This window comes from Telopea speciosissima, chromosome 2 (genome assembly GCF_018873765.1).
Source record: "Telopea speciosissima isolate NSW1024214 ecotype Mountain lineage chromosome 2, Tspe_v1, whole genome shotgun sequence".
Taxonomy (NCBI): Eukaryota; Viridiplantae; Streptophyta; class Magnoliopsida; order Proteales; family Proteaceae; genus Telopea; species Telopea speciosissima.
In genome coordinates, this window is record NC_057917.1 from 17,782,318 (window position 1) to 17,854,406 (window position 72,089).

At 38.2% G+C, this 72,089-nt stretch overlaps 3 protein-coding genes across 4 annotated transcripts; 2 read left to right on the forward strand and 1 right to left on the reverse strand.

Annotated features, from left to right (window-relative positions):
• Nucleotides 1-5,670: 5,670 nt before the first annotated feature.
• Nucleotides 5,671-20,648, reverse strand: LOC122652924 (histone acetyltransferase TAP1). The gene is made up of 8 exons (XM_043846810.1): nt 20,581-20,648; nt 20,221-20,291; nt 14,910-14,970; nt 14,204-14,387; nt 13,592-13,691; nt 13,328-13,428; nt 6,250-6,343; nt 5,671-5,954 (listed from the first exon to the last, which is right to left on the reverse strand). The coding sequence occupies exons 1-8, from the start codon at nt 20,613-20,615 to the stop codon at nt 5,878-5,880; spliced, it is 723 nt and encodes a 240-aa protein (XP_043702745.1). The 5' UTR covers nt 20,616-20,648; the 3' UTR covers nt 5,671-5,877.
• A 14,273-nt stretch (nt 20,649-34,921) lies between these two features.
• Nucleotides 34,922-41,761, forward strand: LOC122653015 (BTB/POZ domain-containing protein At3g08570). Of its 2 annotated transcripts, none has more exons than XM_043846924.1 (4): nt 34,922-35,079; nt 36,384-36,450; nt 38,875-40,038; nt 41,223-41,761. In XM_043846924.1, the coding sequence occupies exons 1-4, from the start codon at nt 34,988-34,990 to the stop codon at nt 41,757-41,759; spliced, it is 1,860 nt and encodes a 619-aa protein (XP_043702859.1). In that variant the 5' UTR covers nt 34,922-34,987; the 3' UTR covers nt 41,760-41,761. The 2 variants fall into 2 exon arrangements, with proteins under 2 accessions (XP_043702859.1, XP_043702860.1); XM_043846925.1 differs by having other exon boundaries at nt 38,996-40,038.
• Nucleotides 41,762-56,359: 14,598 nt separating this feature from the next.
• Nucleotides 56,360-71,933, forward strand: LOC122652604. The gene is made up of 3 exons (XM_043846388.1): nt 56,360-57,184; nt 65,635-65,907; nt 71,388-71,933. Exons 1-3 carry the CDS (start codon nt 56,432-56,434, stop codon nt 71,652-71,654), a joined length of 1,293 nt encoding a protein of 430 aa, XP_043702323.1. The 5' UTR covers nt 56,360-56,431; the 3' UTR covers nt 71,655-71,933.
• Nucleotides 71,934-72,089: the final 156 nt, after the last annotated feature.

The window sequence follows — 72,089 nt, forward strand, 5'->3', positions numbered from 1 at the left end:
TCCTCGGATCCCAGCTTCCCTATTCTCATGTTCTTCATTTTTTTTTATTTTTTATTTCAAGTTATTAATGGGTTGTAATTGAAATCCCTCCCCCTTGTTTGATTTGGCTTTCTTTTTATTATCAATCGGTCTGTAATAATCCCCATCCACCTTCGTTCTATCTACTGGTTGGTGACCATCGCAAGCTGCCGCTGCAGATGCGGGATTCATACCCACTTCACCTTATTCTGGTTTATTCTGTTTGAGCGTTTGCTGTTTTGCTTTAATTCATTCCTGCTGGTGATTTAGATGTATGGTTAATATGAGTTACCCTATTTTGTCTTTAGCATTTTGATCTTAGATCCAATGGGCAGATTTGTTTATGATTCGGTTGATATTTATTAGTTTGATTTAGTCTTCCATTTTATATTCTGATCTTGATTATTATTTGGGTTTGGTTTCATTAAGGTTTCAGTGGGTTAAATTGAATTAACTAATTTTAAGTAGCTTGGATCTTAACCTTTGGATTGGGATATGATGATATGGGGTGGATGAGGTTCTTGTTAATTAGTCCCTAGTTAGAATATTGTGCCCCTTTGCTTCAATGTGTGAGATGATTTGATATGGAATTTCATCTTGACCTCTTTGGAGAATCATCATTTGGACTTGGTTTTATAGCTTGTCGAGGCTTAATCAAGATGAGCCTAATTGGGTTTCACTTGGGGTTGTTTGGTTGTGGTAATTTGAGAACTCCATTTTGGATGGCTAGGATCATTCTAGTCTTCAATAAAAGGGAAATGTGAATTTGCTGGGTCCCTCCCAAGGTCAGGGATTGATCAATTAAGGATAAAAAAAAAAACCAAAGGATTTTATCGGAGTCTTGATCTTGGATTTTGGTCTTTGACCTTAATCATTTGGAGATGGGTTTTGGCTCATATGGATTTGGGCCCACTTGATTTTTATTTTGGTTTGGGCATTGACCCATCAACCAGGGTTGAGTCATGTTTGGCAAGTTTGGGCCCATGCTTTGGGCCTATGAGTGGATTTGGACTTTACCTTGGGTTTAGGCCCACTGATTAAGGATAGGACATGTTTGGAGAGTTGGGACCCATGAGTGCATTTTAGTTTATAATTTAGGATTAAATAAGTACCTCCCTCAAATTCAAATCAATTTCGGCTTCGGTTCAAGGGATTCCAAATGAATTTCTAAAACCTATTTTGGGTAGAATTAGAACGTGTGCAAAGCAGTGAGAATGCCCATCTAGTGGCCCGAGTTGAAACGTTACACGATGGGATCCCATGAGACGTAGATGTATGCTCTTTGAGACGGGAGTCGGGCTAGCCCGTCATCTAGCCCATGAATGTTTTAAAGTATTCATGATGTGATCGGTTAATTTGTTTTACTCCATGCTCCAAATTATTCTATATTCCATGCTTTGTGCGTATTATGTCTTTGTATGTTAGTATAATGTTTAGTTAGTTTAATCATTTCTCCTATTTGTTTGTTTACATTTAGTTTAGAATAACTTTAAAATCTGGCTTAGGCTTTGAACCCTTGTACATAGCTACCTAGCCTTAGGTGCCTAGCTTAGGATGACTTAGATTTAGAATAACTAGTTTTAGGGATTGCGAGCTAGCTTATGCAAACATGTGGTCAAAAGAAGGATGACCGGGATCAGCCGGGCGGACTGGGTGCCTAATACCTTCCCAATCCATAACCTGACACTTACCCGATGATCTGGGTAGACCCCGACCTTATCCATGAGTCATTAGTCGTTCTCCAGTGGAGAACATTTATGGGTCCTAGACCCTTTCTAGGTGGCGGCTTCCTGTTGACCTGTTTACCCTCTTAGAAGGAATTAGGGTCCTTGGTTTAGGTTTCACCGGCGAGATCCGGTTCGCATCGACTGAGAACCAACCCCTTGACGGGGAAAATTGGGATTTTTCGGAATCCATGGTTCTTACAGAGAGAAGGGGCACTGAGAAAATAAATGATCCACTATCTCTATACCATTCTAGCAAAGGGCGCACGCAAACGATGACAAGATCGACCTTGCTTGGAGCAGTGCCATGGTTGCCAAGGCTTGTGAGATGGCACACCATGAGATGAAGCTATGCCTTGGAATAGTGCCATGGTGGCCTTGCACTTTGGAAACCATACCACATGGTACTAGAGGACAACCGGACGACGCGAGCAGACTAAATCCCAGGCAAAGGCCGAAGAAAACTTTCCCGAAGGTGTGCCACCCCCCCCCCCACAAGTAATAGGATCCTCACTGCTATGGGGTCTTCTTTGTAAAGAAGGGAGGGCCCTGAGGAGGAGAAGGGACTTGAGCCAGCGCACCACGAGCCATCAACAATAATTGAGGAAACAAGAGCCATGTGATTTGCCCTTGCGTCGTACCTGATTTTATCACCATAGGTTCGAATAAGCACCCCATGAGGGTGTCAATGATCAAGCTAGAGAAGAGTAGACCCACCACCATCAATACTTGAAACAATCACATTCGGTCTAAGATTCAACATTTGCTTCCATACCGAAGAAGAGTCCAAAGAGCAAGAAACAATCCACATGGGGTCCTTACATAGGTATCTACCATACATCCAATCGACCCAGATGCTTAGTTGACTTGAAGAGATTTTCTAGATAAGTTTAGTGTTTCTTGCTTTGCACACTTTCTTGACATGCCGAATGCCAAGACCCCTTCAGACTTGGGTTTACACACTAAGTCCCAACTAATGGTGTGGAGGACTTTGTTATTGTCACTACTCTTCCAAAGAAGGCACTCATCAAGGATTCAAGCTGATGGGCAATAGCAGTGGGAATCCCAAATGCATTTGACCAATAGATGTAAGAGGATTGCATCACCGACCTACCAAGTTCAAGCCTACCCACAAAAGATAGGAGTTTAGCTTTCCATAGCTGGAGCCCTTAGAGAATCAAGCACACTTTCATCCTCCTTAAAGCTTCTTTTTCTTCAATCACCCTAATTTTGTGTATATATCTACAACATGGTGTTTTGATCAGTAATACAATCTTCTGGGACACTATTACTCGAAATATCTTCATTTGATATAGAAATAGTTTTTCTATCTCTCCTTAATGTCTTCATCATTTATTAGTACTTTATCATCTTCACTTTTAATACATCTAACATGGTCGAGATATCTATTATTCGTTTTCCTTCTTTTAGCTAGTTTTTCCCCTTTCTTTGTGCTCAGATTGTTATAAAAATCTCCATATTTCTTAACCCTTATTTTTTTCACAATCTTCTTAGTTTTATTTCTGGCAAATCTATACCTTTTTAGATCCTCTACATCCTTAATTCTTCCTCATGCCTTAAAACTAGCTTTCATAGTCTTAATGAATGTTTGAATCTCATCATCCAACTACCAAGTCTCCCTACAAGAATGATGTTTTCCTTTCGATTCGCCTAGGACATCTTTAGCAACTTTCTTAATACAAGTAGTCATCTTGTTCTACATTGTAATTATGTCTCCTCAAAGTGTCATTTTTCTTGTTTGACCACTTTATCAATAAATGATTTTAAGTTATCTCATTTTAAGTCCCACCACCTTATTTTGGGACAAATAAATTCACCTTTCTTACGGTTCTGCATATGGTCATATATTTATGATCATTAATCTATACCGTGTGGTTAGGCTCTCCCCCAGTATGACATTACAGTCCTTACATAACAATCTACCGAACCTTCTAGTTAGGAAGAAATCTATTTGGCTACTATAATGCCTACTTTTGAAGGTAATTACATGCTCCAAAGTAAGTGTTTACAATGGATAAATCCTAGGTCACAACAAAATCTAAAACTAAGATCTCCTTATTCTTCTCTCCAAAACCATATCCTCCATATAAACCTTCATAGCATTTACAATCTCTCCTAGTATGTCCTCCTTATAAGAATCTTTTCTCCTTTGACTAAAACCTTACATTTCCATTTGTTCTCAAAATTATAACTTAACTTACTACTTTTATCCAATCATACTTATAGGGTGCGTAAATGCTAATTATCTCTTTTTCCAACACAAGCTTTATGGATATAATCTTATCTTCTTTTAACATCCACCACATCATCTTCAAATCTTTATCCACTACCATACCCACTTCACTTCTATTCCTTTTGCCCCTTTATACCAAAGTTTAAAGTCGTTCTACTCCTTGGCCTTTTTTTACTCTTCCAACTAGTCTCTTGAAAATCCTTCCTCCTTGTAACATCTATTAATAAAAAAAAAAAAAAGTATCTTTCACTTTAAATTTAAGAAATTTATATTTCTATAGAATTTGATAATATAATGATCATTGGTACATTTGGCACCAATGGAGAACTCCACTCATATCATATTACACCATTCTTGCTCTCATTCAATCTGTCAAAAAATGCTTCTTTGGATCGAGTTTCTCTACACCATGGGTGGGTGTAGAGGGAATCTCCACATCTACTCCCATTCATGGATTAAGATACTGAGATTGGGTCGGCCAAAAAAGAAAGGGGAAAAAAAACAAATGGCAGAAAAATATAAAATAAAATTGGCAGAAGGTTGCGTACACGATCAAGCACGATCGTGGGATGTGGATAATAGGGGGTCGAAATGACCAATCCGAAACCAACCCTCCCTCCCCCAGAAAAAAAAGTTTAACACATCGTAACCCATCCCCTTATACGATGGTTGCTTATTTGGTAATGGATGGCCCATATTTTTGGCTGGATGGATCGCCATTCTATCATGGCAAAAAGCCCATATTTTGGCTTGAGGGCGATCGGACCTGTTTGTTTTTTAACTCCTTCACCTTGATCTTTGGCCTTAAGCCACATTTCAAAGCTTAAATGTTCACTTTTTAAGCTGTTGGGGTAGGTCTTAAATTTCTTAACCTGGCCCAATTCATGTCTGGCTCAAGCAGAGATTATCCTTGCAATGATATCTCCATGACCCCATCCACCAATACAATCTGCTTGTCACACAGCCCAGGGTTTTAATACACGGAATCGGTCATTGGCGATTCTGATTCGGATCTGATCGGAATTGATCCGAATTGTGCTAAAAACCCTAGTATCGGTCCTCTGTTCCAAAACAGGAAATTTCTCAGGGTTGTGTGTGAATCAGCCATGTCAGAACGGTCACAGCCGATTCCAATCCGAATCGCTTCGAGCTGAATCGAATCCGAATTGGAATTGGATGGACTAGACTCGATCCCAGTTTTAATAACCTTGGGATGAATAGAAAGACTGGCATTCTGGAGAGACATATCCAGGAAGATTGACTATAATGTACAGCATGAGTTTTGACTGAATAAACCATAATCATAATCAAGATGGACTGTTATCAGATCACACCAAGCTTTAAGAGAAGTCATGATATAAAATAGGACTACAAAAAAATTCTGGTTTTTAGATTTTGATGAATTTCATTTGCCCAGAAAAAATGACAATATTATACCAATTGTTGCTTCTGGTTATAGATCATTGCATACAGGTGATCGATCTCCCTGATCCCATCTCTCGACCTTAACCTAAGCTGGGTATTTCAATCTCCTTGTCTCACTAATTACTTACTTGGCTCCGGAATCCGGACACCGCTCTACATCTGACAGGCACACCATCTTTTTACAGGAGCAGATACACCAAATAAACAAGAGAAGAGACAAGGGCATGGAATCAAAGTAGCACATCATAGAATGATGAAATTCAATAATCATGTTGGTTACAACCTATATAATTACATCAAGGTAAGAGATGTAATCCATGATTAACATTGAAATACATATTTCCCAGAAAGTACAAATCCATGGCAATGGATAACAACCCATGACGACGTACAAACGGAACATGATCTAATGTGACAAAGCACTACCAAATTTTTGCAACCATTAGAAAGCAGCTATTATCTCGGATACCAGAACATGCCCTTAATGCCTTCTGGGTCAGTTTCAAACCCTAGGTTCCTATAGAAATCAACAACTGCAATGACAAAGGAAAAAAAGATATGTCAAATATTTCAAAGTAGTTAGAACAATTACTTGGTCCTTGCAAAATGTCAAGATTTAGAGCAAACACAGTAGAGCATGTTGTGGTGGAAAACATTTAAAAGATGTTTTATTTGCAACCGGTGCAAGAAAAACAAGTGGTACCCTTGGTACCACAAGAATAGTTTTGATAAAAGCATGAAGAATTACATGATGCAGGGAGTTCGTCACACTGTGGCATCATAGGAATAGGCAAACTGAACGGGTTGACCAATATTTAACAATCATACCTTGACTGTCTGCAAACAAAGTAATATTCCCAATATCCCTCTGCAGTAGAGCTCTTATTAGCTGCTCAACAAGGGCCTTTCCAAGACCCTGGCCCTGAAAGAGGAAAGAAATTTTCAGAACAGTAACCATATAAATCTGATTTCACCAAGTAACATAATCCTGCATCACTAGCTGTACTGATCCTACAGGCATGTGCAAAAAATAAGGTTTTTTTTTTTAATTAAAGAAAATGTATGCAGTAATTACGAATAAGTAGCAGGAATGAGGGCAATCCTTCTCTTAATTTCCAAGTTGCACGGTGAGAGAGTAGAAATGTGGAAATCCTTTACTCAAGAATCAAGCCGATTACTTTATCCATTTATTGAATTGTCACCTATTCTTTTTTATGTGAGATGCATGCGCCTTTTCTAAATTTTCAAAAACAAGGTTTGATTTTAAAGAAAGAAAGTGAATCATTTTCTAACAATTCCACTAATCATTAACAATAATTTAGAACCATATTGCAAATTTCAGAACCCACTAGTTACAAGCATAGGACTAAGGCCATGTTTGGAACAAGCCCAAAACCAGGTTGTGGCTGTAATTTTTAGTCAGTTTGTCCCTTCAAGAAAAGCAATGAAACTACAAGAGAAAAAAAAAAAAGAAAACAAAGTTTGGAGAAGGTTTTATTGGGGGAAAAAAGTTAAACGAAGAACACGTAAAATCACTGTCTTGGAACATTAATATTGTTTGCAATGTAGGACAGCTAGGAATTGTCCACAAGTAGCCAGCCCAATTCAAAACCAAACAAGCAACAAGCAACAGAAAATTTTAAAAACAGAAGAACTTAACTGCAGTAGTGGATTGCAGAGATGAGGACTGTTTGCTCTGATAGCATCTATTCCATCAAACTCTAGGAAGAGAACTATCCTACATTCCATAAAAGCATAAATCCATTGGATCATATTGAAAAGAAACTGCTTACAAGCTTATTGTTCCCTTCCTAAGATCAGGCTTATTGGACTGATTACATCTCTAACTCTAAATCCTCCTCCAAAAGGAATCACTTTTTCATCAAATAAAATTTGGGAAAAAGAACGCTAACCTGTCACGTGGTTAACATGGTTCCTACGCATAGACACAAATCAATGCCTTTGTGCACGAAAAGACCGTTCAGTCCCCAGTGAAATCGAAAATCGCATCCAAACCAATGCCTCTCTCTATGTGCACTTTCATTGGCTACCGCACTGGTGCAGGGCTACACGACCGGTTAGCGTTCTCTAGCCCATAAAGTTAATCTTGATCCTACTTTAACTTAGTTAGGTCCTGTTTGACTTTTAATCAATCCATAATTGAACTAAAACTTAAACCAACTAGTGATAGAACTGAAATTCAAGCTCTTTAACTAACTCGAATTCAAATCATAAACCAACTAGGACTTGCCTAACTACCCAACTACACTTAAAACCCCAATTTGACTCGAAAAAGAAAACTAAAAGAAATTTTGAATCATGAATCTTATATTCCTGGAAAATAATTAAAATAGTAAGGTCACATGGGCCCACAAGGACTGCGCCACACCTTTGTACCAGCAGAATTACCTGCCACATCACAGGTCGGGTGAGGCCCAAATTTCGTTGACAAGTAGGCCCCCACAAAGCCCTACTTATGTGCCAACTGTGTCTCCTATCCAAAGTTCCAAACTGCCAATGTATCAAAAATAAAGAAAAAAAATGGGAAAAATTGAATAGTTGTATACTGTTGAAAATACAAGGGAAAATATGCAATAGAAGGCGCATGCAATTGATTAAGGGCCCCAAATTTAACACCTAAGCAATACATGGTGTTCGTGCACATGCAAAGGTTTGGAATTGCCCCGTTGGCATGCCATGTGGCAGAAATGGATGTGCTAGAACTAGGGGTGCAAGTCAAGGGGGCTGTACTGGGTTACGCAGGTCCAGTCCAGGGTCTTAAATGTGCAAACCTAACCCAGCCCAATTTTGGGTCAGGCCAACTTGGGTTGGGCCCAAAGTCGACATGAATGATTGGGTATTGCATAAGAAAATGACCTCAACCCTTACCCAGCCTGGTACATGAGCTGGAAATCTAGCCCAAACCAACCCCCCCCCCCCCCCCCCTCAAAAAAAAAAAAAAAGGTTGACTCAGGTTTTTCAGGCCAAACTTGCACCACTAGTCCCTTAGCCAGAACTATACACCCCATTTATACTACCACACCTGCATCCTTTTTCCCAATTGTAATAAAAAAAATGAATTTATTAAGTAGTAATTAGCAAAATTACAATAAAGATGCTCCTGCATCCATTGGTAATTTCAATTTCAGCTGGTGAATAGGACTAAGCCATTTATAATAAATCACTAAATATTAATTTCAAAATAAATCTTGCATTTTATTTATTTTTTTTTAAAAACAGGTGTACCCAGTGCACGAGGCTCCCACCACTGCGGGGTCTGGGGAGGGTCATAATGTACGCAGCCTACCCCTGATTTGTAGAGAGGCTGTTTCCCGACTCGAACACGCGACCACAAGGTCGCAATTGAGCAACCTTACCGTTGCTCAAGGTCCACCCTCTGATAAATCTTAATTTTTATAATTTCAAAAAAAGTTTATAGTTTATTATTTACAGTTTCCCTAGAAACTACTATCTCTACCAAGATTCGAAAACTCGGGTCTCGGTGCCAACTCAGACCCTTGAAAAACCGAGTCGAGTCGAGATCTCACCGAGTTGGTGCACTTCTTTTTTTCTCGACTCGAAGCCTCATCTCGGTGGGTTTTAGACCTAGTTTGGGTCTGAAACTTGGTATTCAGCCTATTTTAGGCCATTTAAACACAATGGCACTATCAAATTTTGCAAAAACAAAGTCCAAATAGGAGTTTCAGTTAGTGCGAAAGTAGGACAAACACTTACTTATGCTAGAAACCAGGATAGACACAGGACAAACACACTTATTTATGCCTAATATCATTTAAGTAAATGCTTTGTATTTCATTTACTTAAGATATTATTCATAAATAAGCAAACACCCCCCTATTTGAATCCAATAAAAATAGTTAAAAAATCAAATTCCAAAAGGAAAAAATGGCAACCCCCCAGTTCAAGAACAAAAACTGGATTTTTGGCGATAGGTGTAATTTTCAACTTTCTAATGCTGGGGTTTTTCTCAAATCTAAAAATTCCATAAATCTTAATATGGTAAAACATTATTAAAAACCAAAAGTGCGGTAAAATATTCATTTGTTTTGATGTTCAAAAATATATTTTCATTCAGAGCGATTTTAACAGCATTCGCGCACACCGAATTAAATTTGACCGGTACATAACTCCTTCAATATAAATCATATTTAAGCAATCTTGGTAAAAAAAGCTTTCCAACAAGTCCAAGATTGCTAAAATCTGATTTATATTGAAAGAGTTATGTGCCGGTCAAACTTAATTTGGAGTGCGCGAATGTTGTCAAAATCGCTCTGAATGAAAATAGTTTTTTGGACATCAAAACAATTGAATATTTTACCACACTTTTGGTTTTTAGCAATGTTTTACCATAATAAGATTTATGGAATTTTTAGATTTGAGAAAAACCCCAGCATTAGAAAGTTGAAAATTGCACCTACCGCCGAAAATCCAATTTTTGTTCTTGAACTGGGAGGTTGACTTTTTTTCCTTTTGGAATTTGATTTTTTAACTATTTTTATTGAATTCAAATAGGGGGGTGTTTGCTTATTTATGAATAATATCTTAAGTAAATGACATACAAATACAAAAACATTTAATACAAAAACATTTACTTAAATGATATTAGGCATAAATAAGAGTCTGTCTTGTCTGTCTTGGTTCCTGGCATAGATAGGTGTCTGTATACCAAGAATTTCCAGCAAGATCGCGAGATCTGGCACTCATATAAAGGACCTAGATGGGCATTTTCCTATGTCAAACCGAGATATTGACATTTTGAGACTTGTAGGCAGTCTCATCTCGGGATTTCGAAAAACCGAGAAACTCGGCGAGATCTCGCGAGTTCTCGAACTATGATCTCTACTACTTGGTACTCTGAAATTTTCATTCATTACTTGATTGTTTGGACTGGAATAGTAATGATTAAGTTTAATCATAAGAGATAACCTAAAGTGCTATTATTGCACTACAAGTAAATTAGAGAATGTTCTCACTTCACACTGATCCACATGCTTCAGGAGTGTTTCACTTTGCATCTGAATTTACTTTTTGGTTTTGTAAATATGATTGTCTTTTTCTCTTTTGGGGAGAAAGAAAACAAAAGAAGACTTTATTAATTATAAAATGAAAGCATAAGGGATAATAGTATACATACTGAAGTAGTTCAGAAGAACAAGAAAGCCAGCAACAAACCAGACCATCACTGGACCAATAATGGGCTAATATGTGCAATTTTGAGTGTCCAATTGTTTGTACGGGTCATGGGCTTTATATTTTTTGGTTTACTTTTGTAATGGGCCAATTCTATAAGCCCAAATATTAAGGATTTAAGTCCTATACGGGATTAAGTAGTTAGTTTTTATTTTTTGTTTCTTAGTGTCATTAAGAATATTAGGTTTCTATATTTTGGAGTTTCTATTTCCTTGTAAGCTTTATTTAGTTGCTATTTAGTAAGATCTCACTATTAGCCAAGGAGAGTTTGTATTTTTATAACAAGAAAATTTATAAAGAAAGGATGAGGTAGTTCCTAGCCTCCCACGATTTTGACAGCAAACTTAGAGTGCTATGTGCATATGTGTGTGTGTGTGAAACACCAAACCTAGGTGAGATTCCAAGGTGGAGATTGGTGAGAGGCAATCTCCTAGTTGGTGGGAGACTAACATATCCCTTTTCTTCTTCTCCATAGGTTCTTAGTTTCTATTTTCATTGTTCTTCTACAATTGGTAAGTCATTCTTTGATCAAGTTCTGTTGGCTTTATAATTTTTCCAGAATTCTGCGTTATTATCTCTACTCCGTTGACTCATGCTTGGGAGTTCTGATCTGTGGTTCTGAAGTCCAAGAAATCCAGTATACTAACCTAGGCATATTGTAACAGGTCCTTAGATTTCTGTTGCTGTTTTCCAACCCCCTCACCAAATTTGCTATTTCCTAGATTTCTAATTAGGTTTTGCAGGGTTTCTGTTAGGAGTACAAGTGTTGTCCCTGTCATTGACCAAGTTTCAGATCACTGTTTATATTCTGTTTCCCCTAACTTCTAATTCTGATTTTGTTACTCACTAATTTTGTGATAGACATCTATCCAACCATTGGATGAAGACCAGATTTTGATATTTTGTTCATCTCATCAGTAGGTATTTTCGTTCACAGTTTTATCCCAATTCAGATTATTTTACTGTGAAATATAAAACATTTTTTGTTCTGGTTTATCCCTAGCCCAGCAATTCTGGTTTATTTTGGTATTCCTTGTCACTTATGTTAGGTGATTAGGAATTCCATCACATGGACAGCAACAATAGGGGCAAATCCCCTAGAGACCTTCAAAACAGACTACATAATTGGATTCCTGTTCACCCCTTCCCTAGTAAGAGCATCTGCAAGACTATTAGATATTAGCTGAACACCATGAAGGGCGAAATTCCTTTGTGACAGCAAAGACCTGGCCTTCCTAATCAAGGGCACATACCTCCAAGGCCTTCCAATAGTAACTTACAATGATTCAAACATGGTCCTACAGTAACCTTCACTCACAATATCCAACCAGCCTTTAGAAATAACAATCTCAAGGCCTTGGATAGCGGCCCTAAGCTCAGCTGTGACTGAACAAGCAAAGCCCATAAGACCAGAGAACACGAGCAGAATATTATCACTAGTATTCTGGAACAACCCCTTCTCAGTTATCAATAAAGCTACCACTGACATTTAATTTAATATAGAACTGAGGCGGTGGGCTTCTATATGTGCTGGAACTGATCAGGAATTACCCTAGAGCTGACTACAAGTGACCAATGCCTCATAAAGTAAGCAATAGAAATCCTCTGAAACAATCATTTGAGTTAACTAATAAAATTTAAGACTACATTGGATTTTCTACTGTCCACTGTGAAAGTGTTGGACAAACATTTGCTCTTTGACTCTTCCATTCAACTAATGTAAATTAATTCTAGTTCCAAAACAAAAATGCTAATATAAAACAATTGACGGCACTAATCATTGAGATTTGTTTTCTTGGGTTATTATTGTTTAATTCTAGCAGCCAAAATTTATGTCATAGGGCCCCTGCTGAATGAAGCCCGCACTTGATCCCTTATTTGACTGCCAACATAGCCACAATTTTTCATTCCAGGGTATTTCATGTAACATGTGTTGGAGAAGTACTTGACATGGCCAACGACACAAGTAGCAACATGATATTTACTCAATTTTGGAAAGTGACACTGATTTCTTAACGTTTAACTGTAGGAAAGTGAATGGAATATAAAGAGAAAATAGAAGAAATGGTCAACCTAAATAAAGTGACCAGAAAGAGATCGCCAGAGAAACAACCAAAGGACTTGAATCCTCAAATCTCTCAATTAGGATTGGCCACTAATTACTAGCACCCCTGGAGATTAGCAATGTAGTTGACTGATCTATAAGTCCATGCATTGAGATGTTCGAGCTGGAAATCAAGAAAAAATCCTATTACCAGAAATTAATCTCCAGGAGCCCCCATAACAACAGCTATTCCAGCAATTCTGGTGGAAGAATGTCCTTCCACTACAAGAGAATCCAATCCAAATCCAAAACACAACTCGATCTCGCAAAACCTAATTATTTTTAACATTGAAGCAAGTCATACTCAGGAGTTAATGGGCTATAGGTTCATTCATCTGATCAGGTTTATTTGGCACCCAACACCTTATTGATACGCTGGGCATTATGGTAGATTGACCTCATAATTTTACTCAATAATAATCATTCTGTAACTTTAGGTCTTGTCGTTATTAGACAATGGATAAAAATTTCATATCAGATACTATGTAAAGATGTCCCCACTTGCATGGATTATACAGGTCAGCAGCATCTGAAACCTTTTCATGTGTCCAACACTATCAAGTTGTCCATGTCCAAGTACCAAGATCATACCTGATAGCGAGGATCAACAAGGACATCCCATATGGTAGCATTGAAAGCATGATCTGATGTAGCACGAGCCATACCAATTAGCTCCTTCTGATCATTCCCCTCTGTCAAATAACTTCTCCAAATACACTAAGATGTTCATCAGTTATTTAAATTGATCAAAGCTGAAAAATGTTTAAAGTATAAGCAAGAATGAAATTAGCCCAAAATAATTGATCACAGTAGAGACCATTCTACTCAAGAACAATGCTGAATTTACTTAAGTACCTCTCTCTGGTGATTTTTTGATGGAATGCAAAGTGGCAACCATGTAGCTATTTTTCAAAGCAGCAGCTACTTTTGATAATGGTCTCCGAGGCCAGCCAACCTATTAAAATCCACAACATAATGCTCATCAATAATCCAAATAGCATCAGCACATACAAAGTGGCACCAAAAAAACAGGAACATAGTCTACTTTATTGTATAGCTAACTTTTTAGGGGACCAGTTTTTTCAATCAAATTCTTATTTAGAGAAAAGGGAAGGCGAAATAAAAAGGAAAAGAATAAGAAGAAGAGAGCTAGGGTGTTATCCTAAAATTTCAAGTTTACACAAAAGGGCATGAAATGGAAATAATCCTACAATGGGAAAAATAGTTATTGAGGCTCGTACATTCAAAAAAGAAGATTGTTAAACAAAACAAATACATTCTTATACATGAAGACATAGGTACACGCACCTAGGAGGTCCATATGTACATAAACATCCTTATTGGATCTTTGGTTAAAAATATACATGTTTCCTAAGTATTTAATCATCTCCTAAAATTAAATGGGCCAAGCATCCTTTGAATTTGCAATAAAAGTTCAGAGATTACCAGCCTGCCAAATCAAATCACCTTGTCACATAAGGCTTGGAGATCATAAACATCAACATCTCCACCTGAAGAAAAGATTACTTGTTCAAGTGTCCCATCTGGTTCAGTCCTTTCAAGTAGAACAATCTCCTGAGGCAAAGGTTCTTCTTCTTCAGGGAGTGTTGATGGTGGTTCAATAACTTGTGTTGCATTATTTTTCAAAAATCTGCACCCGCAAGCAAGTTATGGCACTATTAAGTTACAGGGGAACCAGAAAACCAGTAAAATTTGCTTAAGTTATGGCAATGTTACAGTTCAGGTAATCAAATAGGATGCATGAGTTTAGTCAAGATGACCTGAAGAGAAGAACAAAAGTTGCAACCTTCTTCAGCCAGCAGACAAGACTAGTTGATTGAGGGATGAATCTAAAATAATTCCCTACTACAAGATTAAGAAAAATGATGCAAGAATCTTGTTCCTTTCCTTTGTGAAGAACAGAAAAATGTTGAATTGAAGGGAACAACAATCCCAACAATCAAGAATCTCATGGTTTTTATGATTAATGCAATCTGCAACCACTTTGGAAATCCAAATCTTTTTTACCGACAAAAATCACTCATTCACATTCTCCTCAAGACCTACAGTGATATATAACAATACAGAAGGTGAACAACTGCAAATCACAACTTCCACAGTAAATGTGATATTTCCATTTCGAAAAGGCTTCATGACACATATTTGCAATTACCCAGATCTGATAGAATCCCAAAAGCCAGCCTTTAATGGAGAAACCTTTTGTTTTCTTCTTGCTGCAAAAAAAAATTAAAATTTAGGATGATACAAATACTATCAGTCTTCTATCTCTTGCTGCTCAATTATTCCATGAATAAAAATCAAATGATAAAATGGTACAGGGAGATTCACATACAATTGCTGCAAAAGATAAGCAACTGAACTAGAATTTTCTTCCTCCCTCAACAGTTTCACAGCAAAATTTTATCCCACGACATATCATGAATGTAAACTCAACAATTGACATCAAAAAGCTTATCTCAATTCAATGTTTCATGATTAAGAACACACAATTTAAGATTCCCAGGATGACAATAAAGGAAGGGGATAATAGAGAAACTATAAGATCCACTGGTGCGGAACCCGGGTCACAAAACCATATTTGGGTTTGCTATGGGCCACCCAAATCCAACAAAAGTCCAAGCACTAGAAGGGAACGGCAAACTTGCAATAAAACAGATTTTCCAAGGGTCTACTTGGTAGGCAAGGGAGAGAGAACATAAAAGGTATTAGGATTTACTGTTTAGGGATAGACTTGGAGTAAAATAAAATAAGGATAGACTAGAACTAAGGAAGAAGGGAGGGTATTATAGGAAATCATAGTTATCAAGGCGGGAAGGCGACCATGGCGTTTTAGAGGGTAAAAAATAAAGGAGACACCGCCATGGTGGCAAGGCGCTCGCCTAGTCACCCAAGGCGACCAAGGAGCCTGGACGCTATGGCTGCGCCATGATAACTATGTAGGAAATACAATAAATAAAAAAAAGGATAGATATTAGTATTGTTGGGGGGAGGGGTTTGAAGGTTGTCTTCAAACTTCAGCCAACACAAGAGGTGGAAAACCAAACGGAACCAGACCTGGTTCGAGTGAGATATCTCACTTGATTGAATCCCTTTTGATGAGAAATTTCAGGCAAGGGTTCACAACGGATAACCCTCTTGAATTCTTCTGTGATTTACTCAAAACAAGAAGGGATGATGGAGTTTAATGTCTGAACTGAACTTGCGATAAGTTTTGAATCAGCCTAGTTGCAAGTTCAGTTCTCCAATGGAGGGGAGTTCTGGGACCATTCTTTGGGCGTGTGAATCGCACACGAAGGGACAGCCTATACCCAGGATATCAAAGAGAAAGAAGAGGAGGTGAGGGAGATTGATGAGATCTCTCACAGACCTGTAGGCCAATATCAACGAGGAGAAGAAATATGGGAGATTTATGCGAGGGAGGCGAACATGAAAGGAAACAAGAAAGAAGAAGGCGGCCACTGGCCTCACACCATACTCACAACCCATGAGAAAACTCAAACTCAAGTTCATTCCATTATCAAATTTACCCAATGCATTGGGTTACCAGTATATTTAAAGAAAATAAAAGATCCCTACAATTAGAAACTAATAAAAAGCTACGAAACTAACTCAACAAGGAAATTAAGCAACTAGAAAATTTAAAATCCTACATATCGAACTCTTAAGTAAACCTCCAATAAAAAAATTACAAAGAATCCTACAATAGAAATTACTAGAATTTTAAAATATCCTACTAGATCAAAGACACATATTTGGACCAGTTTTTGATCTGGTTTCTCAAACCGGTCCGGCCCGGTCCAAGGAAGTGCACTTGCATCATCCACACAGCTGCACAGTGGCTAATTTTCTGTCATTGTACATGCATACAACAGCTGATTAATTTGAGAGACTTTTAAATTCAATGAGTTCAAAATAATGTAACATATGCGGCAAGAAAGAATTGTCCAAATAAAATAGTATATGGAATGTGAATATACAGAAGGCAGCCCCATTTACACTAGTACAAAGAAGACCCATGACTTGGTGTCTAATGATACGGAAAACAAGGCCATATAGCATATGACAAAGCCCACTTCATAATCTATTTGTTCCACTATATGGAGTATTGGAATGTATTAAATTTCGTCTACGATGTAGAAAAGTAATCAATTGGAAAAAGACAAATAGCAATAGGATGATAAAAGAGATCATCAGTATTTCAAACTGTCAATACAAAGAAGACTACTGATTAAGCTTGTTAGGCAAGGTTCTCTTGTGCAACAGAATCATTTGCATAGTTGTCAAGTCGCCGCCTGGGCAGCTCTTGAACCCCTAGGCGAACGGTCACCATATTGGTCAAGGTGCCCAGACAGAAAATAGGGGCAAAAGAAGGGAAGCCGAAAGCAGCAGCACTATCACCCCTGATGCAGAATTATCATCAAACTAGGCTTCTTTTATTAGGAATAAGTCTAGGGTTGGGATATATATATACATGTTGCGCCTTTGATCCCAAGGGTTTTATATGTAATAGGCCACTTTAATGGGCCTGGAATAGGGGTATATAGGTTGCATACGGGATTAGCCCAATACTTAGTCTTATTTTTATGTTTTTAATTGAACCGGTTCAAAATTGGTTGCATCCAATTTGTTCAATTGGGTCAATTTAAGTTATTTAGCTAAGTGTCTTTTAATTAGGTCATTTTACTGTTTTAAGTTATTAGTTTTAATTTTGATTATTTCCCTTCCACGATTTATCGAGGGAGAGGTTAGATTGTACTAGGATTTGGCATTAGCCCTCTATTATAAAATTAGAAATCGTGGGAGGCTCCCCCAGAGTTTATTTGAATTAAAAAAATCGAGCTTTGCTTGTTGGCTGCCATTGTTGCTGCTCCTTGCTCCTTTGTGAGTGTGCATTCTTGTGGATCTCAAGGTGGCAAGGGACTGGTGGAATCTGGTTGACTCCTTACGCCGTGACGGCTGGGAGGATCTTCTTCAGCTGGAAGGTGGTTCTATCCTTCTATCACATAGCTGCTGCCTCCATTGAAGAATATAGGTTTGAGTGATGGGAAAGGGCAGCACCTTGGATCGAGTATAGGGGGTGTTGAGGAGAAGCTGTGGTCAAAGAATGAGAGGATTCTGATGAGGGAACAGGTCTGGACAGAATTAAGACTAACTAGGGTTTATGGGAATTCAAATTAAAAATAGAGGGATCGATTGGGGGGAAGATGCTGATTAGGGTTTAAAGGATTCAATAAAATAAAAGGGGAATAATGGGGATGGACTGTAGAGGGCTACGAGAAGAAGGGAATGGCTGTAATTAAATAAATAACTTACTTGTTGAAGGAGTTCTTCAATGGAGGCAGCAGCTATGTGATAGAAGGATAGAACCACCTTCCAGCTGAAGAAGATCCTCCCAGCTGTCACGGGGTAAAAAGTCAACCAGATTCCACCAGTCCCTTTCCACCTTGAGATCCACAAGGCTGCACACTCACAAAGGAGCAAGGAGCAGCAACAATGACAGCCAACAAGCAAAGCTCGATTTTTTTAATTCAAATAAACTCTGGGGGAGCCTCTCACGATTTCTAATTTTATAATAGAGGGCTAATGCCAAATCCTAGTACAATCTAACCTCTCCCTCGATAAATCGTGGAAGGGAAATAATCAAAATTAAAACTAATAACTTAAAACAGTAAAATGACCTAATTAAAAGACACTTAGCTAAATAACTTAAATTGACCCAATTGAACCAATTGGATGCAACCAATTTTGAACCAGTTCAATTAAAAACATAAAAATAAGACTAAGTATTGGGCTAATCCCGTATGCAACCGATATACCCCTATTCCAGGCCCATTAAAATAGCCTATTACATAGAAAACCCTTGGGATCAAAGGCCCAACATATATATATCCCAACCCTAGACTTATTCCTAATAAAAGAAGCCCAGTTTGGTGATAATTCTGCATCACCCAGACCCAGCAAATGAGTTTAGATGAGTTGAATTTGCATGTTATGCCTTTCTTTTACTGATTTTCCAACTATATTTTGATCATTTCAAGTTGGCATCATTTCTGATGCACAAGTTAATGTTTCTAACAATTTTCCCTTCTTCCCTTCACCTTTTAATTATCTTCCCGGCTCCTTTTGCTTCAGTTATGAACTTTATAGTTCTAGTGCATACCTATGGTATTTTAAACCATGGCTGGATTTTCTTAGTTGCTTCTCTACATTGTCAGAAATTTTCAGAATATTCTCCCTTATTTCAAACTTTATAGTTGTGCACATCTTTTCAACTGGATATAAACATGTATTAAATATTGTAATTTCATTATTTTCTTTACATATGATTACCTTAGTTCAATATATATGAAGTTCATTTATTAATTTCTTGCATTTTGTTTGTTTCTTTATGCTTTTACAATTTGGTTATAGATGAAAAAACTAATGTGAAAACTCATTAGTGGAGAATAGTTGATAACAAGTAGGACTAGTGTCAGGCACCGCACAGGAAGCAGAAGCAAAAGGGCTGCAACAGATAGGATCAATGCCAGGCATTTGTCTCAACATCTGGACTGATTGTCTAGATCTAATCAACTGGATCATTCAACCTACCAAACAATGGCCTTGGGATATTTTCACAGACTTTGGGACATTAAATCTATTTTGGATTCTATCTCTAATTATTGTATTTGTAAAAAAGCTAGGCCTTTTATTCAGTGTGCAAATGACATGGCTATTAAGGCCAGACTGACTAGATCAAAATTGTATGTTTCAGACTTATCCTTGCTTTAAATAATATAATCTCTTTTTATCAAAAAAAAGTAGGACTAGTGTCTAACAACTTTCAATCCCACACCTAATCTTGATTCTTGAATGCTACAAAGTATAAAAAATCAGTCAACCAAGTTATGTGTTTTGAGACGCAAAACTAAGTGCCAACTCATGAACAATTTTCTCGAAAAAAATCTTCCTATAGTAAGGACAACTTTATCAGTAACTCATGCAAATAATCAAAGCACATAGCTGATATCTACAAGTGTGTAATAAGTTCAATTTTGATAAAGTACCAATTCGTATAAACAATAAAATCTTAAATTTATCCAAGTCTCGAGTTTATAGATAATTTGCAAGTCTATTATCCATGAGTTGAGTTTAAATCCCACCTTCAACAACACTGGATATATAAGGATTACTCATATCTTCTTAAAAACTTTAAAGATGCAAAGATATAACTTCATGGTCTTAAAAATAATTTTATAATGCACATTTAAATTCTATGCTATGAAGAAAGTTGGCATACCATGCGAATCACATGTATGAATCTTCATTGGGTATGACACCAAGAAGTTTAAAAATGTATAAATATCATTTCAATAATTTCTTTCTATCTTATTAAACTGAAAGACAAATAAGCCAATTTTGCTTCAAGTCAACGACAACAGTGCAGGAAATAAAAAATTTCTTTACACATGAAGGGCACTAACCTCTCATGAGCCCATAATTAGGATTATAAGGAAATAGCAATTGATTAGATAGCTGAGAATGACCAGGGCATCTGCCAAAAAAAAAAAAAAAAGTGAAAAGGGGCATTAAAAGAAAAAAGTAATAGCTTGAAACGGGAATCAAATACTTATGGGATGATAACCCAGTTGTGCATCATATACGACGGAAACAAACTACCCAAGTGACTGCATCTAATTTCTCGGAAGAATCCAAATTTTAAAGACAACATCAGTTATTTTCAAAGATTTGTAACTGCCGATGCCAAGCTCGCAAAAATATTACAGAATTGGGCGAAATGGATGGAGACTGTGAGAGAGAGAGAGAGAGAGGTGCTTGCTTACAGGGAAGGAGGTGCTACCACTGCGTGAGTTAGCATTCTTTTCCGCACTTGAAAAAATTTCTCCAGCAACTACTGGGCTCTTGAACATAAGCGACCCAGGAAGCCTAAATCCTTTCGCCGTTTCGGATTTCAGGGCGTTGATTACGATAGATAAATTTCCAACCGCAGGAAAATATATAATAAAGATAGATATCATACGATTTTGTACGCAATAATATCCCCTGTTATATACTTATATATGAGTTTAAGATGTTTTATTGTTACCAAGTGGTCAAAGGTTCAAGTCTCCACACAGCTTCTCAAAAGCAGAAGTAAAGTTGTGTATATTATGATCATCCCTATATCCCATAGTGGCAGAAGTCTCGTGCATCACGTACACCATTTTTAATACCCCATTGTTTTATCGTATTTATATATGGAAAAATCTCTCTCTCCCCATATCCCATAGTAGTGAAAGTCTCATGCACTCGATACACCCTTTGTAATACCAATTGTTTTATCGTATTTTCATGTCATTTAAAAGGTGAAGATGGGCATATATGGAAGCAAAAGGGACAGGTGTTAGTACCTGAGACATACATATAGAGGATCCATTCTCTTACAGATGAATTGTTTGGCAATAATTCATCTGCACAACCCGTGAGGAAGCCTTTTCATAAGGCTCGTATGTTTGCAGGTGAGTTTCGGGAGCAGTTCTCATATGTAGTGAAGTGAGATAACAAGAAGATGAAAGGAGGACCATTATAGTGTTTCACCTCATCTCGTTTGGTTAGGTGAGAATGTTGGAGAGAGAGAGGAGAACGAATGGATGAGGAGAGTTTGTAGATACCTCATTTTATTATCTCAAAGCAAGCTAGGCAATGATGATCAAAATGTTCCAAAAATGTTGCGGAACTCATTTTATGGCACTGGAAGTTCCTCGTGCCCCCAGTGGTGTTCCAAGTCCTTAGGATAAAATCGTTAAAAATGGGTTTTAAAATAAACATGGAAATGAATTTGTCATGCTGGTGAAACTTGGCTCAAACCGAAAACCAAGCTCAATCTAAGTTCAAGGTTGTACTTAAACCAGGCCCAAATCCCCAAGTCAGCCAAATAGATTGGCTTGGGCCGGTATATAAAAGGAATCTATTAACGTCGTTGATTGGTTGACTGACAGGTCATTGATGACAGCGAAGCTTCATTTGACGTAGGCAAATTCTTTGTTCGGCATCAGATTATTGATAATTATAAAAAAACTGGACTCTTGAGTCCGAAGTTTCCAACATGGTCTCATCTCATTATTATTGATCAAGATACTCACCAAACCCTTCCAGAGACCCTAAGAGACATGATGGACACAACTATTGAGTTGCAATCCATCACAACCTTAGTCTTGGTTGCATGGAGGAGTCTACCTCCATTCTTAACTAGAACCCACCATAATCCCCTTAGAATCAAGAGAAAATTATTTGGACACCTCCTGTACTATGGTCATTTTGTTTATGATTACCAATGTTTCAAACAATTACTTGACACCCCTAAAACCTGACGGTGTTAATCTACTGTTAGTATTTAAATGGAAATGTCCATTTTACCTTTATCACCTATTCAATAGAAAACAGTGAAATTAAAATTACCAAATTACTCTCTTTCTTCTTCTTCTTCTTCCTGCAAACAACCCAGGAAAGCTCAGATTGGGGAAACCTCATAGTATAATGCTCATTAACAGCTCATGATTTCCTCTCTGAAAAGGGTTTCAACTTTCAAATTCACTGTGATTTCAAACCAGGAACCCAAAAACTCTGAAAAAAATCTTGCATATTCGAATTCGTCTCCGGAAACTAAAACAAGCCCATAACGTTTCTGACGAAAAAACTACAAATGTAACGCCACAAATGAGAGGCTAAAAGCCTAAAACCACCCTAATCCTCCAACAGAGTCAACAAGAGTAATCTCTGCCAAATAAATAAATAACCGCATCCAAAGGTGTTCGATCTACTTCTGAATCGCTCTCAAATAGCCAAACTGCTATGAACTTTCGAATTTGAACTGAACCGCTTAAAAGTTTCCGCCATCAAAACCACTAAACTGGACTTGAAAACCACCAATCTCAAGTCCAAAACCACCACAAATCCCCTAAAATATAACAATATTGACACAAACCCACAAATTATCTCCTGAAATCTACCACAAAATTCCCATTCTCAACCCCACCTATAGCACAAGGAACCAAATCCTCCCTTACCCACCAAAGAAAAAACAATAGAAGAAAAAACCCTTATCCCTACCCCAATGTCCTATAATAAATTACTTCTGAAACGCCATAAGATGCAAAACCCATCTGCCATAAGCAACTTGGAAAACTCAAAACAGAGGTAGTAATGGGAAAAGGAGAAAATAAAGAGAGGGCGAAAGATTCATTAGAGGAAGAGGAGTCTGAAGTGGAAGAGATCAAGGATGAGATCGATTTGTCAAATAGAAACCGATTATCCCTCCTTTGACACTCTTCTTCCTGGCCCAATTTGTTGTGTTGTTGGCACCACCTTCGTTGTTAATGTCGTGGCTTGCGGTGGAGGTTCCAGGTTAGGGTTACATATAGGAGATAGTGTTGCAACAAGGATTTGCGGTAAAAGTTAGGGCTTTTTTACTTGGCCGCGGTATGCTCACAAGATGCCCTAATGGTTTTTTAAACAGTAGCCATGGCTACCGGATTTTTTTTTTGGTTGGAGGAAGAAGAAGAAAAAGGGGGTAAATCTGTCACTTCAGTACCCTCTATGGGTAGCATTACAAAAAATTTAACCGATGACATCATCACTAAAGTAACGGACTTACTTGAAAGAAATGGTAACTATAGGGGGTGTTCAAGTAATTATTTGAAAAATTAAGAAGAATAAGTAATTAGACTATAGTACAGGGGTGTCCAAGTAATATTCTCTAGAATCAAAGATATCTCTAATTAAGAGTTTGGATGAGGAACACCTCAGGCAGATATTTAAAAGGAATTTGTTGATGCCATTGATTGGTTGACCAACAAGTCATTGATGTCAGTGAAGCTTCATTGGACGTCGAAAAATTCTAGGTCGGCATCAAATTATGGAAAATTACAAAAAATTGGTCATTGGACGTTGAAAAATTCTATGCCGGCATCAAATTATGGAAAATTACAAAAAATTGGACTCTTGAGTCCAAAGTTTCCAACGTGTGTATTGGCCTTATCTCGTTATTGTTGATCAAGAGACTTGCTAAACCCTTTCAAAGACCCTAAGAGACGTAATGGACACAACTAAATTGAGTTACAATCCACCGCAACCTTATTCTTTTTTTTTTTTTTGTTTTGGGTGAATGCAACCTTAGTCTTAATTGCATGGATGAGTCTACCTCCATTATTAACTAGAAACCACCATAATCCCCTTAGAATCAAGGAGATCTCTAGAGTTGGGATGAGGAACACCACCTATGACGCGGAGAACATCCTAGTCTATAATGCAAATGCCTCAAGACGTTGACATGACCCTTTCATAAGGAATTACTAAGTCCATGTGAGAGAGAGAGAGAGAGAGAGAGAGAGAGAGAGAGAGAGTCCCTTTTTCTACATGTAGCTGTGCAGACATGAGCTCCTCCAAAGAAGAAAAGTGGTTTGAAGATGAGAATGCCAAGCATGCTTGGGATGTATTTAAAGAAAAGTCTATCTCTTTGGGAAGGTATGTGCATCTCAATTCTCTTATATATTTCAATGTTAAGGAAAATTTTGAAAGGTTGGGATGAAGCAATATTTCGTATATCCATGATAAATGCTACCCAAAATTAGATAGATTGTTGAGAAAATTACATGCACCCCCCAGATGTTTGTAACAATATCAAACCACCCCAAATAGTTAAACCTGTTACATGCACCCACCTGGAATTTAGACAACTTACAATTAAGCTCCTACCGTCAACTCTAAAACGTTAATTGTAGTTAAACTTTTGTAAAATCCTATTTTACCCTTAAAATTTCCTCATGGACCATTTTACCCTTATGAGACATAAGGGTAAGCCCTCTAACCCTTCTCCCATCTTCTAAACTTATCCCTTTCTTCTTCTTCTCCAGAAAACTACGAAGAGGGCAATTCATCGCCGGAGCTGTTGTTGCTGCTTCCATTCCTCGTCGAAGCTACTATTGCTGCGTGAAATCACCGTCAGTAGCTTGCGGTTGCTGCTGCTGATGCTATTGTAGAGAGAAAATCGAAGCTGTATAAATCCCCAAACCGTGCACTGCTCTCTCCTGTAGATCCATCTTCTCTGCGGCAATCTTCGAGGACATTTGCCCCTTTACTCAAGTAACTTTTCCCCTTTCAATCCATTACTAATTTGTCATGTTTTGTATAATGTAATCAAAATCTAAATTTGTTGTTAGATTTATGCTAGGGTTTGTCTAATTAGATTTAGTTTAGATTAATTCTTGACAATAGATTTGATGTTGTAATTCGTTTTGATTTATGCACATATATTATAGTGCAAGGTTCATTTCTTGATTCAATTTGTCTTATTGTCGCCCTTCTCTGTTGAAAGAGGAGTTCATTTTGTGAATCAATCGGCCAGAGAAATGAGTTTCAAATGTCTTTGTATAAATCCATCCCCAAACCATGCTGTATGTGCCATTTTGATTGCTAATTTCCCAAAGATTCTGCACATCACTCCCCATCTCTGTTCTATTTTGGTTCTGCTTGCTCTATATAATCAGTCACTCTGTGATATAATTTGATATAGTATGCCCAATTAGAAATTACACTTCCTTGTGTTCATAGTGCAAATCAATGAGATCTGTTATGTCAAACCATTTCTAGTCTCTGACTTCAAAGACATCCTTCCCCAGGGGAGTGGGGTGAGGAGGCTCACTTTAGGAGTTGCACAATTTTGTAGCTGTTCTACTGTAGTGCAGGATCTGTGCTCTTTGCTGTATCAGTGCTATTAAGGTCAACATTGTATGGTTATTATGTTTTTCTCTTTGCTTGCTCTATATAATCAGTCACTCTGTGATATAATTTTCCCACTCATGGAAAGCATGAAATGAAGGTGTAGAACTGTAGATGGTAAATCTACTTGCATTAATTAGATAAATCCTTCCTTGAGGTACCAAGAAAATAGATTTGGGTGTAGAACATGATTTATTCCATGCATCTGAGAAAGCTTGAGAAAAAAATCATTAAAATTAGAACAGCAGGAGCACTTCATAAGAAAAAAAAAAACCAACCCAAGTGAATTGCAAGTCATTTTCTTATTATGCTCTCCTTGCATTTAACATTAACAAAGTACAATTGTCCTATTAAAAGAATAGTTTTGTTTTCACAGTCCATGGTAATTGAAACCTTATAGTTGCTTTTCATGTCTAATAATCTCTTGCCAAATATCTCATGAGTTTGATTATGTCTAAGCTTATGATATGGAATAAGAGCTTATGTATATTAATTTCTTGTATCATTATGACCTTTTTCAGCTGCTCTCAAATCATGAATGTAAGGTGTACTATTGTATTTCATTGGGAGAATAAAGTGTTCAGAAAATACCTAGACATGTATGGGTACTTGGACATGGTTTTTGACATCTACAATTCAGTCATTAACCATGTACCTGTAGGCCATAATGTAACCTTCAAAGTCAGATGTGAAATGCCTGATGGAGTGGTCAAAGTGGTGACAGATGACTGTGCTATGTATGAATTGTTTGAGTTGACTGGGAGGGATGGTATCAATTTGCATGTATATGATCTTGAAACTACCCCTGGTCCAATGGACAAGTATACAGTCAACAATTTCCCTAATGGGATTATTTATAGAGAAAATTTAGAAAATTTAGTTGAGGACATAGTTGATGGTACACAGCTTGAGAGGAGTCAAACTAGAGATGTACCAAGAAGGCCAAAGCAGAGTGCTAGAAGGGGTGGTGCTGTTTGTCGGGTATCCACTAGTGCTAATAGCAGTGGTAGTGGATCTACTGGAAGTGCTAATGCTAATGCTACTACATCTAGTAGAGGTAAAGCTAGTGTTAATGCTAATGTTGTAGTCTTCAGTGGAAAAGCTACAAGTAGAGATTTAGCCACCACTAAGGGTTGGAAGAAGATTTCTGATGTGCAACGGGCACGTAGTAGTAGATTAAGATCAAGTCCTAATGATTTGAGAGCAGTTAGCCAGAGTGTTGCACAATCAGAGGAACCTATGAATAGTTCAGGTCCATCCTAAGGTCCATCTAGTAGTGATGAAGATTGGAGAAACCAAAGTGGTGATGATGATAAGCCAAGTGATGATGAAACTGAAATGGATAATAGTGAAGGTGATGCAGCTGATCTTGAAAACAAGAGTGATAGAAATAGTGAGAAGAGTTTTGATGATATATTTCCCAGTGAGTTTGAAGATGCTGTTTCTAATGACTCTAGGAGAGTAACTTTGGAAAAAGGATAAATGTTTAAAGATGTGTATCACTTCAGGTCTGTCCTACAGGACTTTGTGATTCAAGAGGGATTTGAGAGGTTGTTTGTGAAAAATGAAAGCTATAAAGTCAGTGCTGTATGTAAAGCAATTGGATGTACTTGGAGAGTGTATGCTTCCCGTGTTTCAATGACCAACACTGCTGACAAAACTTTTATGATAAAGTCTTATATTCCAACACATACACGCATCAGGAGAACAGAACACAAGAGTGTTACATCAAAATGGATAGCAAAAAAATTTGCAAATCAGGTTAAGATTGATCCAAACATAAATGTGAAGACAATGAAGGCAGTTTTAGGTTTAACAGGAATTCAAGTCTCTTATATGAAGATGTACAGAGCACGCAACATTGCTGTAGAAATTAATCAAGGTAACTTTGCATAGTCATATGCACTGTTACCTGAGTATGTTGATTTGATCTTGAAGAACATGTCTGGTAGTATAATCAGGCTACGTTATAATGATAGGTAAGACATGTCACAACCTCCAGTGTTTAAAAGGTTGTTTGTATCATTTCATGCATGCACTGAAGGTTTCAAGAAGAGATGCAGACCATTCAATGGTATTGATGGATGTCATCTCAAGGAAAAGTATGGTGGTGTGCTACTATCAGCCATATCTGTTGATGGGAATAATGCATTGTTTCCCATTGCATTTGGAATAGTAGAAGTAGAATGTAAAGATAGTTGGCTCTTTTTCCTTGAATGTTTATATGAGGGACTTGGAGATGCCAATCATGATCAATCTCTGACTTTCATGTCAGACAAACAGAAGGTACTCTATTATTTGCATATGTCGTTTATTTGTCAACAAACATTTATATTTTAGTAATACTGATAATTTGATTATGTTGTGTAGGGACTATCTTATGCAATTGGTATGATCTTCCTATATGCTCAACATAGATGTTGCAGCAAACATCTATATCAAAATTTCAGAAAACTTTTTTCTGGTCCAATTTTGAAGCAGTATTTTTGGTCAGCATCAAGAGCCTATACTGCCATCCAATTTGAGAGAGAGATGAATTTGATTAGAGAGCTTAACAATGAAGCCTATCAGTGGTTGATTAAGAATCCCTTAAGCATGTGGGCAAGGCATACATTTGATGATAGAGCAAAGAGTGACCATGTCACTAATAACTTGTCTGAATCTTTCAACCAATGGATAGCAGGCTTAAGGCACATGCCTATTCTTACCTTAGTTGACCAACTAAGAGTGAAGATGATGAAGAGATTGAATAGAATGTATGAGAAAGGTTGTGGTTAGGGGTGTCAACCGGTCGGTATCGGTCGGTTTCGGTCGGACCTAATCGGGCACCCCTTATTTTAAGTCTCACACCGTTCCTGACTGATTATACATACGGGCCTTCCCAAGTCAGGCACGGACACGGTAGCATTCGGTCGGTCGGTTACCGGGCCACAAACGGGCTAGCCTTTATACATGTTTGTCAATCTTCGGCAGCAATGGTGGGTCATAAATCATCACCATCTTCAAGCGAGTTACAGTAGCAGTAATTGATTAAAACCACAACCCAATCACAAACTCAAACGAAAGTAAAACAGAAATCAATTCTTTCATAGAGTAGACAGAATTAGAAGAACTTTAACTCAATCAAAACACATTAATGATGAAACAAAAAACCCATTCAGAGAGGGGAATATCATATAACAAAAACACTATGTCGAGTGAACTACAAATAAGGGACAATCCGTTCTCACTCCCCGATGACTTGCCAATCCTTTCTCATATTAAGATCAAACAGAGAGAGAGAGAGGTCTCGAGATGCCATGGACTCGGCATTCTATTTCTCTTGGTCCATCACTAGCCTAGAATAACATTCCTAGCGATGTGATTCAGGTCGTCCTCTCTTGTCATGCAGTGTAAACCGAGCCACTATTGGAGATTCTCGGTGTCTTGCTATGGCGATGCCGTTCTTGCTGCTGCAAGTTAATTCCGTCTTGAGGGTTTCAAATTGCGCTTTGTGAAGTTTGAAAGGGCAAAGAGAGAATAAAGAGGGAGAGAGGAAAGTAGATCGATGTAGTGGTTGTGGGTAAAATTTTTATTTTGATATTAAAAAGTAAGGAGTGACGTGATGGGGGTTGGAATCTTGTCTACTAAATAATATGATATAGAATATATTAATGTATATATTACATAGTCACAAGGAGGAGATTTAGACTTGTTGCCAACTATTGTCCACTTTTTATCAATAGAAATACATTTCGGTCGGTGCAGTCGGTCGCATACCAAGGACTGGGAACGACCGGATAATATTTGGTCCGGTCCAAGGCCCGACATGTTTATTATTCGGTCGTGTCGGTATCGGGTTTTGATCGGTCGGTACAGATCGGTCCTAACGGTGCGGGTTTGCAATTGACACCCCTAGTTGTGGTTATGACATAAATGGTATAGTTACAATAAATGTGAAGAGAAAGTTGGACATGGTGCAACAAAAAGCAAGGGAATGCATTGTTCATCCATCCAGTCCACATATCTTTGAGGTGCAAGACATGTTTTAAGGTTGGATCGTGGTTAATTTGGTAGCTCACACTTGTACCTGTAGAATATGGAATTCTATTGGGCTGCCATATAAACATGCAGCAGTAGCTATCACTTTCTTGAATGGAAAAATAGAACAATATTGTCATGCATTCTACAGTGTGAAGATATTTATGGATGTATACAGTGGGATGATCCAGCCACTTCCTGATCTATTTGAATTGAAACCAACTGATCCTACCAAGTTAGTACAATCTCCAATTCTTAAGAGGAGACCAAGAAGACCTCATACAAGTAGGAAGAAGGATGGTGATGAGGTGACCAATTCGAGATCAAAGCCTATGATATGCAGCAACTGCAAGCAATCAGGTCACAACAAGAGGAAATGCCAGTTAGCTCCAGTCAAGGGCACTGAAACTTCTACCAGTCAGGGAGGTGGTATGAAGGTATATAACCTATATGCCTAATTCAATAATTTTTTAACTGTTTCATGGAAATACATTACTAACTCTCTCTTTCTTATGTTGTATGTCTTGCATATGTAGAGAAAGAAGGTGAATGAAAGTCAAGATAGTACCTGCAACTCTCAAAGAATTACTAGGTCACAGGCATCTAAAGCTATGTCACAAGAGAGTATACAGGAAAGGACTTTGGCCAAATTGACCAAGAAGCATGCGCGCAGGAATGAACAAAGGGCAGCAGCTAGAAAGATGGGCAGCTAAGGAGATGGGTGCAGAGATGTAGCTAGTTAGGAATTCAGAGGGTGTTGAGAGGGTGTTTAGGACTTGAAACAATGAATGTATTTGATGGGTTTGAATTATGACAAGTAATATTTGTGTGGATGTTTATGGGACCAATGGTTTGAATTATGACTCTATTATTTCTGTGGATGTTGAGGCATAATGGGTTTGAATTTGAACAAGTAATTTGTATTGTGTTGATGGTAATTAATGTGGTCAATGATAGTAGTATAATACAGGTCTGTAATATTGTCTTACACATGAGTAAATGTTGTCCATTTGAACACTTAGAATATTCATGTGGAATTAGGTACTCTATACGGGTTTGTACTACAGTCATATATATGCCGAAATGCTGTCCGTTTGAAAATAAATGTTCATATATGCAATCTAAAAGAATTAAAACCATTTCAGTAGTACAACATTTTAGTCACATTCAAATTAAAAGTACAAACCTTACAACTTAATTTTGTCAGTTTAAACAACAAACAATGGTACAAAGACACCACAAACTTGCTTTCCTAACTCTATTTGTTAACAAATAGCACAAAGACCAACACAACCAAAGCTGTTACTTCAAGCTTCAGTATTCCAACAAAGTTCTCCAATTCCTTCAATCTTTCCTTCACACCACGCATCTCTTCCCTACTCTGTCTATCTTCTAGACTTCTTTCACCTACAACCTCATGTGGATGGTCTCCAGGTGTAGCCAATATTGGTGGTGATGGTGGTGGTCCATTTATTGGGTCACACCATTTGAAGAATCCACATCCATTAGGTGCATCTTTGCAGCAGTAGTACAACTTGTTCTTGTTTTATGCAGACTCTGATATCCTCACTAATGCCCTTCGTTGACATCTACATTGTATGTTCAAATACAATGTTGAACCTTGGTTGCTTTCATTCACACTCGATGTTGACATCATTTTTACCTGCATGAACAAACTTGTTTGATCAGCAAAACTAGCAAGTGATTGCTTCTGGATAACTCAGTTTGATCAGCCAGACTACTATTTGAAACCATGATTAGAAAATTCTACTTAGTATGAATACATGCTCTGCTCTCACATTAGTTCTGTCTTCAATAAGCTAATTTTCAAAAGGCTCACATGAAAAATTGGCATAAAGACCATTCGGACATGGCCATTTGGGATTTGGGAAAACACAGTATAATGCATCTAATGCATTTGGGCATGGCCGATTGGGATTATGGAAAACACAGTAATATGGCTAAGCCATTGACATAAAGACCATTCGGACATGACCATTTGGAATTTGGAAAAACACAGCATAATGCATCTAATGCATTGGGGCATGGCCGATTGGGATTATGAAAAATACAATAATATGGTTAAGCCCTAAACTGCATTCGGACATGGCCGATTGGGATTATAGAAAGCATAGCAGTATGTTTATTGCATCTAATGCATTCGGACATGGCCGATTGGGATGCTCAGAAGTAATAAGAAGAGAGAGAGAGAGAGAGAGAGAGAGAGAGAGAGAGAGGATTTGGGTAAGTTCACCTGAACTTACCTTCGCCGGAGGGTGCTAGGGCCAGAGGAACTCCACCGTGCTTGGGTTGTCCTCTTCAAATCGTCGAACCTACAACTCTCCTCAAAACCCTAACTCTTTTTTGGGGGGTTTTGAAGAGAAGAAGTAGAATAAGGGTAAAATGGAGATTTAAAATACTCACTTAACTAAAAGGGTATAATAGTCTTTTTACTTACGAAACTAACAGTTTACTAACACCGTGAATCATTAGGGTGTTTTTTGAAATATTGAAACTAAAGGGGGTGGTTTGATATTGTTACAAACATCTGGGGGGTGCATGTAATTTACTCTAAAATGTTTTACTATAATATGAAAGTGGTAGATGTTGGGACTGATGTGGTTATCAAGACCTATGTTAAGGGTATATCCATCAAATTAAGGTATTGAGATTTGGGTAGAATTCTTGAGATCTCAAATGATGGGGATAAGGTGTCTATGAATGTGAAGGAGGATCCCAGTACAATTATGAATTTTAGCTTGTTACATGAGACTATTTGTATAAATTTTACAAACAATACTAGGATTAAAGGATTTTAAATAAAACCCTCTCCCAAAGTTTTAAGTATGATTGCGCATCACAGTATCTTCGAAGAAGTAGTCATAGAGAAGATGTCATAACCAATAAAAGACATTTGGGGTACCCATTAAATTATATTTAAGATACTTATTTTCTATCAAAAAAAAAAATTTAAGATACTTATTTTTATTTTTCCAACTATACCCTTGATCATAATTTTACACAACACCACCAGCGCCGTTCCAACCACCTCTGCCACTACCTCCGCCACCATCACCAGTGCCCATTCTTGAATTGCTCTCATGGACAACATCAATTTGAATACTACGGCCATGCTTCTAAATAAGCTTCTGCAACGCGTTGTCTTCCTCGGGGCTCCACAGTCCTTTGATCCTTGACGAAGCCATGGGTGATTGGCAAATTGATTCCCTTGTTCCAGTTACTGTTTCTCCATTCCTTTCTTGGAGCTTAAGGGGAATGGGAGATGTTGACAGGGCTTTGTGGTGGCGCATTTCCTGGAGGAGAAAAAAGGTAAAAAAGAAGAAGGGGGCGGTAGAGGACTATGGAGAAGTGGTGGGGAGACAGCGGTGTAGTGGTGACTTAGCTTTTGAGTGGATTGGCATGTAACGGTGGGGAAGGTGCTTTTGCCAAGTTGTTACAATGGCGGGCCGTCGAAACTGGTGAGGGTAGTGGGGCGAGGAAAAAGATCTTGTGCAATTGTGACGGGAGCTGCACAGATGTAGCACCGTTAAACAACAGCAAAAACAGGGGTAAGGTAGTTATTTCACAAATGGGTCTCATCTAGGCCCCACATGTGAAATGACCACCCTCCCCCTGTATTTGGGGTGGTTTTGGTGCTGCACCTATGCAGCTCCCGTCACAGCTGCACAAGAGCCAAGTCCGATGGGGCCACGAGGAGTGGGTGACGATGTAGATGGGAGGGGATTGCGAGAGGGCTGACGAGATTGGGAAGGGTGTGGAAGGGGGTTAGAGTTAGGGGTGTGGATAAGGAAAGGTAAAATTGGTATTATAAAAAATTAAAAACCTCAATTGTTCTTTTCACTTTGTTCCAAGGGAGATTAACAGCGTGGTTGACTCCTTGGCAAGGAGAGCCCTATCGATGACGTGTACGATGCTTTGGCCCATTTCCATTCCATGACTATGTGATCTTTGTAATTTTGAGCCATGAGCCCTCATGTTATCCATAATATACTCTTCACAAAAAAAGAAAATGTGAATTGTTTCAATCATCATATTATGAAACGTGAGGTATCTGATAAGATTTCAAATGTTGGATATCCTATGTATAATTTCTTCAGAGGTTGGATACCCCAATTGTCATTTATCCAAATCAATTTAATCTTTGGGTTTCCTTCTCCATCACTATGCATGGTTAAGTGTAATGGTTCACTATTTTCCACATCTCCATGTGATAGAGGATCAAATAAACATCTCATTGATACAATTTCATCTTAAAATGAGTAAAACGGTAGTTAAAATTACAAAAGATGTCATCTTGTATTTTATATTCTATCTCCATCTGATGGCATTTAAGGAATTTTACTAAAACTTTGAAGTATGAACAAGGGTTTGAGTAATTTTCTTTGCTTATTTTGGGCTAGAATTTGACCATCGAGATGGGCATAGAGTCCTATCGCATGAACTAATCCATGTATTGCCAACTAGCAAAAAAGTGAAGTGTAATACTTCATTAGGCATAGTGACACGGTGTCATTATATTTATCATGCATCCACAATATAGTAAATTAAACATGAGAGGTATGCGTATATAACTGCTAGCACCCTATGTGTCTCTCTCTCTCTTCTCCTTTTTGAAATGACTCCCTTACCCCTCAAACGGAGGAAGAGAGAGATAGACAAATACAATGTTAGAATATGGTAATCCGCTACCATACCCAGCCTTTTATCAAACTAAACATATCAGACATTAATCAGATCATATACATGGACTTGGGAATCCATATCGATCATGGTCAATACAGATACCAATACCCATATGGATCAACCATATCAGGTCAGATCAGACTATTTTACCCCTCAAAATACCGAGGCTTCAATTTTTTTTTATCGTTTTATGGTTTTACCCTTTTCTATTCCAATACCACTTATATGACATCAGTTAAGTATCGATACCGATACCGATACCAATATCGGTCGGCTGTATCCGTATCCAGGATAAACGGGCCAGATCCAAATATAGAATATTAAAGTTCATTAACGGCCCTAATTATTGTAAAACTAACTTATAGTGATTTTTCAACTAATCCAGTCAATGATTGTTCAGCCTGACTCTCTGACTCCTTTGACGGTCCAAAGTTCGAAGCTTCGTCAGCTTCGCGTGACATCTCCTCTTCCAAACTCACTCTTTTCCTCTCTTTACCTTTATATATTCACTTTTATTCGCTTTTAAAATAAATAAAAATTATCTTTTTCTCATTAAGAAAAGAAAGAAAATCAAAGCAGAAACTGGAAAAGGCAAAAGATAAAGGGCAAAGTTGTATATAAGTGAGACTCCATTGGGTAGTTTTGTAATTTTGAGTACTTCATATTCCCTCCATTCCCACATCCTCCCCGACATATTTGTCTGTGATCTGCACTGCAGAGCCCAGTGTTCATCTCTGAAAACGATTACTGATGAAAGTGAGAGAAATGGTTTCTGAGAGCTCTTCCCTTTCTTCTTCCAATCGTTCAACCACTCCTAAATTCTGCAACACTTTCAATAACAGGTAAAATATTTTTATTATTGTCTTATAGTTTCTTCTTCTTCTTCTTCTCTTTTGTTTGAAAATAACTGTTAATCCTAAGAAACTACTAATCCATATGGTTTTTTTAGCTCCTCAATTGCTGTGAAAGCTGCTCGTACTTTGCTTAAGATTCCATCATCAGCATTTAATCTTGAACCATTTCTTTTTTCCTTTCTGAGACATGTAATTCTCTTTGTGTATGCCTCTTTTTTTTTTTTAATTCCATTTGGAATTGATTTAGTTTCAAAGATTCAGTTCCAGTTATTATTATTGTAGGGTTTTGATGGAAGGATGTCGAAAATTCACTTATTTGCTGTTTAATATTTACGCTAAAAAAATTGGAATTCTAATTATGTTTGTTGTAGTCTTTGCTTGGGCTTTTATGAAAATCATATATATTAAACTTTGTCCAAAGGTTTCTCAGCTTGGACTAAAGATGAGTACAATACCCTGTGTGTGTGTGTGTGTTGGTTTTGGGGATGGGGGGAGAGAGGTGAAGAAAGAGAATTTGTTTGTTTGAACTTTGAGTTCCATTTCCTAAATGGATTCTATACCAAAAATGTCCTAAATGTCAACCGTATAATTTCCTTTGAGTTTTGATGTATATGCAATAGTTATACACTGCTATCCCCTCCTGAATGGTCGGTTAGACTGAGGGGGCAATAAGGTGCAAGTTATATTGGGCTTTATTAAGCTTCATCCTATTATCAAACTCTGATTAGTCTTTCGGAAATAATTTTCATGATAGCTATGAGAAAATCTCGTCTTGTCTAATGTTGTGTTGGATTAATTAGGGATAGCAGTAAGGAAAAGTTGATGAGATATTGTTGTACTGTGAATAGCACTGTTTTGGCAGAGTCAGCATATCTGTGTGGCAGGGGGTTGTCTATTGTATTAGATGTTTTCCATGAGGATAATTTCAGATGGAGAAGTTGATGAGAGATGGTTTTATTAGATTGTCTTTAATTTCTAGGTGTTCTATCTCCCCCCAATCATTTAAAAATTTTCTCTTTCCCATGTATGACTGGAAAAACCTCAGGGACATCTTTTAGCTTTCTCATTGATTCAAAATTTGTTACTAATATATTCTCTTGTTTACTGAGTATTCCCTTCATAAACTACCTGCAAATTTGTCTTGGATAAACCTTTTGTTATATTTTTTGGAAATCCTTTTGCTAGGGAATGTTCAACCTTAACTTTGCTCATTATCCATGTTCTTTCTTCATAACTTTGTTGGCATATTAGGCAAGATTCCAGTTTTAAAATGCTTCTCCATCTATGTGCAGGATCTTTTCTGATGTCGCTGGGGACATTACAATTGTTGTTGATGGAGAGTCCTTCTTATTACACAAGGTAAGAACGTAATTTCTAGAAGTTGTTAACAGGTTCATCTCTCCTCTTTTATTGCTATTATATTATTGTTATTCTTATTATTTGTTATGTATTTTTATTATAAATAATTCAACTTATTATTGTTATTAAATTTTAACGTAGAGTTGAATGGTAGGAGGACCAGGAGTACATGGTAGAGGTGAGTACAGTAGTCCTCAGTAAAAACCATGTAAAGCAAAAATTTCCAGATAAAAAGCTTATTCTTGTTACACAGAGTTTACCTGAAAAATTTCCTTTTACATAGGTTTTTCCTGTAAACAAACAGAACCTGAAGGAAGTACACAGGTCACATGAAATGGAAGGGAAGTTCATTAATCTGATCTCCTTTCTGAATTGTGGTACTTTGACCATTATGCAGCTTGGGTTGAGAGTATCTTCCCTAAATTGGTGACTATTGAGCAGTTTGCAGATTTCCTCTCTGGGATGCTATAGAAACAATCTTGTTATATACTATGATAATCCCCATTATGGAGGTCTTTTAAAGTTGCTAAACTTTGGAAGAACCATGATTGAAAAACCTTGTGTGTATTGACTGGATATTGGTGGGATTTGTCTCTTCATGTGAAGGTTGTTAGTTGATCTATCTGTATTTGAATCCATGATATTCAGCTCACTGAGTCAGACATCCTACATGGGTCAGATCATGATTCTCCAGTACAGATTCATGCAACACTGTATATTTTTTAATTCTTTCTTTGGCAAGGGAATTTGCTCTATCATCAGCCAAAGGCTCAGCCTTTCTTTACCAGCATTGTACTTTCGATGTTTCCTTAAACTTAGGATCCACTGTATTAGCTACTGTTATTTCGAACTTAGTTTCGTGTATGAAAAAGAAAAAGGAAAAACAATTTGAATCAAGTCAATCAAAATTATCACTGCAGTTGTTCTTAGTTTGCAGACTGTTTTGTCCAGTCACTAACTAGCTCAGTAGTAAAACTATCAGCTATTTCTGAACTTTTATTTTGCACTTCCCTGTTTTACCAACATCATTCCAGGAATTAAAAATCAAGATGCCAACTTGCTTTATGTTGGTGAGGGCCAAGTCCAAGTCTAGTTGTGACTCAAGTCTAGTTGTGACTCATACATGTCCTTTAAAGATTTATTTATCAATAGTATCAATCCATGAAGTTGTTCAAGTTTGAGAAGTTTCTGTGTTGACTCAACATTGTAAAAAACTTTTACTGGTTCTACAGTAACTCTTCTTGGTTTTCTGACTATTGTTTCAATATTCTGAAATTTTTATCGTCTGATCAATTTTAATACTCAAAATCATTATGTCTGACACAATGATGTCCAGTCCGGGTTGAATTTGTATTTAGTCAAGGACCTGTAACTTTTTCCAGTTTTGAAAGCTTGTGGTAGTTTTCTAATTTTAGGGTAACTGCCCAGCTAAGAATCTGTATTGTATCCTAACGATTTGTGATGGTCTGGCTGGTAGCCTAGCCCATTCCACTGGATGGGTTCAACTTATGTGTACATCACCTGTTGGTTTAATACATATTCTATGTGTATCAAAGGAAAACAGGAAAAGATTTGATATTACTTATCATCTGAATTGGCAGTGTGAGTGGCATGCATTCTTTACGCATTAGCCATCTTAGCTCAATTGGTAGAAAAGATGGCATTAATTCTGCTTGGCTGAGGTTCATATGCATTAACATGTCATCTGAGGAAGTTCATCAGGATGCACCTCTACATGAGTGCAGTTCTAGCTGTCACCTAGTTGTGTAAAGGGCGCATGCCATAGTTGTCACGATGTTGACTTAAGGCAACACCAACAAGGTGCCTGCCTAGGCAATGCCTGGACAATTATGGAGCATGCCTAACCTAGATGACTAGCAATACCTTGTCGGGTATTCTAGACACCATCTAGCGGCTCAGTATGTGGGCCACGCTTTGACAATACTATTTCAGTTGTTTGACTGGTGGTTTGCCTGTCCGATCTGGTTTCATGCATGCATAGGTTCGGACCCAATGTGCTGCTTATGGACTGCTTTGGTTAAGTGATTCTTCTGGTTGGTACAGTTTGGTTTTTAAAATTCTCATTTGTTGAAATTGCTACTCATCTTCTCCCTTGGGCTCTGTTTGGTTGCAAGGGAATTTGACATCTAATAAGTATCATTACTACATATGGTAAGAAATTTAAGTAGTTTATACAATCATGTTGGGTAAAGATTACAAAAATTTCCTTTTAGGTTTGAAAATTTTCACTTCCCTTCTCTTCAATTTCCCTTGCAACCAAACTGGGCCCTGATGAGTATCATTTTGGCTGCTGATACTTGCAAACCAAAGAAACTTTTGTTGTTAGTGACAAAAATGACCTTGCACATCTTAACTTATTCCGGAATTGATTATTCTCTTATTTTGGTATTTGTCTATACTAAGTTTCCCCTGGTATCGCGAAGTGGAAAAATCCGAAGAATGGTGGCAGATGCCAGGGGTTCCAACCTCTCCAAGTTGGAGCTCTTCAACTTACCTGGTGGGCCACAGGCATTTGAACTTGCAGCAACATTCTGTTATGGCGCAAACTTTGAGATTACTTCCATGAATGTTGCCCAGCTTTGCTGTGCCGCAGAATACCTGGAAATGACTGAAGAGTATCGTGAAGAAAATCTCATTTCTCGAACAGAGACTTATTTGAATGAAGTTGTGTTTCAAAGTCTTGAAAAATCAGTGGAAGTTCTATCCACTTGTGAGCTGCTGCTCCCTATTGCAGAGGAGATTGGGCTCCTTAACAGATGTGTGGATGCAATTGCAATGAATACTTGCAAGGAACAGCTGGTATCTGGTTTATCTCGCATAGACTGTGATGGCGGATCTGGAAAACTAAAAATGGACTGTGCTGAGTGGTGGATTGAAGATCTCACAATATTAAGAGTTGATCTTTATCAAAGAGTGATATCTGCCATGAGAAGAACAGGTGTTCGACTGGATAGCATTGTCAAATCCCTAATGCATTATGCTGAGACATTGCTAAAAGGTATTGGAAAACGGCAAATATGGGATCCAGCAAGGATGAAACTAAATTCTGATACAGCAGAAAATGAAGATAAGGTAATTGTGGAAACTATTGTGAGCCTACTTCCAACAGAGAAAAACATCTCTGTCCCACTGAGTTTTTTGTTTGGGATGCTCAGGATGGCAATCGCGATGGATGCCACCCTTGCCTGCAGACTTCAGCTTGAAAGGAGGATCAGTTTCCAGCTGGAAATGGCTTCACTAGATGACCTCCTTATCCCTTCTGTACAAACTGGGGATTCGCTCTTTGATGTCAACACTGTCCACCGGATACTGGTAAATTTTGTGCAGCAGATTGAAGAGGAAGAACCTGAAGAATCATCACAGTTTGGTTATGAATCTGAATGTCCTGGTTCTCCAGATCATGGTTCTGTGTTGAAAGTTGGACGGCTTGTCGAAGAATATCTTTCAGAAATTGCACCTGATCCATATCTTAATCTGCAGAAATTCATTGCTATGATAGAGATTTTACCTGATTATGCACGTGTCATCGATGATGGACTGTATAGAGCAGTTGATATATATTTGAAGGTAATTTCTTGATCTCAAAAAATTGTTATGAACATCTGGTAATATCTATATTAAACTTTAAAAATTGCATCTAGCATGCATCCACAGGCTCATTGTTCGATAGGTTACATCTTGGAAATCTCCTAGGGAAACTTGACCCGTTCAAATGCTCCTAATGAAGTAGTAAGTCTAGTGACCACAAATATGTTGCATCATTTTAGATGTAATGTATCTAATGGGGAATTATATAATGAAAATAGTCTGGTTAGAAAATTTAGATGATCATATTGGGTTGTTAGTACACACTATCTCAATATCCTCAACTAATGAAACATTACTGGTGCTTGCATTTTGTTTTTAACCATTTGATTGGAATCATTTGACTTGTGTTTTACTATGTTGATTCTACAGTCACCATTGTGTTCCTTACCATGGGAGAACAATTTCAAACTCAGCTGTAAATAATGCACAGGGTCTAATTGTGGCTGTAGATGGTGGCTTACTTTATCAAGGGTCTTAATTAAAAATTATTGAGTTTTTTAGTTGACTTGGCCTATATTTCTCAAAAGCAGACTCTTCCCTCCGATTTGAGATTTCAACTCAGGAAATCAGATACTTCAATCTGAGTGACAGTTCTGATGAAATGACTCGGCTGATTTAAACTTTCTGTTGAAAGATATTTTCTCGTGTAGACTGAGTATGATCACTACCAGATTCTAAAGATACTCTTCAGCTTAACTTGGCAAAGCCTGACTTATCCACCTAGTGTTTCTAAGTCTCCATTTGGTTGCAAGTAAAAGGATGGGAAGGGAAGTATTGTTGTTTAAGAAAAGGAAAAGGAAACTTTTGTAATCATTACTTAAAATGATTGTGTAATCTACATAAATTTCTTACCATTTTTAGCAGTTATATTCTTCAGATGTAATTTTATTTTACTTTTCAAATCCAAGGAATTTGATTGCAAAGTTAAGTACAATTTAGTGACCAAATTTGAAATGATTTGGATTTAATTACATCATGTCAGGCAAACAAAATTTTCTTTTTTAGTATTGATTTAATTTCACCTCCTTTCCCTGTAGGTCCCTTGCAATTTGGTTGAGTGGTTTTCTCATCTTGTCTATCTGATTTCTATGCTACACAAAACTGGTTAACATTATACTTTTTTATTTTCAATTGATATACTTATTTCCTATCTGCATGTTTAGGCTCATCCAACACTGGATGAAAATGAATGTAAGAAGCTGTGCAAGTTGATAGACTGCCAAAAGCTCTCTCAAGAAGCCTGCAACCATGCCGCACAGAATGACCGCCTTCCAGTCCAGACGGTTGTGCGAGTCCTCTACTTGGAACAGCTACGCCTGAAAAATGCACTCTCAGGAAGCTATGGAGATGGGCTCCTCCAGTCTCAGAGGATCAGCAGTGGCATTCCTAGTGCAGCTATGTCACCACGGGATAACTATGCATCATTGAGGAGGGAAAATCGAGATCTTAAGTTGGAGATATCAAGAATGCGGGTGAGATTGAGTGAGTTGGAAAAGGAGCAGGTGTTCATGAAGCAAGGAATGATAGAAAAGTCAGGTCATGGCAAAACATTCTTTACTTCACTTTCCAGAGGGATTGGACGAATTGGGATCTTCAGTGGTCCAGCTACTGGGAACATAGTCAACCGACAAAAATCTGGGAGAAAGTCGCAGGGATCAGAAGGGAAGAAGGGAAGGAGGAGGAATCATGCTGTCTCATAGTAGCTGTTCAGTACTCAATACTCATGGAGGTGCAAATGACACTACGGCCAGTAACACCACTTCGCCTTACACCAACTACAGAATTACATGGTTTGTTCAGCTTACATGAATCTTGTTCCATCATTCTACTCCACCTTAGCTCAACATTTTATCTCGTTGTGCAAACTGCAAATGATTGCATGCTAAGTTGTGGATGAAAAGGGTGATCATGTTGGGGATGATCTGCAGTCTTTACACTCTACCATGTTAGATGAGGAATCTTGTTGACCTTGACATCAGGACATACATTGTGAATTTCCACTTTCCATCAAGTTATGTTCCCTGACTCCTGATTCAGGGGTCCAAGAAATACACTTGGATGGCTTTTGGACCCCAAAGAGTCCTTCCAAGGGCTTTGTAGCGATGAATAGCTTATAAACCAAGAGTCCAGTTTTCTGAAAAGCCAACATTTCGATGTTTAGTGGTCTCTGTTCGACTTCTAAAGCATGAACTTTGACATCGAACAGGAGTTGAAGGATGATCCATGCACCATGGTGACACATGCATGTTCGGCATTGAACAAAGACTAGTGCATGTCGATTAGGGGTGTCAATGCCAGGCCTGCACAGGCTGACCCGATCGTACCCGACTGTTTAAAGATCGAACCGAATCGATCCAATCAATAAACGTTTATAAGCGGTCGTTCCCGGTGCTGGAGGTGGCACCGTCGGGTGCCCGATCGACCCGCCCAATTAAAACCCCGATCGAATCCGACCCCTTTTGCCGCGTTTAAGCCCGACCCCCTAAGCCCGATATATATTACCTATTCTACCCCCCAAGCCCAAGGCGCGGCTATGTCCAAAGACTCCAAACGGCCAAAAGGCCCAAACGCTCCAATTCCCTAACGGCCTAACCCTCTTAAATGACTGAGTAACCATTAACCCTAATTACTTTCCAAATTTTACTTTTTTTTTCTTTTTTTTTATTCAGTCTCGCAAAGTCAAGATACTCTCTAAGTCTCACACAGTCACACGGCAAAGGGAGAGAAGAAGAAGAAGAAGAAGAAGAAAGAAGAGTGTGACTAGTGCATGTCAATACATTGTCCTAGGGTTGTCAACTTGTGATGGGCCTCATTTGACACAGAGCAGTCTCGTCAATGTCAAGCAGACATCAAAGAAGCCTCGTTCAATGTCAAATCAAACTTGTTACGCGTCAAATCGAGTCTATTTGGAGTTGAAGTGGATTTTTTTTTTTTGCCGCAAAGGCATTTGGGCTGGCTGGTTTTGCTTTGAACCATGTTAGAGCTGACCCATCCCATGTTTGTTTAAAACTTTGAAAGCTCATATCTTGGTATCCAGATTATGATTTTGAAATTAGGGGACTGTTTTGTCACCGAAAATTATTTTCAGAACGACTCCATATGGCTAAAAATGAAATCTTTTCCAAATTAGGGTGCAAACATACTCATTATCAACCTAAATTTAAGTATGATGAAAAGAATATAGAAATCATTTTATTTGTTTAACACTTTTGAGATTGTGGGAATCGCCTAAACCATTAATAGAACCTTCCATTGGTCCTTGAAGAACCGTTCATCATCGATATGAGCACCTTTCAAGGTGATACAATAAGGTGTCTACATAATGCCACTCTTTGATTGAGGCTTCCCGCTAATTAGATTGTCGGGTGAGTTAAATCTTATTAACACTTCGCTCAAAAGTGCTAGAGCCAAGCAGCCGATAGAAACGAACGTCGATTCAAAAACATTGAATGCAAGATATGGTTTTGAATATTAGGAGACAGGAGCCTTCGTTACGACTTTTCTTCATTAGTTTTGAGCTAAATCTCTGCTCGAGGTGCTAGAGCAAGCAGTCAATAAAACTCGTTAACTGGGGATGAGATTTGATTTTCGACATGGGCTTTTAGACCCTTCTTCATTGGTTTTGAGATAAATCTTATAAGCACTTTGCTTAGGGTGCTAGAAGCCAAGTGATTAATAAAACTCATTCATGGGGGTAAGATATGATTTGGAAATAGGGGACGAAGGCTTTCATACCCTTCTTTGCTAATTTTGAAAACTTTGGCAAAAAAGCAAGGCAATTAAACCATTTTGTTTTTAAAAAATGGTAAAATCTCAACTTCATATGTCAGATTCTTCATATATATAAAAAGAAAAAAAAAATGTCTCGCCTCAACTTGCCTGTGGACTAGCTTGAGTTTTTTTTTTATAATACTGGACTAGCTTGAGTCACTAGATTTTAAGAAGACCCTGTAAATGATGAAATGCTTGAAAAAATTAAAATTGGAGATTAATCCTCTTCGAGAGTGTCCGGACTCTATAAACCAACCCCACACGGCCACACCATCCCCCTTGTTACCGTTGCATACGAAGGTTTTGGGAGAACCTGCTGCTCTTGCTCCGGCGACGATCACCTGCTGCTCCTATAGGTAACTTCTTCTTCTTCTTCTCTGTTTCTTCTTCTGCAAAACATGTCTTCTTACAAGTTTTGTTTACTTAGTCTTCTTACAAACCCATCTGGAATCTATCTCTCTCGTTAATTTGAACCTCACTACCCTTCTTTGCCAGTTTTGAAAACTTTGGCAAAAAGCTTAGCAATCAAACCATTTTGTTTTTTAAAAATGGTCAAATCTCAACTTCACATGTCAAAATTTTCATATAAAAAGAAAAAAAAAATGTCTCGCCTCAACTTGCCTGTGGACTAGCTTGAGTTTTTTTTTTATAATACTGGACTAGCTTGAGTCACTAGATTTTAAGGAGACCCTATTTTTAGTGAAATGCTTGATTAAAAATAATATTGGAGACTAATCCTCTTCGAGACTATCTAGACTCTATAAACCAACCCCAGATGGCCACACCATCCCCCTTGCTACTGTTGCATACGAAGGTTTTGGAAGAAACTGCTGCTCTTGCTCCAGCGACGATCACCTGCTGCTCCTACAGGTAACTTCTTCTTATCGACTTCTTCTTCTGCAAAACATGTCTTCTTACAAGTTTCCTTTACTTAGTCTTCTTTCAAACCTATCAGGAATCTATCTCTCTCGTTAATTTGAACCTCACTACCCTTCTTTGCCAGTTTTGAAAACTTTGGCAAAAAGCTCGGCAATCAAACCATTTTGTTTTTTAAAAATGGTCAAATCTCAACTTCACATGTCAAAATTTTCATATAAAAAGAAAAAAAAATGTCTCGCCTCAACTTGCCTGTGGACTAGCTTGAGTTTTTTTTTTTATAATACTGGACTAGCTTGAGTCACTAGATTTTAAGGAGACCCTATTTTTAGTGAAATGCTTGATTAAAAACAATATTGGAGACTAATCCTCTTCGAGACTATCTAGACTCTATAAACCAACCCCAGATGGCCACACCATCCCCCTTGCTACCATTGCATACGAAGGTTTTGGAAGAACCTGCTGCTCTTGGTCCAACGACGATCACCTGCTGCTCCTACAGGTAACTTCTTCTTCTCGGCTTCTTCTTCTGCAAAACATGTCTTCTTACAAGTTTTCTTTACTTAGTCTTCTTACAAATCCATCAGGAATCTATCTCTCTCGTTAATTTGAACCTCACTACCATTTCTTTGCCAGTTTTGAAAACTTTGGCAAAAAGCTTGGTAATCAAACCATTTTGTTTTTGAAAAATGGTCAAATCTCAACTTCACATGTCAAATTCTTCATATAAAAAGAAAAAAAACTGCCTCGCCTCAACTTGCCTGTGGACTAGCTTGAGTTTTTTTTGATAATATTAGACTAGCTTGAGTCACTAGATTTTAAAGAGACCCTATTTTTGGTGAAATGCTTGAAAAATACAAAATTGGAGACTAATCCTCTTCGAGAGTGTTCGGACTCTATAAACCAACCCAACACGGCCACACCATCCCCCTTGTTACCGTTGCATACAAAGGTTTTGGGAGAACCTACTGCTCTTGCTCTGGCGACGATCACCTGCTGCTCCTGCAGGTAACTTCTTCTTCTTTTTCTGCTTCTTCTTCTGCAAAACATGTCTTCTTACAAGTTTTCTTTACTTCGTCTTCTTACAAACCCATCAGGAATCTATCTCTCTCGTTAATTTGAACCTCACTACCCTTCTTTGCCAGTTTTGAAAACTTTGGCAAAAAGCTCGGCATGATTACTCGAAGAGTGCCATGAGTGCGAGCTAAGAACTTTGTGATAGCTGCATAAGGGGTCATGCCTGGTTGGAGTAATTCTGCTGTGAGCCATGCATGAAATTCTGAGATTTTGTTGGGCCATTTGTGAAATGGAATGCCATCAAAAGTGAAAAGCTGTTTGGGGTCTTAGTTGCTGAACTGCTGGTAATCCTGTACCGGGGGTACTGGATGCTGAGTTTCACCAGTATGTTCATCTTCAGAGAGAATATCTGTGACACCAGTTGGTTCTTGCTCTTCTGCTGCTATTTGTCCTTTTCAGCCATGAAAATCATAGGGGGCTCAGAGGACCATGAACTGGTATCAGAAGGAACAAAAGGCATCGGGGATGATGGTAATTTTGGAGAAGGGAAAGAATCCATGTATAGCTATTTAAGGAAGGTAGAGAGGGAGTTAGGGTTTGTAGCCGGGACCAACGGGGAACAAGCAGGTTTAGTGGATGGAGGTCTTTGTGGAGGGACATAAGGTACAAAAGCTGGGGCTCTAGAGTGAACTGGTTGAAAGGTCGACTGGGTGAACCTGTGAGGGTTTAGTTGGTAGAGGTGTTGTTCTTCTACTGGTGATCTGGAAGGGGTAGTAACTGGATTAGGTGGTGGTTTTGGGGATTTCCTGCGGCCAAGTCCATTTTAACTTTGACGTAGCTCCTGTAGTTCCTTGAATAAATCAATGGGGAAACTATGGTGTGTAGGAGACACATCATACTCAACTCCAGGAGGAGGGAAATCTAGGTAAAACTTTGGAGAGGGAGGAGGTTGTACTGGAGCTTGAATCCAGTTGAGTTAATCTTCGAGCCTTTATTTTTCTCGTTCTCAGGTAGAAATGAGAGAAGAGGCATAGGCAACATCTTTGACTGTGGTTGTAATGTGCAATAGTTCTTTATGGAGAGCTTCGATGCGTTCCTTGAGATATCGAACATGGATCTCTTGTTGACTGAGACGAAGAGTGGTGTGTTCCTGATAGGACACAATCTTCTGGAGAAACTAATTTTGCACAATAGCATTTTTTGCCTGCCAATTTAGCTGAGCTTCAACAGTGGTGTTGTGGGGGATAGTGCCGTCAAGTTGAATTTGATTGGGAGGTGTAACCTTCCATGTATGACGACATCTATCAGCATCCTCATAGTCTGTGGCACCAGGGAAGTTTTTGCTGATGCTAGAACTGCTTCCACTTCCAATTAATGGAAAACATGGTGGAAGAGAGCAACAACCTAGCAAATAAGGTTTGCTGCTTCCATATTCCACAATGAATTGGTACCTTCCGAGGTCGTCGCCAAGGGGACCAACATTTGGACATCCTCGCTGATAATGTATCCAAAGAGGATCTTTGAATCGTTTCTTTTTTCGGGATTTTCTGGAGGAGATCGAAAAGTCTTCATCGGAGTCATCAAGGCAGTTGGGGCAATCACAAGTATCAAAATAACTATGGCCAGTAGGACTTTGGAATTGGTAAACTGGGTTGCCTTGAGCATCAAAAGACGCAATAGGAGCATCAAGTCTTGACTCAAGTTGGGAGACTGGAGATGCTAGAAGAGGACCCATATTAGTAGGTTTGGGAAAGGTGATCTCTGTTTTACAGTCGCCAAGCCACTTGTTTGGATCAGTAGCTACAAGGGGCGGTGTAGGTTGGGCTATATGTGTTGATTCGTAGGCTGAAACCCAAGAATCTGGAATTAGCTTGAAGAGATCGGCCCTGCTCAATTGCCTGGGGACATGGGTAATAGTAGGAGTCTGATCTGAACTGACGTGAAGAAAGAGGGCTGAATCATTTGAAGTATAACCGGTGTTACGGTCAAAAGCATGATTCTGGAGTCGATAGCAGATTTGGTAGTGGAGGGTCGCAATAATTGCTGATTCGACTTGAGGAGCACCTGTAATCTGGATCAAGAACTTCCAAGCTGTTGGTAGATTTGGGTCCAGCAAAGAGAGGTTATAGTTTGGATATAGTGTATAAAACACAGTACCGTTGTTCAACGTGGACCGGACATTAGTGAGGACAGCATGTTGGTAGAGCTTGAATCTGGTGTCTAGGAGGTCCATGTGCATCACAACAGGAAGACCTTTTCTGCCATGTAAGGTGAGAGTCATCATAATCGCACCGAGGTGAAGGTGAGTATATCCCAAAGCAAGCCATTGTCGGATGAGATCCGGAGGAATCTCGATAGGAAAATACTGTTCAGTACCAGAGGCTGTGACCTGGTTTTGAGAGAAAGGTGAAGCTTGTACATACTCTTTAAGGCCAGGGGACTTCTTAGGAGTAAGAAGAGTCCGAAAGGTTTTTGAAAGAGGGGTTGTTTGTCTGGGGAAGACATCATAAGGGTTTATCATCAGGAAATTAGTAGGATGAACCTGTTGGTCAAAAGGAGTGTAGTTTAACTCGTAGAGATAATCTACTTTGGAGGCATGAGACTGGGGAAATGTGACGGAGGACGTAGGTAGCTGAGAAGAAGATCTAGGGAGATTCATAATGTTTGAAGTAATCTTTTACCAAGAATAGGAATGGAGTTCATAACAGAGTAAGTGAAGAAGGCCATGTATTAACAATATGTGGCAAAGCGTCTGTGAGCAAAGGATGCGTCTGCTAGAGGTTTTCCGAGCCTCGGGGTAAAAAGGACCTCTTACCGCGATCCCACCTGCTCAAGAACTGTTACGAGTAGACCATACTCTGAAAATAGACGATCGATGTTGTCAAAATATGTCATTAGACCTTTACTCTGGATGAACTTCACAACCTATACTAGATAAAAGAGAAGAGAGAAATTAGAAAGCCATTAATGTCTCTGATACCAAGAAAAAGAAAAATGGTCAAATCTCAACTTCACATGTCAGATTCTTCATATAAAAAGAAAAAGAAAAATGTCTCGCCTCAACTTGCCTGTGGACTAGCTTGAGTCACTAGATTTTAAGGAGACCATGTTTTTGGTGAAATGCTTGAAAAAAAAATAAAATTGGAGACTAATCCTCTTCGAGAGTGTCCGAACTCTATAAATCAACCCCACATGGCCACACCATCCCCCTTGTTACCGTTGCATATGAAGGTTTTAGGAGAACCTGCTGCTCCTACAGGTAACTTCTTCTTCTTTTGTAAAATATGCCTTCTTACAAGTTTTCTTTACATAGTCTTCTAACAAACCCATCAGGAATCTATCTCTCTCGTTAATTTAAACCTCACTACCCATTTTTGCCAGTTTTGAAAACTTTGGCAAAAAGCTTGGCAATCAAACCATTTTGTTATTGAAAAATGGCCAAATCTCAACTTCACATGTCAGATTCTGCATATAAAAATATAAAAAAATGTCTCGCCTCAACTTGTCTATGGATTAGCTTGAGTTTTTTTTTATAATACTGGACTAGCTTGAGTCAATAGATTTTAAGGAGACCCTATTTTTGGCGAATTGCTTGAAAAAAATAAAATTGAAGACTAATCCTCTTCGAGAGTGTCCAGAATCTATAAACCAACCCCACATGGCCACACCATCCCCCTTGTTACTGTTGCATATGAAGGTTTTGGGAGAACCTGCTGTTCTTGCTCCGATGACGATCACCAACTGCTCCTACGGGTAACTTCTTCTTCTTTTTCTGCAAAACATGTCTTCTTACAAGTTTTCTTTACGTAGTCTTCTTACAAACCCATCAGGAATCTATCTCTCTCGTTAATTTGAACCTCACTACCCTTCTTTGCCAGTTTTGAAAACTTTGGCAAAAAGCTTGGCAATCAAACCATTTTATTTTTGAAAAATGGTCAACCTCAACTTCACATGTCAGATTCTTCATATAAAAAGAAAAAAAAGCTTGAGTTTTTTTTTATAATACTGGACCAGCATGAGTCACTAGATTTTAAGGAGACCCTATTTTTGGTGAAATGCTTGAAAAAATTAAAATTGGAGACTAATCCTCTTCGAGAGTGTCCAGACTCTATAAACCAACCCCACATGGCCACACCATTCCCCTTGTTATCATTGCATACGAAGGTTTCGGGAGAATCTGCTGCTCTTGCTCCGGGGACGATCACCTGCTACTCCTACAGGTAACTTCTTCTTCTTCTTTTGTAAAACATGTCTTCTTACAACTTTTCTTTACTTAGTCTTCTTACAAACCCATCAGGAATCTATCTCTCTTGTTAATTTGAACCTCACTACCCTTCTTTGCCAGTTTTAAAATCTTTGACAAAAGCTTGGCAATCAAATCATTTTGTTTTTGAAAAATGGTCAAATCTCAACTTCACATGTCAGATTCTTGATATAAAAAGAAAAAAAAAATGACTCGCCTCAACTTGCCTGGGGACTAGCTTGAGTTTTTTTTTTATAATACTAGACTAGCTTGAATCACTAGATTTTAAGGAGACCTTATTTTTGGTGAAATGCTTGAAAAACACAAAATTGGAGACTAATCCTCTTCGAGAGTGTCCGGACTCTATAAACCAACCCCACACGGCCACACCATCTCCCTTGTTACCGTTGCATACGAAGGTTTTGGGAGAACCTACTGCTCTTGCTCTGGCGACGATCACCTGCTGCTCCTATAGGTAACTTCTTCTTCTCTGCTTCTTCTTCTGCAAAACATGTCTTCTTACAAGTTTCTTTACTTAGTCTTCTTACAAACCAATCAGGAATCTATCTCTCTCGTTAATTTGAACCTCACTACCCTTCTTTGCCAGTTTTGAAAACTTTGACAAAAAGCATGGCAATCAAACCATTTTGTATTTGAAAAATGATCAAATCTCAACTTCACATGTCAGATTCATCATATAAAACGAAAAAGAAAAATGTCTCGCCTCAACTTGCCTATGGACTAGTTTGAGTTTTTTTTTATAATACTGGACTAGCTTGAGTCACTAGATTTTAAGGAGACCCTGTTTTTGGTGAAATACTTGAAAAAAACAAAATTGGAGACTCATCCTCTTCGAGAGTGTCCGGACTCTATAAACCAACCCCACATGGCCACACCATCCCCCTTGTTACCGTTGCATACGAAGGTTTTGGGAGAACCTGCTGCTCTTGCTCCAGCGACGATTACTTGCTGTTCCTACAGGTAACTTCTTCTTCTTCTGCAAAACATATCTTCTTACAAGTTTTCTTTACATAGTCTTCTTACAAACCCATCAGGAATCTATCTCTCTCGTTAATTTGAACCTCACTATCCTTCTTTGCCAGTTTTGAAAACTTTGGCAAAAAGCTTGGCAATCAAACCATTTTGTTTTGGAAAAATGGTCAAATCTCAACTTGACATGTCAGATTCTGCATATAAAAATAAAAAAAATGTCTCGCCTCAACTTGCCTGTGGATTAGCTTGAGTTTTTTTTGATAATACTGGATTAGCTTGAGTCACTAGATTTTAAGGAGACCCTGTTTTTGGTGAAATGCTTGAAAAAAATAAAATTAGAGACTAATCCTCTTCGAGAGTGTCCAGCCTCTATAAACCAACCCCACATGGCCACATCATCCCCCTTGTTACTGTTGCATACGAAGGTTTTGGGAGAACCTACTGTTCTTGCTCCGAAAACGATCACCTGCTGCTCCTACGGGTAACTTCTTCTTCTTCTTCTGCTTCTTTTTCTGCAAAACATGTCTTCTTACAAGTTTTCTTTACGTAGTCTTCTTACAAACCCATCAGGAATCTATCTCTCTCGTTAATTTGAACCTCACTACCCTTCTTTGCCAGTTTTGAAAACTTTGGCAAAAAGCTTGGCAATCAAACCATTTTGTTTTTGAAAGATGGTCAACCTCAACTTCACATGTCAAATTCTTCATATAAAAAGGAAAAAAAAAATGTCTCACCTCAACTTGCCTATGGACTAGCTTGAGTTTTTTTTGATAATACTGGACTTGCTTAAGTCACTAGATTTTAAGGAGACCCTGTTTTTGGCGAATTGCTTGAAAAAAATAACATTGGAGACTAATCCTCTTCGAGAGTGTCCGGACTCTATAAACCAACCCCACACGACCACACCATCCCCCTTATTACCGTTGCATACGAAGGTTTTGGGAGAGCCTGCTGCTCTTGCTCTGGCGACGATCACCTGCTGCTCCTACAAGTAACTTCTTCTTCTGCAAAACATGTCTTCATGCAAGTTTTCTTTACTTAGTCTTCTTACAAACCAATCAGGAATCTATCTCTCTTGTTAATTTGAACCTCACTACCCTTCTTTGCCAGTTTTGAAAACTTTGACAAAAAGCTCGGCAATCAAACCATTTTGTTTTTGAAAAATGGTCAAATCTCAACTTCACATGTCAGATTCTTCATATAAAATGAAAAAGAAAAATGTCTCGCCTCAACTTGCCTGTGGACTAGCTTGAGTTTTTTTTTTATAATACTGGACTAGCTTGAGTCACTAGATTTTAAGGAGACCCTGTTTTTGATGAAATGCTTGAAAAAAACAAAATTGGAGACTCATCCTCTCCGAGAGTGTCCGGACTCTATAAACCAACCCCACATGGCCACACCATCCCCCTTGTTACCGTTGCATACGAAGGTTTTGGGAGAACCTGCTGCTCTTTCTCCAGCGACGATTATCTGCTGCTCCTGCAAGTAACGTCTTCTTCATTTGCAAAACATGTCTTCTTACAAGTTTTCTTTACATAGTCTTCTTACAAACCCATCAGGAATCTATCTCTCTCGTTAATTTGAACCTCACTACCCTTCTTTGCCAGTTTTGAAAACTTTGGCAAAAAGCTTGGCAATCAAACCATTTTGTTTTTAAAAAATGGCCAAATCTCAACTTCACATGTCAGATTCTGCATAAAAGAATAAAAAAAATGTCTCGCCTCAACTTGCCTGTGGATTAGCTTGAGTTTTTTTTTATAATACTGGACTAGCTTGAGTCACTAGATTTTTAAGAAGACCCTGTTTTTGATGAAATGCTTGAAAAAAATAAAATTGGAGACTAATCCTCTTCGAGAGTGTCCGGACTCTATAAACCAACCCCACATGGCCACACCATCCCCCTTGTTACTGTTGCATACGAAGGTTTTGGGAGAACCTGTTGTTCTTGCTCTGATGACGATCACCTGCTGCTCCTACGGGTAACTTCTTCTTCTTCTTTTGCTTCTTTTTCTGCAAAACATGTCTTCTTACAAGTTTCCTTTACGTAGTCTTCTTACAAACCCATCAGGAATCTATCTCTCTCGTTAATTTGAACCTCACTACCCTTCTTTGCCAGTTTTGAAAACTTTGGCAAAAAGCTTGGCAATCAAACCATTTTATTTTTGAAAAATGGTCAACCTCAACTTCACATGTCAGATTCTTCATATAAAAAGGCAAAAAAAAATGTCTCGCCTCAATTTGCCTGTGGACTAGCTTGAGTTTTTTTTGATAATACTGGACTAGCTTGAGTCACTAGATTTTAAGGAGACCCTGTTTTTGGTGAAATGCTTGAAAAAAATAAAATTGGAGACTAATCCTCTTCGAGAGTGTCCGGAATCTATAAACCAACCCCACACGGCCACACCATCCCCCTTGTTACCGTTACATACGAAGGTTTTGGGAGAACCTGCTGCTCTTGCTCTGGGGACGATCACCTGCTGCTCCTACAGGTAACTTCTTCTTCTTCTTATTCTGCAAAACATTTCTTCTTACAAGTTTTCTTTACTTAGTCTTCTTATAAACCCATCAGGAATCTATCTCTCTCGTTAATTTGAACCTCACTACCCTTCTTTGCCAGTTTTGAAAACTTTGGCAAAAAGCTTGGCAATCAAACCATTTTGTTTTTGAAAAATGGTCAAATCTCAACTTCACATATAAGATTCTTCATATAAAAAGAAAAAAAAAAATGACTCACCTCAACTTGCCTGGGGACTAGCTTGAGTTTTTTTTGATAACTGGACTAGCTTGAGTCACTAGATTTTAATGACCCTATTTTTGGTGAAATGATTGAAAAAAACAAAATTGGCAACTAATTCTCTTCAAGAGTGTCCGGACTCTATATAAACCAACCCCACACGGCCGCACCATCCCCCTTGTTACCGTTGCATATGAAGGTTTTGGGAGAACCTGCTGCTCTTGCTCCGGCGACGATCACATATTGCTCCTACAGGTAACTTCTTCTTCTTCTGCAAAACATGTCTTCTTACAAGTTTTCTTTACTTAGTCTTCTTACAAACCCATTAGGAATCTCTCTCTCGTTAATTTGAACCTCACTACCTTTCTTTGCCTGTTTTGAAAACTTTGGCAAAAAGCTTGGCAATCAAACCATTTTGTTTTTGAAAAATGGTCAAATCTCAACTTCACATGTCAGATTCTTCATATAAAAAGAAAAAAAAATTGTCTCGCCTCAACTTGCCTGTGGACTAGCTTGAGTTTTTTTGATAATACTGGACTAGCTTGAGTCACTAGATTTTAAGGAGACCTTGTTTATCAAACCGAGTGAAGTTGAGTTGAAAAATCTGATTTCCAACAATAATATTGAGTCTAGTCGAATTAGAATGAGTTTGGTTATTTTGAATGAGTTCGGTCAAATCCGGACCAATTCCGAGACAATCAACTCAAAATCTATGGATTTCCTCCCAAAATTAGGGATGCTTCCATTAACCTAGATTTTCCTATGCAATAGAGGTAACTTAATATCTTCTTAGCTCCCCTCTTCTTGTCGTGGTAAATGGGCATCCACTCCTATTTAGGGATGTAAACAGATCGGATTCAACTCGGATAGTGTTATATCCGCATCCGCATCCGATTAGCTTTTGGACGGATACGGACATGGATACGGATCGGATATTTTTATCTGTTTACATGTAAATATAGCTTTTCGGATAGCAATAGCCTATCTGTATCCACATCCGTTTAGCTTTCGGACGGATTCGGATAGTGCTAAATGGATACGGACATGGATTTGGAAACGGATTTCGGATATTCATTTACACCCCTACTCCTATTGATGTGTGAAAATTAATATGGCGATGTCGAACACTCCCTAAAATCCGTTCTTTTGTTTGGCGGACATTTGCAAATGGCCTTGCTATTGGTGAGTGTTTTTTCAAACGCAAATTCAGAATTGACCCACAATGTTTGAGATGGAATCGATTGATGACATCCTACTGCATTGCCTTTTTTTAAAAGCAATTTGGTTTGGTTCCTCCATAGTTGTCCAGTTTCCTTTGAATCCAAATTTCTCTCTTGCAGATTGGGTAGGAATGTGGGATGGGCTTCGAAGATTGGGTAAGAAAGAAGGGGGGGTGGGGTTAGATTGCAGGCCAGATGAGCTTTATACAATTATACCGTGGTTCATTTGGAAAGCAAGAAATGATTTAGCTTTTGGAAGAAGGAATTAGGCCCCTTTGTAAGTGATTGAGGCAGCAACTTAGCCTTATAGGGAGTTCGTTGGAGCTCATTGTCCAGGGAACATTTCCAAGCCCCCTGCTCCTACCATCAGACCTATTGGGAAACCTTGGTCTCCGCCGCCAAGGCCAAGAATATTTATGAAGCTTAACTGCGGTGCATCAGGAAATCCAAGCGACAAAAAATGTGGAATTGGAGTAATCATGAGGGAGTTCCTTCGGTGGCTAAATCTGAAGCAACTAACTTTGAGAATATTTCTGCAAGGAGAAGCCTTAGCCATCCATAATGGCATTCTTGAATGCATCTCATTAGGAGTGGAACACATCATTGTTGAATCTGCTAGTCTAGAAGTCATCAATTATCTCAAGGATCCAAAGAAGACGGTATAGAAATGAATGGAAATCGTAAACAATAATCACATAATGAACACAAGGATTTACGTGGTTCAATAAGATTGCTTACGTCCACGTTGAGATGAGATCTGTTTTACTATCAATGGAGAATAGGGGAACAACCGCTCGTCCTCACACCTCTCTCAGATTGTGTTATAGAGAAAGAACCCTCGCTACATATTTATAGCAAAATCCTATACAAGAATTTTACCGAAATACCCATATAATCCTCAAAATAAATTACATGCCTTGAAACCTTCAATTTATTAATAGCCTTCAGAAAACGCGCAAACCAAGCAATGGAATACAAGACATCGTATGCACAACAGACAATTCCCTTATATCTCTTGCCGTTGATTTCAATATTCGAGTGTTAACATCCCATCTCCTTACTTGTTCTTTCTCTTATATGTTTAGAGAGTCAAATCTTGCAACTTGGACACTGACTCTTGAGTTAGGAAGACCATGTCTATTATGTGTATGACAGTCTGGCAAAACTCTACTTCGTAATTGGTGGATTTGTGTATTTCATCATCCACGTGCCTCACACATGCCAAACAATAGAACTTGAGTTACCAAGAAAAAAAAAGGAAAAATTTTTCCATCCAAGCAAACGGCTTATGAAAATGGATCATTATCTTTTCTTTGTATTTCCTTCGCATTTCATGACTTCAATTTCCTTCATTTTGCAACAAAACAAACGGGGTGCGTCTGTGCATAAAGATTCGCAGGTCAAAGGCAGTGAAGAAGTGAAAAATTTGCTTCTGCTACCTTGTTAGTCTTCTGATGCTTTCCTTCTGAGGCCATCTCTAATCTTTGTATATTTCGTTCTCTCTCGATCAAAATCTTTATGGCAGAACCCTCGAGTAAAATTACAAAAGGTCTCTACAGACTATATTCTAATCAATTCCCCTCAAAAACCACATCAATTTTCTCTGCAAAGCAAAATATATACGCTATTTCCAATGAAAATTCTATGCCAAGTCACTCTGCTGCAATTTTCTCATCCAGGTTCTCAAATTTAAGAAATCTTGTATCTGAAACCCAATCGAAAGTGTATCTCAATGGTTGTTCTTCTAAACCCACATCATCAGGTGGTCTATTTTCTCATGTCATCTCTTCAAATCATAATTCCCATTCTCCATCATGTGGATATCCTCTGAGGTACTACTCATCAGGAGTTTTCCAGACTGGGTTCTCAAAGTCGAGACCTTTAAGCCCCAAGATTAACTCGAACCTTCAACCATTCTCTTCTAGAAGCTTAGGGTTTAGTATGCTTAATGGGAATTCATTGGGGTCTAGGTATATCTCTTTCAAGAGTTCGGATTTCAGTAAGCTCAATGGCAACTTCACGAAAACGGTGGTCGATAAGCCCATCTCGGCTATCTCTTCCGCGATCACACGGTATCGAGAGGCTGTTGGCCTGCAAATTGAGGCTTTGTGGAAGAGGAATTTCCTGTTGCTGGTAGGAGCTGCAGGTTTTGCATTTTGTATTATTTTGTGGAGACTTATGTTTGGAATCGCAAATACATTTGTGGGGCTCTCGGAAGGCATGGCGAAGTACGGCTTCCTTGCTCTTTCAGCCTCCATTGTTGCGTTCTCTGTGAGTTTTCTGGATGTTCACTTCGCTATCCTCCTTGAATGCAAGGCTGTTCGGTTGTTTCTAGCGAGTTCTTCAGGATTTTCTTTCCCTTCTTCCTCTTTTTGTTTCTTTGGTTTAGGTATGATGAAATTGAGCTAGCACTTTGGTGACTATATGCCGTGAATAATTTCACTCACTAAACTGCTTGTATAAAATAGTCTGGAAAATTTCAGGCATTTGTTTGTTCTGAAGCTTTATGACCATTGTTACCAAGTTCTCTTATAAACTTGAATTCTGGACACGGGTACTCTGAATCATCATCCCTACGCTTGTGAGGGACACACACATCCATGATGACCATGTAAACCCGAGCCTATGAACGCATTGTTGCCTTTCACTTGGTCACCGTTAGAGTTAGATTATGAGCAATGAAACAGTCGTTGTATGACACCAAAACTTCTTTTTATGCAATTGGTTGCACAAAAGCTTAGAGAAGGGAGAGGAAATACCTGATTACAAAGTGAGCTATTTCCTCAGTGATAAAATTTCTTCATTTTACTACGTTCATGATACATAGTTTGCTACTTGATAAATATTATGTGCTAAAAGTTCAAAACTTCTAGAGATATTCTTTCTTTATCTATCTTTGTGGATATTGGGTAGGACATAAAAGGAATTTTTCAGAATAAGGCTATTAGGATGCTAAATATTTTTGATAAGTTGAAGGTGCAAGAAGGTCATTGAGTCTTCAATTGTTAGGATTAGATGGGCTAACCTCAACAATATTTCTTGGGTTGGGAGGCATTTCTTCTGTCCTCTCCATATTTTGGCTTCGGTATATTGTCGGAACCTCTTGGCTCTTGAGGTGATGTTCGTAGGCAGAAATTGTCGAGGTTAGGTAGTCTTAACATTTTTTGGGTCTTAATGGGTGATTGAATCTTTAGTGTTGAAGATGACTGGGCTTCTTCATGGAATTAGAATGTTGAAGGGTCTCTCTTTTCGATAATTTGCTTGTTAGAAGGCAGTAGCCACATGAAATTTGTATCATGGGGAAGGATATGGAGAGGTGTTTTCTGAGTTGTAACAGAGGAAAGTATTTCTTCATCTTAAAAATTCTAGGACTTCTCGAAAGATACTTCTCCAACAAAGTTGGAAAGGAAAAGTAAAAAAAGGGCAATCCATTTGAATGAGTGCCTATGCTTGATATTTTCTAGTGATTCTAGAATCTTAGATCCTTGATTTTTTGCCATGTTAGTTATGCTGCATCTGCTATTGCTCATCTTTTTTAGGGAAGCAGACTCAATGGTAAGTGACCTATTGCTTGACTATGCGGACCGTGCTTGATGCAGGACAGAATATACTTGATGATTTTAGGGCTTGTTGATTGAGGAAATAGGCTAAAAAAAAAGGCTGTACCCAGTATACTAGGCTCCCGCGTTTAGCAGGGTATGGGGAGGGTCAAATGTATGCAGCCTTACCCCTGTTTCCAAAGAGGCTGTTTCTAGGACTTGAACTTGTGACCAAGCGTTCAGCAAGTGAGCATGTGACCAACGCGTCAAGCACAACCTTCAAGGAAATAGTCTACTGAAATAAATTATTTAAAGCTGGTTGATTATGGATGTATGGACAATTCATTGAAGGTATTGATGAAGGTTTATGGAATTTTAGGGTGATATATAGAGGAAGGATAAAGTACGGAATGATCGTATTAGAGCGGACGTGGGAGTCGCCCCGATCAATGACAAGCTCTGAGAGAGTCGTTTAAGGTGGTATGGTCATATTTAACGGAGGCCTTGGGACGCTCCAGTAAGGAGGAGTGATATGATCCGATTGAAGGAGCTAAAAGAGCTAGGGGTAGGCCTAAAATGAACATAGGAGAAGTGGTGAGGAAGGACCTGCATAGCCTAGGTCGTGTACCAAGTATGACTTCAGATAGAGCCTATTGGAGGGCAAGGATCCATGTAGCAGACCCCATTTAGCTGAGATTCTTCTGTCGTGCTGGGGCTTCTTTCCTCTTACTATCTTTCTTCTTTCATATTGCGTCTTTCATTTCTCTTCTATTTCCCCATCCCTCTTTTTCTGTCTTTTCTTTTCACTTTTCCTTTTGTTTGGATCCATGTAGCTGACCCCATTAAGTTGGGATAAGGTTGAGTTTGTTGTTGTTGTATATAGAGGTGGGTATGATTTGGATATGTTTAAGGGGAGTTTCAGTAAATAAGTGAAAAAATAACAACAAAGACAACATGTTATATATATTTAATCCCTTTTTACCCCTCACTTAAATAACTTTTGGGAAAAAAGGACCTCTAGCAATCAAAGCCGGGGTGGTGGTGAAAGCATCATACCATCAAGGGATCTGAATACTGGTTAGACCAGAAAATCTGCAATATAGTAGCAAGCCTTCATTGGCTTGCATGAAAAATTGATGATTTGAGACCTTTATCTACTCACATGACTATGGTCTATTATAAATCCTATGGCCTAAAATTTAAAATAGATAAATCCTGTCGTCGATTAATTCCATGTGAGTATTTTGACCATTGATACTCCCTAATCAAATAGGGTTAATGAAACCAGAGGTTCTTTAGATAAGATTCGAAAACTTCTCTAATAATATAAAATTTAAGTCAATGGGCCCCGTTTAGTTCCCAAGTATTCCCTAAAAAATGGGGGGTGGGTGGGAATAAAGCTGGCTCAAGAAACATTTTCTAAAGGAGATCACCTACCCCCTTTTTATTTATTTTGGTGATGGAGAGAGTAAAATAATTAGCCATGCACTGGCCCTGTTTAGGTCCTGAAATATTCCCTAAAAAATTGGGGGGGGGGGGGGAGGTGGAATAAAGCTTGCTCTAGAAACTTTTTCTAAAGGAGATCACCTATCTTATTTTTTATTTATTTTGGTGATGGAGGAAGTGAAAAAATTGATCATGCTCTGGAATTAAAATTGGATGGATGAAGTGGAGTGGTGCGTCCGGAGTGTTGTGTTATTGACATATTCCTTTAAAACTTAAAGGAAAATTTTATAGGACAATAGTATGACGGCGGTGATGTATGAGAGGGAGATTCCGCAAAGTGATTATTTTAGTTATCTGGGTTCAATAATAAAAAAAGAAGGTGATATAGAGGATGATGTTTTACAGAGAATAAAAATGGGATGGATGAAGTGGAGAGGTGCGTCCGGAATGTTGTGCGATTGGCGTATTCCTTTAACACTTAATGGAAAATTTTATAGGACAGTCATACGACTGGCTATGATGTATGGTGTGGAATTTTGGGCTGTTAAGAAGCATCATATAGATAAACTCAGTGTAGCGGAGATGAGGATGTTGAGATGGATGAGTGGCAAAACTAGGAATGATAAAGTAAGGAATTATCATATTGAAGCTGATCTGGGAATAGCTCCGATACATGATAAGTTACGAGAAAGTCGTTTGAGGTGGCATGACCATGTTCAATAGAGGGCTTTCTTTTAGGTCTTGTATCAAGTGTGGCCTCGAATAGAGCTGATCGATGGAGGGAGGGAACTGTAAGTACAGAAAATTTTAGAAGATAGCGAGGGACGTATAGGAAGGGTAAATAGAATAAATAGAAGAGTAGAGGAGAGGAAACAAGAGGAAAGAAGTACAGAAGGGAGAGAATAGGAGGCGTTGATCTGCTCTGATAACAGATCCACTGCTCCACAGCCGTGAGAGGAAAACTTAACCCAACATTTTATTCAATTACTCAGCTCAAATGTGTATATCTTGATGGGGTGCTTACATGAAAAAAGACTCCTAATCGTATCGAAGGCAGAAGCTCAAACCAAATAGAACTCAAGCTCCTAACTCGCTAACATCAAATAACATAAAATAACCCCAAATAAAGAAAATAATACCCAAACACCCCTATTGATCCAAACCCAGGTTTGGACCTGGTTCTTTGTGGTCTGAGTTTCCAGACTGGGCCAAGCCGGTCCAGCCATGGAAGTGCAACCGCATCAGCATGTCACCAAGAACAGCAACTCAGCCTTATCTAAAATTTTCTGTATCAGTTCCAGTTCTTTGCAAATAGGTCCTTCCATTCAAAGTTCCAGATTGGTTCGATTTGTCTTGTGTGTGCTGGCTCGATCACAAGGAAGTTGGGTTGAAAATTCTGCAATTCTGGAAATAATTTCCAGAACATATAAATTGTGTCTCTTCTGGTAAACTTATGCTTATCTTCTTTCTGATATTGCAAACAGCCCCTCCAGTTCCAGTACTTTGCAAACAGGTCCTTCTATCCAGAATTACTTATCTTTCATTCCAGATTCTGTTTTGATTTTTAAAGAGGGTCCTTTATGGTTCATACAATTACAAAAGTGCCTCTGCACCCTTTTGTTTGAGATGCCATCACTTGGGTGGGCCCATAGCAAAGAAGAAAATATGGTTTTGGAACCTTAGGTTTCATTATATGCAGATTCGTTAGGAGGGCTTATGATTTATTCTGGCTTTAAAACTTGACATAGGGCCAGGCCAGACCATGCCTTATCTATCCAATGGTCGGAATCGCCTCATCATCCTGCTACATGGCACTACTAGGTGTAGAATCAAGAGAACCATCTCTTGACAAGACTGTGTCTTGACATGGGTCTTATGTGTATTAGGTTACCACAGATTTGTCTTCTCATGGTAGAAAAGTGGCATGCTTATTGCACTGTAATGTGAGGTATTTGAAAGGAACAAACCCACACAAGCAGATTTTTTTGGTAACCATCAGAACCATCTTAAATGGTGGTGGCTAAGTCTTTAAATTGTTAGGGTTCAGAGTGTTCATATTGGGGCATCCAATCTGAATGGTCTTTGTTTTGGTTGGATAAACTTGGCTTTTCCCTCCTGTTTTTTCCTCTCCTTTCTTATTTTTAGGTCCAGTTGGAGTATATTGTAGCAAGTCCTTTTATTTTGAGGTTGCTTTGCCCCTAGATACTTCTGACCGAAAAAGAAATGTAGAAAGAAAAAACAAAGTCTCCTGATTAACTCAACTGCTATAAGTAGACCATCCACAACTTAAAACCTGAAGAAATAAGACAAACTTAGCTTACCTTAAAGTGTATAAGAGAATAGATGTGATTAAAGTCACCTATATAGTAGCAAATTGAGATGAAAAGACAATTACCAAAAAGCTACATGACCACTTGAACTGGAAGATTTTCAACAGTCTTGAATGAACATAAATTTAGTCCACTAGCAGACATTGGATTAATGAGATCCATTGGACCTAATGATGCTGTGGTGAGTTGCACTTGATTTATTTGTTTATGCTTCATCTGCTCTCTTCTCTGTCTCGCATCAAAGATTTCCGATTCTTGATCCTGGAGACACTTTACCATACAGATGGTAGGGAAGGGTGGCTTGGGAAAGGTAAAATAGTGTTTCTTTATCTTGAGAAAATCTAGTTCCATTCCTTAAGAAAAAGATTAAAAAGCCCCTAAATTGATTGTGGACAGAATGTAGTGGGTAGTTGAGGTCAAAGTGGTCTGATCCAAGTAATAGATGTGAAAAAGAGGTCTATGCTTGCTATTTCACAGGAAGTTTAGAATTTGAGTCCCTTGTTATGCCAGTAGTCAACATTCTTGGGGATGGATGGCTATGACAACCATGTTCTTCCATTCAAGATCCTAGGGCAACTTTCTATGAAAATGTTACTGGTTTATCTGATATCTCGTTATGGAGCAATAACCTTGAATTATACCATATAAAGGAACATTGGATTTTTAAATCTTTTCTTCTTAGAAGGTGCCCCTTGAGCAAGATTTAAAATATCGGTATTGGGTATTGTATCGGAAGGGTGATTTTAAAAGACATATCGTATCGGAGAGATGCCAAATACGCTAGATACATGTGGAAATGGTCAAGAAGCATATGGAAATGCTTAGGATACATTCAAATTACGGTTAACATAAAACACTATAAATAAGTAATATGTAAAATATATCATGTATAAAAGGGGAACAAAGTACGACAAGACTAGTGCATTCAATTGATTATATATAAAGGATGAGGTTTCTTACATGTACTAATACCAATTCTTTTTAGGTATCGTATCGGTACCTTAAGGATACGATACGTATCAGTTAGTATCAGCGGATATGGAAGAATACTTAAAACCTTGCCCTTAAGAGATGTAACGTGATGTCTTCTGTGTTCGGATGAGTGTCTAGTTGAGGTTAATGTGGTCAAGTCCAAGTAACAAGTATGGACAATCATAGTTGTCAAGGCTTCGATGTGTAGGCGTCCAGGTGCCTTGGTCGCCTTGGACGCATGGTGGCCAGGCGGGCGTTTTGGATGCCTTGGTCTCCTTGTTGGTTCACCTTACGTCCAGGACCCCTCCAATGCCTTGGGTCTCCTAGATGCCATGACAACTATGGACAAGAGATCTATGCCTGATATTCTATGGGAAGCTTGGAATTTGAGTGCCTTGTTATGCTGTTAGGCCACATTGTTGGGATACATGGCTATGAAGACCATATCCTTCCATTTCAAGATGCTAGGGACACTTTTCATTTCAGTGGCACTCAAGGTGTCAAATATCGGGTATTGGGCAGTGTATCGAAAAGCTGGTTTTAAGAGATGTCTTGGAGATGTATCTAAGAGACGCTCGATATGCTTTGATACGCATGGATATGCTGATGATACATGCAAAACAAGTTTTTTAAAGGATTGGGCACAATAAATTAGCAATGAATAATGATTTCCAATCAATTTCAGGTATCCCCTTCTTTACGGCATCTATGTGATTTACTAACAAGTAATAGAAAACAATTAAGCAAGAAGATTTGAGAAAAAAAAAAAAAAAAACATCTATTTGCGTCTTTGGATACTGGCTTAAAGTAATCCCTAAAGGTCTGAACCAAATAAGTAATATGTGAAAATAAAAATACTGCTAGTAATGTATGACTAGATTACTAGTCCCAAAATAACCCACAAAAATCAAATTAGCAACAAACTAAAAAATTAGCAGGTTAGGGTTCTAATCCAAACCAGCCATGAGAATACCACCAAAGTAGGATTAAGGATGTCAAGGGATATTCGAAAATCAGTACTCAATCCGTGTTCGTATCCGTTTAGGAGAATCCGAATCCGTCCGAAAACTAATCCGATACAAATATGATAATCCCCCCTATCCGACCGATTATTATCCGATTCGTTTAGCAATCCAACGGTAATAAAATGTCTGAAATATATCTTTGTATCTGTCTATCCAATTAAGTTACCTTATTGGATTGTGTTTTCTTATTTTAATAATTTTATAAGTTAAGATAATGTGATTCTTTTTCTAGATTTTCTATTGGTTTATATATATTGTTTTATGCACTGTGATACAGGGAATCACATATCTATTAAAATAAATACAGGATAAATTCAAAAGTAAAAATCGTAAGAAAATCAAAGACTAAGAAGAGTAGAAGAAAGGGTAGTTGTTGGACTCTCAAGTCTCAACCCTAACCCTCATCAACAAAATGGTAAAGATGTCAATTGATAGTCAAAAATTCATATTCGACCCGCGTTCATATCCATTTAGGAGAATCCATATTAAAAAAATACTATCCGGAAACTATCCGAATCCGTCCGAATATAAGCGGATACGAATATGATAATGCCACTATCCAATCAAATTCGATCCATTTACATCCTCAAGTAGGATCGAGTGTAGCTTGTAAAGAGGGAATCTTGATGCTTATCGGCTGTGTCGGTCTGTATAGTATTGATAATTGATACCATGAGTGGTATAATGGTATTGGTTTGTCTGGCATCTTATTTGTGTAGAGGAATTCCATTGAATTATATCATTTGAGGAACATTTCTAAAACCTACCTAATTTTTGAACTTTCAAATCTTTCTTCTCAGAAGGTGCCCCTTGATATGCAATTTGATTTCTGTGTTCATTGTTCAATTATGTTGTAACAATAGTGTATACCTATAGTCTTTATCTCTAATAGGTAGTGTACCACCTAAAAATGAAAATCAGGAAATATCATGCTAATGAGGATTGGGACCTATCATTTCTGATGGTTCAGTAATAATCTGGTCCTGAAGCGGAACTTTTCTTGACCAGTTATTTTAAACCTCAGGAAATTTGTAACATAGTTACTATTGTGAAATAGCTAAAGCAAGAAACAGGAACACCAGAAAAATAATGACTTAGAATTAGTGAGATGCAATTAATGAAGTTGGAAAGCAAGGAGCAAGAACCAACAGCCCCTCCAACTCATACCAAGCTTCCATGCAATCTGTGTTGATTACATTGGGGATCATCCTTGGGGGAACATGGAATGGTGGATCATGGCTGCATTTGTCCCAAATGTTCTGCTTTTTTTTTTTTGTTTTGAATTATTGACGGTCTTGACGTCTATATCACTTAAATCTATTATAAAAAACATCTTGTTACTTTACACTATCCTGTTATCTTATTGGAAGCTGGGTGTTTTGTTTTCTTGTTCTATTTTCAATTTTCAGGGCCTGTATGTCCGCTCAAGATTCTCAATCAACCCTGATAAAATTTATAGAATAGCCATGAGGAAGTTAAACACTTCTGCTGGGATACTTGAGGTCATGGGTGCCCCTCTATCAGGAACAGATATGAGAGCATATGTGATGTCAGGAGGAGGGATCAGCCTAAAGAACTTTAAGCCAAGGGTTAGGAACAAGAGGTGTTTCCTTATTTTCCCGATACGTGGTTCTGAAAGAAGAGGCCTCGTAAGCATTGAAGTCAAGAAGAAAAAGGGACAGGTTATTTTTCCATGCTTGCTACTATTTAAGTTCTTTCTTCATTGCAAGAAACAGATGAATGGCTATTCTCTCTTTCTCTCTCTTTTTTTTGAGGGGGGTGTATGAAAGGAAAATGAGAACCAATATTGTTCTGTTTGTTTTGTGATTTTATTGAATCTATAGTTATCTATTCCCCTTGTTGTCCTTACTTGAATTGAACTTTTATGTGTTCATTTAGATAGAAGTAACTTCAATAGTGTCACTTGCATTTGGAGAAGGAGCCAGCGTGCCGCTCATGTAAGACTAGACCAGAATAGATCTAATCCCAGGCAGGATCAAATAGAAAATCTCCAAAGAACAAGAAAGAAAGCAATGGGAACTAAAATCATATGAGAGAACCAAGAGAGCAATGAGAACTAAAAATAAGGGAAATAATTTCATCAATAAAAAAAAAAAAAAAAAGGGAAACAAGAGAACAATGGAAACTAAAAATAAGGGAAACAAGAGAACAATGAGAACTAAAAATAAGGCAAACAAGAGAACAATGGGAACTAAAATGAAGGGAAATAAGAGAACAATGGAAACTCAAATGAGGAACAATTTCCTTGGTTGAAGTAACAAATAACAAAAAAAACCACAAATTTGTAACCTGTTGAAGCACCAATGATCTTGATGTAATAATCTTCAAGAAATCGATGTGACAATCAGTTGAAAGAAATCCCAGCAGCTTGTAGCACTCTTAAACTCAATTAGGATTTGGAATCAAGAACCGATGGAAGGGGATGGGGGAAGGGAATGGCTATCTCAGCCTGGGCATCTCACCCAACCTATCTCAGAATTATCACAAAGGCTAAAGCCAATATTTTATTAATCAAATTCGTGTACAATGCTGGCCTCCCTTCCAAACTTATAAAAAAGACTCAAAAATAGACTTAGACACTATAAAGAAAGGCCTAACCCTATCATTAAGTAATAAAGTAACCTAATTTGACTAGGAAAGTAAAGAAAATAGACTCAAAATAAGACTCTAACTAAACTAATGAAGCAAATATCGTTTTCCTACTTTCTACCTTTATTTTAGGCTCATTAAATTGGCCAATTGCAAAATAAACCCATGGAATTAAAGTCCCAATACATATATGACCCAACCCAAAGCTTATTTCCACTAAAATAAGCCCCAAGTGACTTATCTACATCAGTTGCTCAACCCAGTTTGACATTTAGATGAATCTGACAAACTGAACCCAATATAAACTTGACTGCTCAAACCAACTCTCTTGGGTTCTGACCAGTTTCAGAAGAACTGTTTCTGGGTTGGGCAAACCACCGTTGGTCACATCTAAGTCATATCTCCTTTGATGAACCACTTTGGTCTGGTTATCAAAGCTATGGCCATTAGATTGCACGGATGGCTTATTGAGGTTTGAGGTGCAGTTGCCAGGAGTGCGATTCACACCATTCAGTTGGTTCAATCTAATCTACTAGGTCAAGATCAGTCCTATTGGAGTTCTAACTATCCAAACCAGGATTGTTCTTTGTGGGTCTTGCAAAATGGAATGCGTACAGACTGGTTACTATCGTCCAGTTGGGTCTTCCCCTAGTGGATCGTACTACCACCCAAGGATTTAAGTCTCGGTCCGTATCGTATCGTCTCGGCCGATACGTCTCGGTATCGGTCGTGGTCGATACGATACAGGCCGAGACGTATCTTTTTTTTAAAAAAAATGCAAATGTCTCGACTGTATCGAGACGTATCGACCGAGACGTACCGATACGATACGATACGATCGATACGTATCGATACAGTCGAGAGTTTTTAAAAAAGATTATTTTATTATATTTAAAAAATGATATGTATCGAGACGTATCGAGTCGTCTCGATATGTATCGATATGTATCGACTGATACATACCAATACATATCGAGACGACTCGATACGTATCGTTAACTTAAAAAACACATGGCCATTTCATTCTTTTCACCTAAAACTCGATTTCTAGCAGTCCTGGCGGAAAAAAGGTCTTCCCAGCTTTGAGAAACCCTTCCAAAAACACATTTAAACTTGCTTTTTGGGTAAGATTTCTTGAGGGCTTTCAATTCTTTGCCAAAAACGAACTTAGAGGAGCTGAAATCACATCATTTGGTGGATCTAACAGCCCACATTCGAATTCAAAAGCTGTTCTTGAAGGGTTAGGTAAGTTTTTTGAAAAAAACTTGAATCTTTTGCTTTAATCTTTGATTATTGGTATGTTTTTTGGTATGAATCAAAGAGAATATGTTAAACAAACATAGAAATTGCATTCTTTGTATGCATTTACAAAGATTTGGTTTCAAATCCATGTTTCTTTGACCATTTTTACCCAAAACCGAAAATTCCTTCTTTAAAATGAATTTTTTTTTTTTTTTTTTTCTTCTTAACTTTAAAACAAATGGTAATGTTTATAAGATATGGAGTACATTATGTATAGATGTATGACATCCCAAGAAGATTATACATTTACCCTAAAATCTGTATTTTTTTTTTTTGTGGGTATTTTCTGAATTTATAAAATGCGTAAAAAAATGTAAAAAATCTGATTTTTCCATCTATACTCTTTCATTATAGTTTGATAAAATGTATAATTGGCTGAAATAGAATCAAAGACTTAGATTCATATATGTAGTACATTATGTCATTTTTTTTTCATTATTCAAAAAATTAAATAATGTGTAACTAGTTGTAGAAAATATAAAAATGTTTAAATATTGTTTAGGGCAACTTTGCTAGGTAGTAAATAAAAGAAGATGATGCAATGCATGACATGCATCATAATGTCTGTCTATACTTGTATTAATAATAAATTATTGATGTGTGGATTTGAATATTGTTTAATATATATCTTATATAGTTATCTACTTTTGTTTGGTATTTAGGACGATGCCGCGACAACAAAACATTGGGTGGTCTTATTGTACCAAAATAAACAATAATAGATTGCATACACAGTGCAACTTCTGTGACACCCAACATCTTGGAGGTGGGGTAACTCGGCAAAAAGAGCACATGGCAGGAGGATATGGAAATGTTTCCAAGTGTACACTGTGCCCTGTAGAGTTAAGCGGGGGCAATGCAAAAACACCTTAGAGATTCCAAAAAAAAAATCCAAGCAAGCACATGATGATGTTGATGCATTGGTGAAAAATTTGATGGAAGATTTTGAAGATTATGAAGGATCGGATATGGAAGCAGAGGAGGACCCAGAGTTGGCATTGGCGATGAAACAATCAAGACATGAAGCAAAAGAGCAACAATGGAGAGCTGAGCAATTGATTAGAAGTCAATTAGCTCGACCCAGCCAAGGCCCTGTAGATATTGGTGTTGGCTCCTCTTGTCGTCCATCTCTAAGTAAGGGTAAGTAGTCTGTTGGCCTTAGTAGAGCAACCAGTGTGAAGGGGATGTTTGACCAGTTTACAAAGAGTGGTAAGGGTAAGAGAAAGAAGAGCCCAGATATCAGAGACATGGATCCTAATGTCTATAGAGCAAGGGATGCTAGCCAACAGAGGATTGAAGAAAGCTTTCAACCCAAAACACTTAGTAAAAGGATAGGTAGAGCAATCTCCAGATGGTTCCACAGTTCTATGATTCCATCACATAAGGCCAAAGATCCCCACTTCAAGGCCATGGCAAAGGAGATTCAGCTGTGTGAGAAAAATGTTAAGCCACCCACACCTCATGAGATTGCTGGGCCTTACTTGGATGATATTGTCCAAGAGGTGCATGAGTATGTAGAGAGGTTCAAGGAGAAGTAGCCACTATATGGAGTGACCATCATGTGTAATGGATGGAGTGGACCAACAAGATTATCCATCATTAATTTTCTTATCTACTGTGATGGAAGGACGATCTTCCACAAGTCGGTCAATGCATCTAGTGAAATCAAAGATGCCAACTACTTGTACAAGTTAATGGATGAAGTTGTGGAGGACATAGAAGAAGAAAATGTTGTCCAAGTAGTAACTGACAATGCAGCAAATTTCAAGAAAGCTGGTCAGTTGCTTATGTTAAAGAGGCAACATTTATTTTGGACACCATGTGCAGCTCATTGCATAGATTTGATGTTTAAGGACATAGGAGAATTGCCCAAGGTCCAAAAGTTGGTTGGTAATGCAAGGAAAATCACCAACTTTATTTACAACCATAGTTGGGTTTTGGCATTGATGAGGAGTTATACACAAGGGGATTTAGTGAGGCCTGCAACAACAAGATTTGCAACAAATTACATTGCAATTGATAGCCTCATTTCCCGAAAGCATGGGCTGCTACAGATGTTCACCTCTACTGAGTGGTTAACTAGCAATTATGTAAGGTCTGAAATTGGGAGATTTGTTCAAGATCTTGTCACCTCCTCAAAGTTATGGATACGGAGAGAATCAAGCACAAGCACAACCTAGTGCTGTCGTGACATTAGCCACTCCAGAGCAGTACACACGATTCTACTATGAGTGGGAGAGTCACTACCATCAGTATTTTGACTGGGCTCAGTATTATGCTTATGTTCGGACAGTACACAACATCATCCTAGTCGCTCCTATTGTTAAAGACCCTTACAGACATGACTTTGATCCACCCTGACATTCTTCATGGCAATAGAGTGACTCTTCATGTAAGGAATTTCATCTTTTAATCTTTTATAACAATTTCAAAGTGCTGCACTTGTCTGGTTATTGATTATTCACAATTCTTAGTATATATGCATGATATATGACACAAATTGCTTGTTTATATTGTTTTTTGTGTCCAAAAGTGTATTTTCATGTGTATTTTGATCATTTTCATGCGTTTTTGCACCGATCGATACGTATCTCCGATACGATACGATACGTCTCTTAAAATCGCCTGACCGATACGATACCCGATACCGATACTTAAATCCTTGCTACCACCTGCTTGCCTCAGTAACTGAGATGCTATTTGTGGACTATTGGACGTTACTTTTCGCTTTTCTCTTGATTTTGTACCTGTGAGAATATCAAAGCAATAAAACCAGTAGCTTAGGAGAATAAGAAAGAGAAGAACAAGAGAGTCCGAGAGGAGGGAGAACTAGCCACGGTTGAGTTGTGAGCAGAATTACTGAACCGTGGGCTTCTAACTTCTACTTATAATCAATCCAAGTACAATTAAGTAACTTAAAGATGCAATACCCAAAACACCCCTCGCTAACTAATGCTAATAAGAAAGAAACAAAAACAATAGAATAAACCTGCAGCAGTAAACCGAGACAACACTTAACAGTACCTAAAGGAATATTTGAAAGTATTTTTTGTTGAACTTCCTTGCCCAGAGCTCTTTTGTGAATTGTTTACTTCAATCCTTGCATACCATTTTGTTTGAAAACTAGAACCAAAAGCTATTAATAAAGGGTGGTGCTTGAACAACCTGGCAATGTTTCTTAAAGCTTTCTAGATCGTGGGGGAAGATTGTGTTCTGACTTTAATGACCCTATGGAATTCTCTTTCTGCAGTATGATATGAAGCTTCTAGCGGTCGACATTCCTATGGCAACAGGACCTGATCAGCGGCTATTTCTCATTGGAGATGAAGAAGAGTACAAGATCGGGGGTGGATTAATATCTGAATTGAGAGATCCCATAGTGAAGGCCATGGCTGCAGAAAAGGAGTTTGAAGCTCTTGACCAAAAGGAGGAAGAAGAGGATGCAGAAAGAGAGCTTCAGGAAGCAGAAAGAAAGAACCGTGAAGAGACTGAAAAGCTGGAAAAAGGTAGCTCATAATGACTTTTTAAAATGGTTTCATTTCTCTCTTTTTTTTTGTTGGGGGGGGGGGGGGTTGTTCTTTAAGCTTTCTTTTCCTGTGCAATTGAAGCTTAAAGAGAGTGAGACTTGCCCGTTTGATATAGAGATGGAATTAATATTAAAGGCATTTTGCATTTGCAGCATTTTGAATTTAACAAATTTGGATCATCTTGTAAGAATAATAATGTTGTACACTCGTACTTTCTGGGGCATGAAAGGATCAATCCCACATTTTGACTAAGATACTTCTTTTTAAAATGAAATTTGCACTAATAAACTTGAAGAAGCACTTTTACTATGTACTTTTTGATTGTCCTCTTAGTGCTTGATTAGCACTCAAGGAATTCTCGACTTTTCTGATTGTTGTAGTGATTAGTCTATAGAAACTTCATATTAGATGGTGAGTTTATTATG

Bases quoted from the DNA above. Each gene is read 5' to 3' on its own strand.
- LOC122653015 (XM_043846924.1), top strand. From the start codon at position 34,988: ATGAAAGTGAGAGAAATGGTTTCTGAGAGCTCTTCCCTTTCTTCTTCC. The intron at 35,080-36,383 runs GTAAAATATTTT...ATCTATGTGCAG, and splicing joins TGCAACACTTTCAATAACAG to GATCTTTTCTGATGTCGCTG. The intron at 36,451-38,874 runs GTAAGAACGTAA...GTCTATACTAAG, and splicing joins AGTCCTTCTTATTACACAAG to TTTCCCCTGGTATCGCGAAG.
- LOC122652604 (XM_043846388.1), top strand. From the start codon at position 56,432: ATGGCAGAACCCTCGAGTAAAATTACAAAAGGTCTCTACAGACTATAT. The intron at 57,185-65,634 runs GTGAGTTTTCTG...TTCAATTTTCAG, and splicing joins CCTCCATTGTTGCGTTCTCT to GGCCTGTATGTCCGCTCAAG. The intron at 65,908-71,387 runs GTTATTTTTCCA...CTCTTTCTGCAG, and splicing joins TCAAGAAGAAAAAGGGACAG to TATGATATGAAGCTTCTAGC.
- LOC122652924 (XM_043846810.1), bottom strand. From the start codon at position 20,615: ATGCTAACTCACGCAGTGGTAGCACCTCCTTCCCT. The intron at 14,971-20,220 runs GTTAGTGCCCTT...TTTTTTTTGCAG, and splicing joins TAATTATGGGCTCATGAGAG to CAAGAAGAAAACAAAAGGTT. The intron at 6,344-13,327 runs GTATGATCTTGG...TTCCTCTTTCAG, and splicing joins TTGTTGATCCTCGCTATCAG to GGCCAGGGTCTTGGAAAGGC.